The 72,089-nt window shown below is 45.7% G+C and overlaps 1 long non-coding RNA gene across 1 annotated transcript; it reads left to right on the forward strand.

Annotated features, from left to right (window-relative positions):
* The first annotated feature begins 1,206 nt into the window (after nucleotides 1-1,206).
* LOC141054136 (uncharacterized) lies at nucleotides 1,207-44,376 on the forward strand. The gene is made up of 4 exons (XR_012221365.1): nucleotides 1,207-1,774; nucleotides 43,464-43,669; nucleotides 43,750-43,818; nucleotides 44,271-44,376. It is a non-coding gene; the product is annotated as an uncharacterized lncRNA (long non-coding RNA).
* Nucleotides 44,377-72,089: the final 27,713 nt, after the last annotated feature.

Genomic DNA, 72,089 nt, shown 5'->3' on the forward strand with positions numbered 1-72,089 from the left:
ATGTCCTGGCCCATAATTTACTCGGTTATAGCACCCCCAGAAACCGAGAACTGGATTTCTCCTAAACGGTGTGACATAACCACTGCATGTTTGGCCTTTAATTAATGTCCTCGACAGGCAAAAAAGAATGATACCAAGTGCGTGTTTACAGGCGGTACCCTCTGCGAGATATAGTCATTATAAGTTTTGTAGACAGAATTGTAACTCCTAGAGCAGGGGGAGGAACATCACCTGACTGCCCTTTCGTGATGTCACAAACCCAAAGCTATAAGGTACTCCCCCCTTGAAATTAGTCAGTCGAGCTGGAGGTTTTCATGCCTAAAGGCCCCTTTACATTTAGCGATGCACCAGAGATCCCGACCACGATACGACCCGGTCATGATCGCTGGTGCATTGCTAAATGGTCGCTAGTGAGCTGCCAAACAGGCAGATCTCACTAGCGACACAGCGATGCTCAGCGGTCGCTCTTACCTTTAAGACACGGCGAGGGTGTCCGTCTTCCGCCTGGGTCCATGGCTCACTCGTTGGCGCCAGCAGGAAGCCGACGATGAGAAATGGACCAGGCCGATCTCGCGCGATCAGCGATAACCAGTGGGGGAGCCGGTCGGAGGTAAGTATCACATGTAGCGATATCGCTAGCAATATCGCTGCTGCTTCACAAAATTGGTGATGCTTTAGCGATATTGCTAGCGATATTGCTATGTGTAAAGCCCGCTTAAAGGACCCCAGATGCAGAGAGACGTGTGGCTCCGCCTCCTCCCCAAATGGCTAGCCTAAAGACCATTAAGCAACTGTAAGTGTTGATTTTCTATGTTAATCCCATTTATTTTATATTTGCATTGTACATATCTAATGTCTCAACTTTGTAACATCTTTTATCTGTGTAATCACTGCCCCCTTTTGGGGAATAAATTATGAAATTTATTAGTCTGCCTTCATGATCTAAGAACGAACGTACACGTGCCTTTAAGATAATTACGCTACTGAATTGGGTTGGCTTCGAAACCCCTCTATTAAGCTTATAACTTAAGCAGAGAAATCTGGAGATGGTGGCAGAAACGTGTGGTCTGGGCCCTGGACACTGCTGAGAGTAACAGAAGGGGTTTTATAAGCTAATTGGGTTGCTGCGGCCACAGCGTTTTATAATTCCCTCACTGCAGCGTGCCGGGTGGCCAGACCTCATTGAAGCAGCTGGCTGGCGACCCATTATCCCAGGTGTAGTTCCCTGACTGACCTGAGGGTAAGTGGGGTCGCCGGAGAGCTGCGAGTTCCAAAGTGGAACTGGAAAAAGTGGGATATACATAAATCCCCACAGTTCGTGGAAGATTGTTAGCAGTAGTGGGTCATCCAAAATAACCCCCCTGCGATAAATTGTTAGGGCAAGACTAGCTTGCTGTTTTTATCACATGGTGCCAGCGGTGGGATAACAAAGATAAGCCCCCCCGTGCCTGTGATAGCTGTGTGTTGGCAGTGCGTTGCATCCCCCCGTCCGTGACATACCGGTGTCAGCGGTGGGTCTGTTACACTGTCCCTTATTATATAGCTTCCTCTGCTGTTATGTATAGTGCTTTCTCTTACATAGTGTATTCTTGTTAATTTTGTTATTCACAGCACCCTCTTTTATCACATAGTCCCCTCTCTTTTTAGATAAAAAATGACTGCTGATCAAGGAGCCGGTGACCAGACTACCAGTCCATGAGCTCCTCCATCTGAAAAGAAGCTTTCCCATGCTCCATCAGCCATCATTGCATTATACAGCTAACAAGACAGGACGGTATGTAATAAAAAACAGGGCTCTATATAATCCAATATGTAAGGGACGGTATTGTACAAAACAAGAGAGGCCACTGTATAAGGGACAGCAATATACACTATAAAGGAGACTATGTAATATATATACACATGTATGTGTGTGGATATACATATATATGTAGCTTTGTCGCTATAAAAGGAAGGGGGCCCAGACACATTTCTTGCACAGGGGCCCCAAGCTGTCAGTGTCCGCCCCTGGTTAAATTTGAATAGCATTACTGCTCCAGATAATAAGAAAAAATGGAGAAGCTTAGCACATAACTTGGCCAATTCATGCATGCCCAGCAGCAAATGACAAGTTGATCTCCAGTTGCTGGGAACCTATCTAATGTGAATCCTTTTCTAGGCTAAAGCCTGCATTTTTGGATAGACAGGTCCCTGTCAGGCTGGTGGGTGGAGTGCTCAGTCACAGAGCCAATATACAAATAACAAAAGAGTGACTGTGAGGCTATGTGCACACGTTGCAGAATTCCTGCGGAAATTTTAATTTCTGCCTATTTTCTGTGGAAAAACTAGCGATTTGCAAGCGTAATTAGCTTTCAGAATGCTAGCGTTTTCCAAGCGATCTGTAGCATCGCTTGGAAAACTGATTGACAGGTTGGTCACACTCATCAAACATAGTGTTTGACAAGTGAGACCAACTTTTTACTATTAAGGCTGCCTATGCAGCATTGGTAGTAAAAAGATCTAATGTTAAAAATAATAAAAAATAAAAAATCGTGTTTTTCTCACCTTCCGACGTCCTGCGCAGCGTTCCCGATCATCACGATGCTCCAATTCCCAGAGATGCCTTGCGAGACCTTTGATGACGTAGCGGTCTCCCGATACTGTAGTGGTCTCGCGAGACCGCTACGTCATCACAGGTCCTTGCCGCAAGGTATTACTGGGAACGGGAGTTGGCGGGAGCATCGGTAAGGCTGCGTGGGACGCCGGAAGGTGAATATAACCCGATTTTTTATTTTTTATTCTATTTTTTACAGGGATATGGTACCCAAAGCCTGGAGGACAGTCTCCTCTCTTCCGGACTGTGGGTACCATCCGCAAATGTTCTGCTTACTTTCCGCATGGTGGGCTCAGCCACATGCGGAAAGTAAGCAGAACAATGCATTCCTATGTGGGTGGAATCGCCGCGATTCCGCAAAATTAATGAGCATGCTGCGTATTTTTTTGCGGAATCCCATAGGATTGCATGGGATGCTTTTTTTTGCGTTTTCACGGCAAAATCGCGCTTTTAAAAACGCCGCGAAAACGCAAAAAAACGCTACGTGTGAACACAGCCTCACTTCCAAACAGAAAAACTGGTGTGTACAGGTGAAAACTAAGAGTAGCCATCTCTATACATAAACAAATAAAGTTGAACTCTGTAGCGTTATAGCATATAAACATGAAACGTGACATTTGAATTGCATTACTGCTCTAGATAATAAGAAAAAATGGAGACGCTTAGCACATAATTTGGCCAATTAATGCGTGCCCAGCAGCCAACGACAAGGTTATCTCCAGTTGCTGGAAACCTATGTAAGGGCAGTTTCACACGTCCAGATAATTCCGGTACCGGAAAAACCGGTACCGGAGCTATCCGTGTTCGTGTGTCCGTGTGCATATGGAGGTCATCCGTGTGACATCCGTGTGCTGTCCGTGTGCAGTCCGTGTTTTTAAAATTTTTTTAATGTTAACCCTTTGACTTTTAAAAACGCACATGGATCGCACACGGACAGCACACGGACAGCATCCATGTGCGGTGCATGTTTACATGGACCCATTGACTTGTATGGGTCCGTGTGATCCGTGCTGTTGCACAAAAACGGACATGTCAGCGTGTTTTGCACACAGACACACGGTCCGTGAAAACACGCTGACATCTGCATAGACACGTTCCTGAGAATGTGTCTACGTGTGTCAGTGTCTCCGGTACGTGAGAAAACTGTCACTACACGTACCGGAGACACTAACATGTGAAACTGCCCTAATGTGAATACTCTCCTAGGCTGAAGTCTGCATTTATGAGTAGGAAAGATCCTGCTGCAATTAAAACTGCCACAGGCTGGAGGGTGGAGTGCTCAGTCAGAGAGCCAATATACAAATAACAAAAGACTGATTGTCACTTCCAAAAAGATAAACTGGTGTGTACAGCTGCAAACTGTCATGATCCAGGACGGGGTTTCGCTTTGGCCCGTCCTGGTCTGACTGGGGGTTAATTGTTCCGCCTCTCCCTGGCAGAGGGTGGCTATTTAATGCTCACTGGACCTAGGTCCGGTGTCAGTTATACTCCTGCCCTCGGCTGAGCTAGTTGACCTTGTGTGTATGTGTGCCTTGTGCCTGATATCTTGCTTGCTTGTTTGGTTTTGATCCGGTTCCGTCCCTGTTACGAGTTCTGCCTGTCCCTCTTTTACTGCGCTACCTCTCGTGTATGACTCTCGGCTTGTGACCCGACTTCTCTCTGCTCGTCCCCTTGGTACCACGTCGCCCTCTTGTGTATGACCTTTGGCTTTGTCTGACCTCCAGTCTGTTTATCCCTCCTGTACCTCGCTGTCCGTACTGTGTATGAACTCCGTTTTGCCTGACTCTGAGTTTTCTGTCTTCTCTGAAAGCAGGACGCTAAGCCCCACCCCCTTGCAGTCACGTGACCGTAGGTCCCGTGCCGACTTGCTAAACTTCATCACTCAGGTCCTGTGCACCTATACTTTCTGGCTGTCCTGATCCCCAGGGGTCCCTACAGTGCGGGTGAGTCCCTGCTCAGCGGAGGCTGTAGGCCGGCGCTGTCAGGATCCTGATGCAAACTAAGGGTACCGTTACACTTAGCGATGCACCAGCGATCCTGACAATGATATGGATCGCTGGTGCATTGCTAAGTGGTCGCTATTGAGCTGCCAAACAGACATATCTCACCAGCGACATAGCAGCGGTCGGGGGTCGCTACTTACCTGTCAGATGCAGCGATCCTGACATCCTCCCGACCGTGTCCACACGTCGCTCGTCGGCACCACAGGAAGCCCAGCAGGAAGCGCCAGATGAGAAATGGTCCAGGACGTTCTTGCGCGATAATCAGCGGGGGAGCCGGTCGGAGGTAAGTATCACATGTAGCGATATCGCTAGCAATATCGCTGCTGCGTCACAAAATCAGTGACATTACAGCAACATTGCTAGCGATATCGCTATGTGTAACGGGCCCTTAAGAGTAGCCATCTCTATACATAGCAAAGAAATAAAGATGCACTCTGTAGTGCTACAACATGTAAACATGAAATATAGGAAATTTGAATTGCATTACTGTTCTAGATAATAAGAAAAAATGGAGATACACACGTGGTCAAAATTGTTGGTTCCCCTTGTTTAATGACAGAAAACCCCACAATGGTCACAGAAGTAATTTGAATCTGACAAAAGTAATAATACATAAAACATCTATGAAAATGAACAAATGAAAGTCAGACATTGCTTTTCAACCGTGCTTCCACAGAATTAAAAAAAGTAAAATAAAACTCATGAAATAGGCCTGGACAGAAATGATTGTACCCCTCAAAATAATGTGACAAAGGGGAAATCAAGGTGTGTCCACTAATTAGCATCACAGGTGTCTACAATCTTGGAATCAGTGAGTGGGCCTGTATAGAGGGCTACAGATACTCACTGTGCTGTTTGGTGACATTGTGTGTATCACACTCAACATGGACCAGATGAAGCGAAAGAAAGAGTTGTCTCAGGAGATTAGAAAGAAAATTATAGACAAACATGTTAAAGGTAAAAGTAAGATCATCTCCAAGCAGCTTGATGTTCCTGTGACTACAGCTGCACATATTATTCATAAATTTAAGCTCCATGGGACTGTAGACAACCTCCCTGGATGGGACCGCAGGAGGAAACTTGAGGTCAAATCAAGGAGACGGATAATACGAATGGTAACAAAAGAGCCCAGAAAAACAGATTACAGGTGAACTTCAAGCTCAAGGAACATCAGTGTCAGATTGCACCATTCGTCATTGTATGAGCCAAAGTGGACTTCATGGGAGATGACCAAGGAGGACACCATTGCTGAAAAAAAAATCATAAAAAAGCCAGACTGGAATTTTCCAAACTACATGTTGACAAGCCACAAAGCTTCTGGGAGAATGTCCTATAGACAAATGAGACAAAAATGGAACTTTTTGGCAAGGCACATCAGCTCTAAGTTCACAGAAGGAAAATTAAGCATATCAAGAAAAGAACATTGTCCCTACTGTGAAGCATGGAGGAGGTTCTGTTATGTTCTGGGGTTGCTTTGCTGCATCTGGCACAGGGTGTCAAGAATCTGTGCAGGGTACAATGAAATCGCAAGACTATCAAGGGATTGTAGAGAGAAGTGTGTGCTTCTCAGTGTCAGAAAGCTTGGTTTCTGTCGCAGGTCCTGGGTCTTGCAACAGGATAATGACCCAAAACACACACAGCTACAAACACCCAAGAATGGCTAAGAGGAATACATTGGACTATTCAGAACTGGCCTTCTATGAGCCCTGACCTAAACCCTATTGAGCATCTTTGGAAAGAACTGAAACATGCCGTCTGGAAAAGGTAGCCTTCAAACGCAAGACAACCGGAGCAGTTTGCTCTTGAGAAGTTGGCCAAAATACCTGTTGAGAGGTACAGAAGTCTCATTGACAGTTACAGGAATCGTTTGATTGCAGTGATTGCCTCAAAAGGTTGTGCAACAAAATATTAAGTTAAGGATACCATCATTTCTGTCCAGGCCTATTTCATGAGTTTCGTTTTAAAAAAAATTCCGTGGAAGCATGGTCGAAAAGTTGAAAAGCAACATCTGACGTTCATTGTTCATTTTCATAGATTTTTTATTTATTATTTCTTTTGTCAGATTCAAGTTATTACTGTGGCCATTGTGGGTTTTTCTGTCATTAAAAGAGGGGTACCCTACCAACAATTTTGACCATGTGTGTACTTAGCACATAATTTGGTCAATTCATGCGTGCCCAGCAACCAATGACAAGGCGATCTCTGGCTGCAGGGAATCTATCTAATATGAATCCTCTCCTTGGTTGAAGCTTGCATTTTTGGGTAGGTAGGTCCTTACTGCACACCACTCACTAACCTGTAGCGGTTTTATTTGCAGTAGGGACCTACCTGTCCATAAATGCAGGCTTCAGCCTAGAAGAGGATTCACATTAGATAGGTTCACAGCAACTGGAGATCGCCTTGTCATTGGCTGCTGGGCACGCATGAATTGACCATGTGCTTAGCATCTCCATTTTTTCTTACTATCTAGAGCGGTAATGCAATTCAATTTTCATATACAGTATTTCCTGTTTACATGCTATAGCACTACAGAGTACAACTTTGTTATGTAAAGAGATGGCTACTCTTAGTTAGACAGTATATTCCTTTCATATGAGTCACTCCACTGCCTTACACCAGTACTAGATATACACAGTGCCTTGCGAAAGTATTGGGCCCCCTGGAACTTTTCAACCTTTTCCCACATATCATGCTTCAAACATAAATATACCAAATGTAAATTTCTGGTGAACAATCAACAAGTGGGACACAATTGTGAAGTTGAACAAAATTTATTGGTTATTTTAAATTTTTGTGGAAATTCAATAACTGAAAAGTGGGGTGTGCAATATTATTCGACCCCTTTACTTTCAGTGCAGCAAACTCATTCCAGAAGTTTATTGTGGATCTCTAAATGATCCAATGTTGTCCTAAATGACTAATGATGATAAATATAATCCACCTGTGTGTAATCAAGTCTCCGTATAAATGCACCTGCTCTGTGATTGTCTCAGGGTTCTGTTTGATGCACAGAGAGCAACATGAAGACCAAGGAACACAACAGGCAGGTCCGTGATACTGTTGTGGAGAAGTTTAAAGCCAGATTTGGATACAAAATTATTTCCAAAACTTTAAACATTCCAAGTAGCACTGTGCAAGAGATCATATTGAAATGGAAGGAGTATCATACCACTGCAAATCTACCAAGATCCGGCCATCCCTCTAGACTTTCATCTCAAACAAGGAGAAGACTGATCAGAGATGCAGCCAAGAGGCATATGATCACTCCGGATGAACTGCAGAGATCTACAGATGAGGTGGGACACTCTGTCCATAGGGCAACAATCAGTCGCACACTGCACAAATCTGGCCTTTATGGAAGAGTGGCAAGAAGAAAGCCTTTTCTCAAAGATATCCATAAAAAGTGTTGTTTAAAGTTTGCAACAAGCCACCTAGGAGACACACCAAACATGTGGAAGAAGGTGCTCTGGTCAGATGAAACCAAAATCAAACTTTGTGGCAACAATGCCAAACAATATGTTTGGCGTAAAGGCAACACAGCTCATCACCCTGAACACACCATCCCCACTGTCAAACATGGTGGTGGCAGCATCATGGTTTGGGCCTGCTTTTCTTCAGTAGGGACAGGGAAGATGGTTAAAATTGATGGGAAAATGGATGGAGCCAAATACAGGACTATTCTTGAAGAAAACCTGTTGGAGTCTGCAAAAGACCTGAGAATGGGACGGAGATTTGTCTTCCAACAAGACAATGATACCAAACATAAAGCAAAATCTACAATGGAATGGTTCACAAATAACGTATCCAGGTGTTAGAATGGCCAAGTCAAAGTCCAGACCTGAATCCGATTGGATTGTGGAAAGAGCTGAAAACTGCTGCTCACAAACAATCTCCATCAAACCTTGCTCAGCTTGAGCTGTTTGACAAGGAAGAATGGGCAAGAATTTCAGTCTCTCAATGTACAAAACTGATATAGACATACCCCAAGCGACTTGCAGCTGTAATCGCAGCAAAAGGTGGCGCAACAAAGTATTAAGTTAAAGGGGCCGAATGATATTGCCCACCCCACTTTTCAGTTTTTGATTTTCCACAAAAATTTACAATAACCAATAAATTTCATTCAGCTTCACAATTGTGTCCCACTTGTTGTTGATTGTTCACCAAGATTTACATTTGGTATTTTTATGTTTGAAGCATGATATGTGGGAAAAGGTTGAGAAGTTCCAGAGTGCTGAATACATTCGCAAGGCACTGTAAATTTGGCGGAATTCCTATAGGATGTCCAAGGTTTCCAGACAAGCAGAAAAGAAGGATGGTTATGCGTAAAGAGTGCTGCCAATTCCTCAATATGGTATAATTGATCAATTTTATGAATTAGCTTGTTTTTGCTGGGGATACTAGATGAGCGCCATAACGGAGGTATGAGAAGCTTACCAGCTGTTAGCATAAAGGAGACAAGTCTAGATAGGTGTTTTTTGTCTGGCTCTATTGGGAGGTTTAACAAGATGTGCTCAGGTGCTAGGATTAAATGGGTGTGTAACACGATATCCCAAAATTTTTGTATAATTTGATAGCACCACCAAACGTGAAGATAAGAACCCCTATCTCTTTTGCATCTCCAACATAGATCAGGCATGGTAGGAAACCATTTATGTAGCTGGAGAGGTGTTGTGTACCAGTGGGTAATTATCCTGTAGTTGCTTCCTTGTACCCTAACACATTGTGAAGGGCTGTGTGAGAATTTATAAATGATTTAATTTGAGGATTAGTGAAGGAGTGGCCCAAGTCTTTTTCCCGTTTCAGCTAGAATGCTCTTTTCGGAGAGGTATCTCTTATAAGCAGAATATTATAAAGGGTAGAGAGCACTTTTCTCGAAGGTATTATCTGTGAGCATATGGCTTCATAAATAGAAAACGGTCTTGTGGGATCCCCATTGGACATGATTTGGCGTATTGTCTTCTTAAAAGACTCATAGTGAATGAAGATGCAATTAGACATTGTGGGAAGCAATAACAAAAACTTTATTCCAGCTCACCCAGTTGCTCTATGCTCATCCACCTGGGGTTCAGACACCGGCCTTGCCCTGGCCTCCCATCAAGGATAATAGAAAAATTGGAGTCTGGCTCAACAGGACTGGGTTTTTCTTTTCTTTTTCAAAAGAAAATATAGTGTGTACAAAAGAAAATGGTCATGGTCCACATGACCCAGTCTACACATTTCGACTGCACTAAGCAGTCTTACTCATGACTCAATGGAGAGCCAGGGTTTCTCCTTTGGTTTCCTGACCCACTCAACAGTTCTCGATAATATGGTAGCAAGGTAATAGCTATGAATATTAGGGGCTCCCATACCACCATGTGTCTTAGGGAGTGAAAGTGAATGTGAATTAAGACTTGGATGGTGCTTATTCCAAATGCACAGCTCTGGCAAAAATTAAGAGACCACCACATCAAAACCCTGTCATGGGCAGCCCATTCTCCAGAGCTGAACCCGATTGAAGACCTTTGGAATGTAATCAAGAGGATGATGGATAGCCACAAGCCATCAAACAAAGGAAAACTGCTTAAATTTTTGTGCCAGAAGCAGTGTGAAAGACTGGTGGAAAGCATGCCAAGACACATGAAAGCTGTTTTTAAAAAATCATGGTTATTCCTCAAAATATTGATTTCTGAACTCTTCCTGAGTTAAAACCTTAGTATTGTTTTTTTAAATGATTATGAACTTGTTTTCTTTGCATTAATTGAAGTCTGAAAGCACTGTTTTTTCTAAATTTTGACCATTTCTCCTTTTCAGAAAAAAAAAACATTTATTGCTTGGAAATTCGGAGACATGTTGTCAGACGTTTGTAGACTAAAAGAACAATTTACATTTTACTGAAAAATATATGGAGCGCCTTCACTCACCAGGGCTGTGGGGTACTCGATACCGGGCCGGTTGATCTTCTCAACGGGGTTGTCACGGCAGCAGTGACCCGGTCCGTGGCCCTGGGGCTCCATTACAAAAGGGGTTGTTTCAGTGTGCTTATGGTGGTGAAAGTTTATAAGTGATTTGTGACGCCATCTGTGGAGTTCAGCAAGGAAGATGTTAAGCCGACGCTGCAGACAAATCCTCTGGGACAGATGGTGTAGTGCAGCAATGATGTTATAACCCTCCACAGGCATGGCTGTAGTCCCAGGGCAGTGTAGGTGAAGTGACACTTAGATGGTGTAGTGTCGAGCGCAGGAGGGATGTAGCAGTGTCGGACAGGCTGGTGCAGGAATAAGTGGAGGACACCAGGGAATGTAGTTCCAAAGCTTTACTCAAAGTCTGTTGTGGTACAGGTGCCCGCATCTGTGCCGTGCCCTCTGGGTCAGGAGCTCAGCCAACTTCTAAGCAAGATGAAGTACTCCTTTCCAACACTCCGCCAACATATGTGCCTTTTCTGAACGTCTCCCTCTTAGCGCCTTTGAGTGAAGTACTCACATCACTGAGTTACACTGGAGTTCCTCTTGTCAGATGTTCCTGTGAACTCTACTTGTACGGCAGACAGCTGTAGCCTACTTCAGGAACTCCTTCTACCTAGTCCCGGCTCACTATCGTTGCTGTTGTGCCCCCAAGTCTGGTGTGGGAATAAAGTGGCCACTACTTCTATTCCTCCGGTGTCTGCTGCAGGACCATTAGTATCCATACAACCTCGGGGACCGGACCCCGGCCTTGCGCTTAGAACTTGGGAAGGGTTCTTCTCTAACCCTGATCCTTGTTCTCTTATTCTCCTCACGTTCCGTACTAATCCTTTCCTTCTTATGGAGAGTCAGGCTTTCCTTCAATGTTCCTTTCTTGTGCCAGCGGACCCAGATCACTTAGGTCGGCTGCAGCACTTCCTTCATCCATCCCAATCAGGGGATCTCCTTTCACAGACTGACCTCGTCAGACTCCTGTGACTAACTAACTGACTGACTGACTAAAAACCTATCCTCTTCCCGCTCTTTTTATGTAAACTCAGCTCCACCCACCACCCAGCACGTTTCGTGTTCCAAGCAGGGAGCCACCAAGGGGTGCTATGCTACATTTCAAGCAGGGAGCCGCTGAAGGTGCTTTGGTACACTACTTTGTGGTGTGGGGTGCAGGTGTTGGAGTGTGGTCAGGTGTCTCCACCTTACCTGGATGGTGGGGTACCACACCTCAGGAGGAGGTGCAGTACCTCTGTGGCGACTGAACCCTCAGGGGCGCCACATATACCTATAAAGAGAAAAATTAGACAAACTGAACATTTTGAAATGGTCTCTTAATTTTTGCCAGAGTTGTATTTAAAGAATGAAGAATTGATTTGGGTCAAGAATGTTTTGGATAACGCTATGGGTAACATTTGGAATAAATATATTAGTTTAGGTAGAAATAAACTATAACTACTATTAGTAAATGGCAGAAAAAGAGGCAAAAAGCATGATAATAAAATTTCTTCAAAATTTATTATTTGCTCAATACATAAAATAAACAAGGGAATATGCACAAAGTGCCATGATAATACACAGACCAGAAACCATATCAGAAAACATGACAGGAAAACACCATAAAAGTCATGTAATCAAAAACTTATTGTTTGATAGCAAAAATTATAATAAAATGCTGGATGTAATAGACAGATTATGTGCAAAATTCACAATGAAAAAAGTGCTACATGCAAGGAGATGCCAATAATTGTCTGCTGCATATAAAATGCTAGCCACCCTATTGAAAAAAAGCACAGCCTTTTATTAAATGCACAAAAATCCACTGTTGAGAAAATGGTGTATAGTGTCACTCAGAATGAGCATTCACTTATTTCATATAAATCCCAGTCACCTATATCTCAGAAAAATAAAGTGCTTATGCAATAAAATTGATTTTGTGTGCAAAATATGCAGGAAAAGTGCATAAAAAAGGTGCCAATAGTTGCCTGCTGCAAATAAATGCTAGCCACCGTATTGAAAAAGCACAGTCCTATATTCAGTGCACCTACCAAGTCACAACTGAGAGAAAAAAGGTGATTCAGTTTCATTAGGAATGTTCATTCACTTGCTGCATGAAAAACTGCTAGCCACTTACCGTTGTGGCCAAAAGTAATGACACCCCTGCAATTCTGTCAGATAATACTCAGTTTTTTCCTGAAAATGATTGCAAACACAAATTCTTTGGTATTATTATCTTCATTTAATTTGTCTTAAATGAAAAAACACAAAAGAGAATGAAGCAAAAAGCAAAACATTGATCATTTCACAGAAAACTCCAAAAATGGGCCAGACAAAAAGTATTGGCACCCTCAGCCTAATACTTGGTTGCACAACCTTTAGCCAAAATAACTGCGACCAACCGCTTCCGGTAACCATAAATGAGTTTCTTACAATGCTCTGCTGGAATTTTAGACCATTCTTCTTTGGCAAACTGCTCCAGGTCCCTGATATTAGAAGGGTGCCTTCTCCAAACTGCCATTTTTAGATCTCTCCACAGGTGTTCTATGGGATTCAGGTCTGGACTCATTGCTGGCCACCTTAGAAGTCTCCAGTGCTTTCTCTCAAACCATTTTCTAGTGCTTTTTGAAGTGTGTTTTGGGTCATTGTCCTGTTGGAAGACCCATGATCTCTGAGGGAGACCCAGCTTTCTCACACTGGGCCCTACATTATGCTGCAAAATTTGTTGGTAGTCTTCAGACTTCATAATGCCAGCCAATGGAGAGAATAATTAAAATATACCTTTTATTAGTTTATATAAAATAAAGTGCAAGGTGCTCAAGTTACGTTAAACACAACAAAGAAGAACGCATAAATGAAAAAAACTAGTATTGCCCATCGTTACTAGGTATCCCAATTATCAAGCATATTCATTGGGTACTCAAAGTCAAAAAACAGCCAACCTCTTCTAAAGACATAAAGTACATATTTCTCAAAATAGTCTCTAGGCTTATCATATCATAGCATTGGCCGTCTTTTATTGGAAACCGGTGTCATGCCATCAGTATGTTCCCAAATATGGCATACCCGTTTCCCTCTCCTCATCAAGAGTACTATATACTACAGGGTACAATACTGCTATACAGCATAAAACAGAACCACATAGCCTTAGTTATCGCATTTGCTGCGGGTTCTATGGCACATATATAGTATATCAGATAGAAATGTATCATGTGTCCTAATAAAGATATAATCCCGCATACCCTTCATATATATCAGCACCAAATCTGAATCCACCAGGTATGCATATATATCTTAGATAGACCGTCTCTTATATAGTGAGACCAATATCTAGACACCAGAGTATTAAATAAAGCACGGAACAATCTCACCCAATTAACAGGGGCATTCTCTGATTGATTGCCATCTCCGTGACTAGTGAGCGCGATACCCCTTTCTCCCGACGCGTTTCGTCCAATCTCATCAGGGGAGTCAAGTGGGGTTCATCTGAATGGTGTATCACGCATGGCCGTTCTATACTTCATCCGACATTATGTGTACATACACTCATGCATGCCTCCTTTTAAATGTTGGCGCCGTGGCGTCTCTGAAAGCCGACACTTCCGGTCCCTGATCCACCTCACATCCTGTGTTCAGGTCGCGCGCATCATCAGTGTGCTCGCTCAACAGAGCGCGTCACACACTGAGAGCGCGTCTACCACCAACTGGGCATGCGCACATAGCGCTGCCCGCTCCAAAGGGAGAATGATATATATACATTATATTATAATGGCGCTATTTAATTGCGGCATCAGACAGCCCCTGTTGCACTACATATGCGCCTATCATTACCATCCATACAACAGCAAAATATCATCTCATGCTAATTTTCTAGAACTGATATATCTCTGAAGGGGTCTGTTGATTCTGCAGTTGTACTAACTAAAACCCCTGATTAAATATGGAACTAATCCCTTATATATGAATTCCTGCACATGATTGAAGTAGGGGATATTCCAAAATATGGTAATATGGTAATATCTCCAAGAATCAAAACTCTAAAGGGGCTCCCATAATTAGCATGAGATGATATTTTGCTGTTGTATGGATGGTAATGATAGGCGCATATGTAGTGCAACAGGGGCTGTCTGATGCCGCAATTAAATAGCGCCATTATAATATAATGTATATATATCATTCTCCCTTTGGAGCGGGCAGCGCTATGTGCGCATGCCCAGTTGGTGGTAGACGCGCTCTCAGTGTGTGACGCGCTCTGTTGAGCGAGCACACTGATGATGCGCGCGACCTGAACACAGGATGTGAGGTGGATCAGGGACCGGAAGTGTCGGCTTCCAGAGACGCCACGGCGCCAACATTTAAAAGGAGGCATGCATGAGTGTATGTACACATAATGTCGGATGAAGTATAGAACGGCCATGCGTGATACACCATTCAGATGAACCCCACTTGACTCCCCTGATGAGATTGGACGAAACGGGTATCGCGCTCACTAGTCACGGAGATGGCAATCAATCAGAGAATGCCCCTGTTAATTGGGTGAGATTGTTCCGTGCTTTATTTAATACTCTGGTGTCTAGATATTGGTCTCACTATATAAGAGACGGTCTATCTAAGATATATATGCATACCTGGTGGATTCAGATTTGGTGCTGATATATATGAAGGGTATGCGGGATTATATCTTTATTAGGACACATGATACATTTCTATCTGATATACTATATATGTGCCATAGAACCCGCAGCAAATGCGATAACTAAGGCTATGTGGTTCTGTTTTATGCTGTATAGCAGTATTGTACCCTGTAGTATATAGTACTCTTGATGAGGAGAGGGAAACGGGTATGCCATATTTGGGAACATACTGATGGCATGACACCGGTTTCCAATAAAAGACGGCCAATGCTATGATATGATAAGCCTAGAGACTATTTTGAGAAATATGTACTTTATGTCTTTAGAAGAGGTTGGCTGTTTTTTGACTTTGAGTACCCAATGAATATGCTTGATAAATGGGATACCTAGTAACGATGGGCAATACTAGTTTTTTTCATTTATGCGTTCTTCTTTGTTGTGTTTAACGTAACTTGAGCACCTTGCACTTTATTTTATATAAACTAATAAAAGGTATATTTTAATTATTCTATCCATTGGCTGGTTATACAATTTGGGAAGTGGATATCCTAGTGCTGTATATACAGACTTCATAATGCCATGCACACGGTCAAGCAGTCCAGTGCCAGAGGCAGCAAAGCAACCCCAAAACATCAGGGAACCTCCACCATGTTTGACTGTAGGGACCGTGTTCTTTTCTTTGAATGCTTTTTTTTCTCCTGTAAACTCTATGTTGATGCCTTTGCCCAAAAAGTGCTACTTTTGTCTCATCTGACCAGAGAACATTCTTCCAAAACGTTTTAGGCTTTTTCAGGTAAGTTTTGGCACACTCCAGCCTGGATTTTTTATGTCTTGGGGTAAGAAGTGGGGTCTTCCTGGGTCTCCTACCATACAGTCCCTTTTCATTCAGACGCCGACGGATAGTATGGGTTGACACTGTTGTACCCTCGGACTGCAGGGCAGCTTGAACTTGTTTGGATGTTAGTCGAGGTTCTTTATCCAACATCCGCACAATCTTGCATTGAAATCTCTTGTCAATTTTTCTTTTCCGTCCACATCTAGGGAGGTTAGCCACAGTGCCATGGGCTTTAAACTTCTTGATGACACTGCGCATGGTAGACACAGGAACATTCAGGTCTTTGGAGATGGACTTGTAGCCTTGAGATTGCTCATGCTTCCTCACAATTTCCTCAGACAGTTCTTTGGTCTTCTTTCTTTTCTCCATGCTCAATGTGGTGCACACAAGGACACAGGACAGAGGTTGAGTCAACTTTAATCCATTTCAACTGGCTGCAAGTGTGATTTAGTTATTGCCAACACCTGTTAGGTGCCACAGGTAAGTTACAGGTGCTGTTAATTACACAAATTAGAGAAGCATCACATGATTTTTCGAACAGTGCCAATACTTTTGTCCACCCTCTTTTTTATGTTTGGTGTGGAATTATATCCAATTTGGCTTTAGGACAATTCTTTTTGTGTTTTTCCATTTAAGACAAATTAAATGAAGATAATAATACCAAAGAATTTGTGTTTGCAATCATTTTCAGGAAGAAGCTGAGTATTATCTGACAGAATTGCAGGGGTGTCAATACTTTTGGCCACAACTGTAAATCTCATTATGTTGCTGCATATAAAACGATAGTCACTTAAGGAAATAATGATCTCCTGAACTTACATAGTAAGTAGAGATGAGTGACTTTGCCTTTTTTAGGGTCGAGTCGGGTTTCATGAAACCCGACTTTCTCAAAAGTCGAGTCGAACGAAATCGGCCGACTATCATGAAAAGTCAAAGGTCTAACTGAAACACGAAACCCAATGCAAATCAATGGGGAAGCAAAGTCGGTAGGAAGTGGAGGACAGTAAACACACCTACATGCCGGATCGCTTTTTTAAAGTGCGCAAAATCTCTCTCTCTCTCTCCCTCTCTCTCTCCCTCTCCCCGGACACAGCACATGTCATCTTATTGCCCACAGCGTACGCCCTTGCTCAGTGGCTGAAAAAAGTCACGTGCAAGCATTCTAGGAAATACAACTTTGGCGCTCGTTTTGCCGACCGCATGGCCGACTTCACGCTGTGGTCGGGTTTTGGTCGGCGAAACCGGACTTTACATAAGTCGGCGAAACCCGACTTTCCATAAGTCGGCGACTTATGAATCTTGCTGACCTGTTTCGCTCAACTCTAGTGGCTAGCATTTTATATGCAGCAGACAATTATTGGCACCTCCTTGCATGTAGCACTTTTTTCATTGTGAATTTTGCACATAATCTGTCTATTACACCAAGCATTTTATTATAATTTTTGCTATCTATCAAACAATAAGTTTTTGATTACATGAGTAGAGTTGAGCGAAACAGGTCGGCCAGATTCATAAGTCGCCGACATATCGTAAAGTCGGGTTTCGCCGACCGAAACCCGACCAAAGGGTGAAGTCGGCCATGCGGTCATCAAAATGAGAGCCAAAGTCGGATTTCCCAGAATGCTTGCACGTGACTTTTTTCAGCCACTAGGCAAGGACGTACACTGTGGGCAACGAGATGACATGTGCAGCATCCGGGGAGAGAGAAAGAGATTTTGCGCTCTTTAAAAAAGCCATCCGGCATGTAGGTGTGTTTCCTGTCCTCCACTCCCTGCCGACTTTGCTTCCCCATTGACTTGCATTGGGTTTCGTGTTTCAGTCGAACCTTCGACTTTTCACGATAGTCGGCCGATTTCGTTCGACTCGACTTTTGAGAAAGTCGGGTTTCATGAAACCTGATTCGAACCTAAAAAAGGCAAAGTCGCTCATCTCTATACATGAGTTTTATGGTGTTTTCCTGTCATATTTTCTGATATGGTTTCTGGTCTGTGTATTATCATGGCACTTTGTGCATATTCCCTTGTTTATTTTATGTATTGAGTAAATAATAAATTTTGAAGACATTTTATGATCATGCTTTTTGCCTCTTTTTCTGCCATTTACTAATGGTAGTTATGGTTTATGAATAACTTTTGAGGTGGTATTTATACATCTTGGACTTTTTTTGATATGTATAGTTTGGGTAGAGGAATACTTTTAATTAGGTTTTTTTCTACTCATCTAAGAGAGATATGGGACCTTCCACTTTTTAGTATGGTCTGCAATTAATGTAAGGAATGGCTTGTAGTTTACGTTGAATAGTTCTTTATGTGATGTGCTAATCTTAATACCTAGATACGTTATGTATTTACCCGGTCAGCGGAAAGGAAATTGAGATTTAAAGCATTCTAAAGTTTCCGCAGGTATGTTTAATCCCAAGGTTTCAGATTTCGATAAATTTATTTTGAAGTTAGCCACAGAGCCATATCTCTCCAAGATTTGCCTCAGGGCCGGTATATCCCTATGTGGGTGAGTCATTGTAACTAGGAGATAGTCAGCGAAGGCCATAGTTTTATGGGATAATCCTTGTATTTACACCTGTTATGTCTTTTCATACCTTGATAAATTTGATCAAAGGTTCCTTCACCATTAACCCCTTCACCCCAAGGGTGGTTTGCACTTTCATGACCGGGCCAATTTTTACAATTCTGACCACTGTACCTTTATGAGGTCATAACTCTGGAACGCTTCCATGGATCCCGGTGATTTTGACATTGTTTTCTCGTGACATATTGTACTTCATGTTAGTGGTAAAATTTCATTCAAATAACTTGCGTTTATTTGTGAGAAAAACGGAAATTTGGCGAAAATTTTGAAAATTTCGCAATTTTCCAACTTTGAATTTTTTTGCCCTTAAATCACAGAGATACGGCACACAAAAAACTTGATAACTAACATTTCCCACATGTTTACTTTACATCAGCACAATTTTGGAACCAAAATTTTTTTTTGTTAGGAAGTTATAAGGGTTAAAAGTTGACCAGCGATTTCTCATTTTTACAACACCATTTTATTTTTAGGACCACATCACATTTGAAGCCACTTTGAGAGGTCTATATGATAGAAAATACCCAAAAGTGACACCATTCTAAAAACTGCACCCCTTAAGGTGCTCAAAACCACATTCAAGAAGTTTATTAACCCTTTAGGTGCATCACAGGAATTTTTTTGAATATTTAAAAAAAAATGAACATCTAACTTTTTTTCATAAAAAAATACTTCAGGTTCAATTTTTTTTATTTTACCAAGGGTAACAGGAGAAATTGGACTGCAAAAGTTATTGTGCAATTTGTCCTGAGTACGCAGATACCTGATATGTGGGGGGGAACGACTGTTTCGGCGCATGACAGAGCTCAGAATGGAAGGAGCGCCGTTTGACTTTTTCAATGCAAAATTGGCTGGAATTCAGATTGGACGCCATGTCACGTTTGGAGAGTCCCTGATGTACCTAAACAGTGGAAACCCCCTACAAGTGACCCCATTTTGGAAACTAGACCCCCCAAGGAACTTATGTAGATATGTGGTGAGAACTTTGAACCCACAAGGGCTTTACAGAAGTTTATAACGTACAGCGGTACAATTAAAAAATCATATTTTTTCCACAAAAATGATCTTTTCACCCCAATTTTTATTTTCCCAAGGGTAACAGGACCCTAAAAGTTATTGTGCAATTTGTCCTGAGTACGCTGATACCCCACATGTGGGGGTAAACCACTATTTGGGCGCATGGCAGAGCTCGGAAGAGAAGCAGCGCCATTTGACGTTTTTGGCTGGAATTGAGATCGGACACCATGTCGCGTTTGGAAAACCCCTGATGTACCAAAACAGTGGAAACCCCCCACAAATGACACCATTTTGGAAACTAGACCCCCTAAGGAACTTATCTAGATGTGTGGTGAGAACTTTGAACCCCCATGGGCTTCACAGAAGTTTATAACATAAAGCCATACAATTAAAAAATCGTATTTTTTCCACAAAAATGATCTTTTCACCCTCAATTCTTATTTTTCCAAGGGTATCAGGACCCTAAAAGTTATTGTGCAATTTGTCCTGAGTACGCTGATACCCCACATGTGGGGTAAACCACTATTTGGGCGCATGGCAGAGCTCGGAAGGGAAGCAGCGCCATTTGATGTTTTTGGCTGGAATTGAGATCGGACACCATGTCGCGTTTGGAAAACTCCTGATGTACCAAAACAGTGGAAACCCCCCACAAATGACACTATTTTGGAAACTAGACCCCCTAAGGAACTTATCTAGATGTGTGGTGAGCACTTTGAACCCCCCATATGTGGGAGAAAACTACTGTATGGGCACACGTCGGGGCTCGGAAGGGAAGTAGTGACGTTTTGGAATGCAGACTTTGATGGAATGGTCTGCGGGTGTCATGTTGCCTTTGGAGAGCCTCTAATGTACCTAAACAGTGGAAACCCCCACAAATGACACCATTTTGTAAACTAGACCCCCCAAGGAACTTATCTAGATGTGTGGTGAGCACTTTGAACCCCCCAGTGCTTCACAGAAGTTTACAACGCCCGGGCGTGAAAATAAAAAATTCGTATTTTTTCCACAAACATGATCTTTTAGTCACCATTTTTTTATTTTCCCAAGGGTACCAGGAGAAATTGGACCCCAAAAGTTGTTGTCCAATTTGTCCTGAGTATGCTGATATCCCATACCTGGGAGAAAACTACTGTATGGGCACACGTCGGGGCTCGGAAGGGAAGTAGTGACGTTTTGGAATGCAGACTTTGATGGAATGGTCTGCGGGTGTCATGTTGCCTTTGGAGAGCCCCTAATGTACCTAAACAGTGGAAACCCCCCACAAATGACACCATTTTGTAAACTAGACCTCCCAAGGAACTTATCTAGATGTGTGGTGAGCACTTTGAACCCCCCAGTGCTTCACAGAAGTTTACAACGCCCGGGCGTGAAAATAAAAAATTCGTATTTTTTCCACAAACATGATCTTTTAGTCACCATTTTTTTATTTTCCCAAGGGTACCAGGAGAAATTGGACCCAAAAAGTTGTTGTCCAATTTGTCCTGAGTATGCTGATACCCCATACGTGGGAGAAAACTACTGTATGGGCACACGTCGGGGCTCGGAAGGGAAGTAGTGACGTTTTGGAATGCAGACTTTGATGGAATGGTCTGCGGGTGTCATGTTGCCTTTGGAGAGCCCCTAATGTACCTAAACAGTGGAAACCCCCCACAAATGACACCATTTTGTAAACTAGACCCCCCACGGAACTTATCTAGATGTGTGGTGAGCACTTTGAACCCCCCAGTGCTTCACAGAAGTTTACAACGCCCGGGCGTGAAAATAAAAAATTCGTATTTTTTCCACAAACATGATCTTTTAGTCACCATTTTTATATTTTCCCAAGGGTACCAGGAGAAATTGGACCCCAAAAGTTGTTGTCCAATTAGTCCTGAGTGTGCTGATACCCCATATGTGGGAGAAAACTACTGTATGGGCACACGTCGGGGCTCGGAAGGGAAGTAGTGACGTTTTGGAATGCAGACTTTGATGGAATGGTCTGCGGGTGTCATGTTGCCTTTGGAGAGCCCCTAATGTACCTAAACAGTGGAAACCCCCCACAAATGACACCATTTTGTAAACTAGACCCCCCAAGGAACTTATCTAGATGTGTGGTGAGCACTTTGATCAGCACTGTGATCCCCTTCTGCAGTGCCCTTGATCAGAAGAACAGCGATCTGTCACAGGACAGTGATGTCCCACCTGGGACTATTTAATAAAGTAAAAAAAAAAAAAAAAAAGTGTAAAAATAATTTAAAAAAAAAATCGCCAAATATATTAGAAAAAAAAAAAATATTCCCCCAATAAATCCATTTTTTGGAAATAATAAAAAAAAAAACAATAAAAGTACACATATTAGGTATCGCCGCGTCCGTAACGACCCGCCCTATAAAACTGTCCCATTAGTTAACCCCTTTAGCGAACCCCTTAAAAAATAAAAATAAAAAACGAAGCAAAAAATAATGATTTATTATCATACCGCCAAACAAAAAGTGTAATAACGCGCGATCAAAAAGACGCATATAAATATCCATGGTACCACTGAAAACGTCATCTTGTCCCGCAAAAAACGAGCTGCCACGCAGCATCATCAGCGAAAAAATAAAAAAGTTATAGCTCGCTGAATAAAGCGATGCAAAAATAATTATTTTTTATATAAAATAGTTTTCATTGCATAAAACCGACAAAAACATAAAAAAAACCTAAATGAGGTATCGCTGTAACCGTACTGACGTGAAGAATAAAACCTCTTTATCAATTTTACCGCACGCGGAACGGTGTAAACGCACCCCCCCCAAAAGAAATTCATGAAACGCTGGTTTTTGTTCATTCTGCGTCCCAAAAATCGGAATAAAAAGCGATCAAAAAATTCCACGTGCCCGAAAATGGTACCAATAAAAACATCAACTCGTCCCGCAAAAAATAAGACCTCACATGACTCGGTGGGTCAAAATACGGAAAAATTATAGCTCTCAATATGTGGTGATGCAAAAACTATTTTTACAATAAAAAGCGTCTTTTAGCGTGCGACAGCTGCCAAACATAAAAACCGCCATAAATAGTAAATCAAACCCCCCGTTATCACCCCCTTAGTTAGGGAAAAATAATAAAATAAAAAAATGTATTTATTTCCATTTTTCCATTAGGGTTAGGGTTAGGGTTAGGGCTAGGGGTGTGTTGGGCTAGGGTTAGGGCTAGGGTTAGGGTTAGGGTAGGGTTAGGGTTAGGGCTAGAGCTAGGGTTAGGGCTAGGGTTAGGACTAGGGTTAGGGTTAGGGGCGTGTTGGGGTTCGGGTTGGAGTTAGAATTGGGGGTTTCCACTGTTTGGGCACATCAGGGGCTCTCCAAATGCAACATGGCGTCTGATCTCAATTCCAGCCAATTCTGAGTTGAAAAAGTCAAATGGTGCTCCTTCCCTTCCAAGCTCTGCTATGCGCCCAAACAGTGTTTTACCCCCACGTGTAGGGTATCAGCCTACTCAGGACAAATTGCAAAACAATTTTTGGGGTCCAATTTCTCCTGTTACCCTTAGGAAAATAAAAAATTGGGGGCAAAAATATCATTTTTGTGGAAAAAAATGATTTTTTTATTTTCACGTCCGAGTGTTATAAACTTCTGTGAAGCACTTGGGGGTTCAAAGTGCTCACCACACATCTAGATAAGTTCCGTGGGGGGTCTAGTGTCCAAAATGGGGTCACTTGTGGGGAGTTTCAATAGTTTAGGTACATCAGGGGCTCTCCAAACGCACATGACACCCGCAGACCATTCCATCAAAGTCTGCATTCCAAAACGTCACTGCTTCCCTTCCGAGCCCCGACGTGTGTCCATACAGTAGTTTTCTCCCACATATGGGGTGTCAGTGTACTCAGGACAAATTGGACAACAACTTTTGGGGGTCCAATTTCTCCTGTTACCCTTGGGAAAATGAAAAAATTGGGGACTAATTGATCATGTTTGTGGAAAAAAATACGATTTTTTTATTTTCATGCCCGGGCATTATAAACTTCTGTGAAGCCCTTGGGGGTTCAAAGCGCTCACCACACATCTAGATAAGTTCCTTAGGGGGTCTCGTTTCCAAAATGGGGTCACTTGTGGGGGTTTCCACTGTTTAAGTACATTAGGGGCTCTCCAAAGGCAACATGACACCCGCAGACCATTCCATCAAAGTCTGCATTCCAAAACGTCACTACTTCCCTTCCGAGCCCTGACGTGTGTCCATACAATAGTTTTATCCCACATATGGGGTGTCAGCGTACTCAGGACAAATTGGACAACAACTTTTGGGGTTCAATTTCTCCTGTTACCCTTGGGAAAATAATAAAATTGGGGACTAATTGATCATGTTTGTGGAAAAAATACGATTTTTTTATTTTCATGCCCTGGCATTATAAACTTCTGTGAAGCCCTTGTGATCACAGGCACTGCAGAAGGCTTCCTCATGCCTGCGCTTTGCAGGCACTGAGGAAGCCAGCTTCCTCAGGCCCCCGAAGGCCCCCGTCGCCATCTAGGATTCGGGGGCCTGGAGGAAAGGAGCCCCCCGCAGCAGCGCTGCACATTGCGCTGCCGTGGGGGGCTCAGGGAAGCACGGAGGGAGCCCCCTCCCTGCCGATGCTTCCCTTTAACCCCCGGTACACCGCGATCGTGTTTGATCGTGGTGTGCAAGGGGTTAAAGTGTCGGGGGTGGTCCGTGACCGCCCCTGACACATTGTGCCGGGTGTCAGCTGTGATAATCAGCTGACACCCGGCCGTGATCAGCGGCGCTCACCACGTGGGCGCCGCTGATCGCGGTAGACGTACTATCCCGTCCACGGTCATACGGGCCCGGGTACCGTGGATGGGATAGTACGTCGGATGTCAGGAAGGGGTTAAAGCTAGCTGAAGAGCTGCCTAGGCATAGTAACTAACTACGGTTGGTTATAACAAATTATAATGATTATATCTATATATATATATAAAGCTGAGTGTATAGCCCCGCCCACTCTGCATAGCCACATTCACTATAATATCCCACATCATCCCGTCAGCCAGAGCTACTGGACTACTATGCCTAATATCCCACATCGTCCCATCACCCATAGCCACAGGACTACTACCCTTAATATCCCACATCATCCCATCAGCCAGAGCCACCAGACAACTACCACTAATATCCCACATCATCCCGTCAGCCAGAGCCACCGGACTACTACCCTTAATATCCCACATCATCCCATCAGCCAGAGCCACCAGACAACTACCACTAATATCCCACATCATCCCGTCAGCCAGAGCCACCGGACAACTACCACTAATATCCCACATCATCCCGTCTCAAGCGCTGGACTACTACCCCTAATATCCCACATCATACCGTCAGAGCCACCAGACTACAACCCCTAATATCCCACATCATCCAATCAGCCAGAACCACCGGACTACTACCCCTAATATTGCACATCATCCCATCATCCAGAGCCACCGGACTACTACCCCTAATATCCCGCATCATCCCGTCAGCCTCGGGTCAGAACCATAGCGCTGAGTGGAACGGTCCTAACTTCCATACCGGGGATCCCATTAAGAGAGGCCTGGCATCAGAACCAGAGCGCTGAGTGAATTTGCCCTGACTTCCATTCCAATGATCCCTTTTATAGAATCCTGGGGTGAGAATCAGAACGCTGAGGGATTTACGCTAACTTCCATACCGTAGATCCCTTTTTTACAAAGCCTGGGATCAGAACCAGAGCGCTAAGTGGATTTGCATTGACTTGCATACCAATGATCCCTTTAATAGAACCCTGGTGTCAGAATCAGAGCACTGATGGATTTACCCTAACTTCTGTACAGGAGATCCCTTTAAGAGAGCCTGGGGTCAGTACCAAAGTGCAGAGTGGATTTGCCCTCACTCCCATACCGGGGATCCCTTTAAGAGGGGCCTTGGGTCAGAACCATAGTGTTGAGTGGATTTACCCTAACTTCCATACCGGGGATCCCTTTAAGAAAGCCTGAGATCAGAACCAGAGCGCTGGATGGATTTTTTCCTGACTTGCATACCAATGATCCCTTTAATAGAACCCTGGGGTCAGAATCAGAGCGCTGAGGGATTTGCCCTAACTTCTGTACAGGAGATCCCTTTAAGAGAGCCTGGGGTCAGTACCAGAGCATTTGAAGACAATTGCCCTGACTTCCATACCGGGGATCCCTTTAAGAGAGGCATGGGGTCAGTATTGAAGTGCAGAGTGGATTTGCCCTCACTTCCATAATGAGGATCCCTTTAAGAGGGGCCTTGGCTCAGAACCAGAGCACTGAGTGGATTTGCCCTAACTTCCATACCGGGGATCCCTTTAAGAAAGCCTGAGATCAGAACCAGAGCGCTGGATGGATTTTGTCCTGACTTGCATACCAATGATCCCTTTAATAGAACCCTGGGGTCAGAATCAGAGCGCTGAGGGATTTGCCCTAACTTCTGTACAGGAGATCCCTTTAAGAGACCCTGGGGTCAGTACCAGAGCATTTGAAGGCAATTGCCCTGACTTCCATACCGGGGATCCCTTTAAGAGAGGCATGGGGTCAGAACCAAAGCACTGGATGGATTTGCCCTGCCTTCCATAGAGGAGATCCCTTTAAGAAAGGCTTGGGATCAGTACCAAAATGCTGAGTGGATTTGCCCTAACTTACATACCAATGATCCCTTTAAGAGACCCTGGGGTCAGAACCACAGAGCTGAGTGGAACAGTCCTAACTTCCATACCGGGGATCCCTTTAAGAGAGGCCTGGGGTCAAAACCAAAGCGCTGGATGGCTTTGCCCTGACTTCCACACCGGAGATCCCTTTAAGAGGAAAGATGTGCCTGTGTATATGGGCACGGGAGGGGGGATTCATTTCTGTCATGTGCTCTGTGCTCCTTTCTGGGGGGCAGACAATGGCTGGGAGCTTATGTTCCCGGGGATGCTAGATTTCTACCACCATGTCAGTGTCTGCTGAGGTGGTGACAAGTGGGAAAACTTGCTCATAGCAACCAATCACAGCTCAGCTTCTTTTGAACAGTTCTGGTGAAATGAAAGATGCTTCGTGATTGGTTGGTGATACACACACATACATACATACATACATACATACATTCAGTTTTATATATAGAGATAATGGTGAAAGGGGGCAGCCCTGCCTTGTTCCATTGTGTATAGCAAATGGTTTGGTGAGGGAGTTATTCAGTTTAATTTTGGGCGATGCTTGAGAGTACATCTGAAGAATGGCTGCTGTCAGTAGAGGGGGAAAATTATAACAGTTAAGAGTTTCTTGTACAGAGATCCAATTCACTCTGTCAAATGCTTTGTCTGCATCGGTGCCCAGGAGCACCAATGGGAGTTTGTGAAAGTTAGAGTATTGCATCAGAAGAAGGACTCACCAGGCATTTTCCTTACCCTCTCTACTCATAATGAAACCGGTCTGGTGAAATCAAGCTTGGCAAATATTCCGCAATGCGTTTTGCAAGTGTAGGGGTTGGACTGACCTATGGACCTGTCTTAGATGGAGAGAACATGTAAAGGATGATGTGCACTATGCTTTATTGTATGTATATGGTTAACAGCTGGGATTTAGTGCAGGACGACGTAGTACTGGGTTTTGGCCACAAGATGGAGACAGAGAGCAGTGAGAAAAGGGCTTAACAGCAGCTTAAAGCTAGGAAACCGCATAGTCATGGTGAGTAGAGTTACGGGACTGAGAAGGGGATTTCCAGAAAGAGGAGATATAAGAAAGGAGAGTCCCAGGTGCAGGGCAGAGAGACACACCACGAAGGAAGAGAGAAGCTGGAAGAGCTCAGGAGAGGACAGAGGAAGCTCAGGAAAGACAGAAGAGAGACGGTGACTAGGAGAAGGGGTGGCCTTGAGAGGAGAGCTGTAGGACGGGACGGCAGCGACTAACAGAAGTCTTGGGTACAGAATGGCTGGACACCGCAGAGTGAGTAGGTGTTGCAGCAGGCAGACTCGGACGGGGGAAGCGCTTTGGCCGTGGGCCTAACGCCAGCCGCAGTGAAGGAACACAGGGGTCTTTTCGGACAGAAGCTGAAGGAAGGTGACAGGTACCCAGGTCAGGGAGCAGAAGATATTGTGTCTGCTGTGGATGTCAAGAGGACACCCAATAAAGTTTGGACCTGATTGAACGGATTTCTGCATCTGCCTCCCGTCTGTTCCGCAGTCGAAAGGGGCCACCCCCCGGTCGGCACACGTACCTACACATGCATGCCTGTGGGTCGCCCTCCCAGGGCTGTGGGGTACTTGGTACCGGGACGGTGTCAGCAGCAGTGGTGACCCGGTCCTTGGCCCTGGGTGCCCAATTAATAGGGGAAGTTTGAATGGTGGAATGTAGTTAATGGAATAGTTCGTGACGCCACCTGTGGTGTTCAGCAAGTGAGATGCTAAGCCGACGCTGCATGCAGATCCACTGGGACTGATGGTGTGGTGCAGCAAAGATGTAAAAGCTCCCCACAGGTGAAGCTGTAGTCCCAGGGCAGTGTAGATGTGGTTGGCACGGGAATGTAGTAGTGCCGGAAGGGTAGGAAGCAGACAAAGACACAGCAGGGTGCAATTTCTGTACCTTTACTTGATAAATGCAGTCCAGGGTCCTGATTACAGATGGTACTGGAGCAGGCTAGCCTGGAAGCACCTCAGGGATTCTCTCTCAGCAGAGGGGCTGTGCAGTCTCCTTCTTAGCGCCTATTTGAGTGAAGTACTCCTAGTACTGAGTTACACTGAAGTTCCTCCTAATTCTCTTCTACTAGCACTCCTCGTATGGCAGACAGCTGTAGCCGCTATTCCTCTCTTGGCTCACTCCGTGCTGTTGTGCCTCCGAGTCTTAGATGGGGTACGGCATTTACAGCCTCCTTGTTATGATTGAGTCACCGTAGGAGGCAAAAACAGAAATGCTAGCTAAGTCCAGAAAACCAGAGAGGTTGGCAGCTATCGGATTGCATACCCCTGATCCTATCCATAACAACTAACAGTAGCCGTGGGGGGTTCCTACGATGCCCTAGACCCCTCGGTCACAGCCGGAGAATTAAATAGGCCTAAAGAAAGAAAGGGGTAATCTAAACTGCCCCAGAGCAGACCCCAAAGCAATAGGCAGCCCCCAACATATAATGACGGTGAAGCAAGATGAAAACACTAACACAGAAAGAAAGATAGACTGAGCAAAGACGGGGCCCAAGCTAACTAGATAGGAAAGGACAGGAAGGCTGCTGTCTGCAATCTGTGAAAAACCCTATGAAATTAAGAGCCAACAAACTGACAGTGAAAAAGGCCCTGAAGACGCTAGGCTTCAAAAAAGCTATGTCAGTACTCAGGAATATTCTGAAGACAGAGCAACCGGCAAAAGGAGATTCAGCTCACCCCAGCAGGGAATGGCAGAATCCAGAAAAGCAAGGAAAACGAAAACAAAACACAAATGCTAACAGGCAAAGCAGAAAACTTAGCTTTAGAGGAGCAGGAATCAGACTGGTGTCCTAGAAGTCCACAGAGAAATCACCCGCAGGGCAGAAGGGCGTCGGCAGCCTTATATCCAGTCCGTGACTCCACTCAGCCAGTCATCCTCATTAGGCTCAGGTGCCTGATAATCAGGCTCATTACCTTCCTTTACCAGAATAGGGAGTTCACCAGACCTCAGTGACGAAGGGGAAAATGAACTCACAACAGTACCTCCCCCTTGAGGAGGGGTCACCGAACCCTCAACCACGCCACCAGGGCGATCAGGGTGAGCCCGATGAAAGGCACGCACCAATCTTTTGGCATGAATATCAGAGGCAGAGACCCAGGAATTATCCTTCTGACCATAACCCTTCCACTTAACCAAATACTGGAGTCTCCGTCTAGCCAGACGAGAATCCAGTATTTTCTCTACCTCATATTCCATGTTACCTTCAACCAATACAGGGTCTGGAAGTGCCACCCCAGGAACAACTGGTTCAACAAACCTCTTCAACAAGGACTTATGGAACACATTATGGATTTTAAATGTGACAGGAAGAGCCAAGCGAAAAGAGACCGCATTAATAATCTCCAAAATCTTGTAAGGTCCAATAAATCTAGGCTTAAACTTAGGAGAAGCCACCTTCATAACAATATTTTTTGATGATAACCACACCATATCACCAATCTTAAACTGGGGACCAATGGTCCTATGTCGATTGGAAAACCGCTGGGCCTTTTCCTGGGAGAGAGATAACTTATCCACCACTTGGTCCCAGATCTGGTGCATTCTCTCCACCACAGTGTCAACACCTGGGCTGGCAGAAGGCTCCACCTGCCCTGAAGAAAATCGAGGATGAAACCCAAAGTTACAAAAAAAAGGTGACATCAAAGTGGCAGAACTAGCTCTATTATTTAAAGCAAATTCGGCCAAGGGCAAAAATAAAACCCAATCATCCTGATCAGCGGAAATAAAGCATCTCAAATACGACTCCAAGGTCTGGTTTGTTCTCTCTGTCTGCCCATTGGTCTGAGGGTGAAAAGCAGAGGAGAAGGACAACTGAATTCCCAGCTTGGAACAGAAGGTCCTCCAAAATCTAGACACAAACTGAACTCCTCTGTCAGATACAATGTTCTCAGGAATCCTGTGTAAGCGAACCACCTGTTGCAAAAACAGGGGCACCAACTCAGAGGAAGATGGCAACTTAGGGAGTGGTACACGATGAACCATCTTAGAGAACCTATCACAAATCACCCAAATAACAGTCATTCTTTGAGAGACCGGCATATCAGAGATGAAATCCATTGAAATATGGGTCCATGGCCTCCTGGGGACCGGCAAAGGCATCAACAACCCACTAGAGCGAGAACAAGATTTAGACCGGGAGCAAGTCCCACAGGACTGCACAAAATTCCTGACATCATGAGACAAGGTGGGCCACCAAAAAGAGCGACTCACCAGATCTCTAGTACTAAAAATACCTGGATGACCAGCCAATGCAGAGCAATGAACTTCAGACATCACTCTCTTCTTCCACTGGTCAGGAACATACAACTTTCCACTGGGACAACGCTCAGGTTTGTCCTCCTGGAACTCTTGCAGAGCAAGTCTCAAATCGGGCGAGATGGCAGAAAGAACTACCCCTTCGCCTGAGATGGTAGCAGGCTTGGTCACCACAGGAGAATCAGCAAAGAAACTCCTAGAGAGGGCGTCTGCCTTGACATTCTTAGTTCCAGGAAGAAAAGAGACCACTAAATCAAAACGTGTAAAAAACAAGGCCCACCTAGCCTGTCTAGGGTTCAAGCGTTTAGCCGACTCTAGGTAAATCAAATTCTTGTGGTCAGTGAGGACCACAACTTGATGTTTAGCTCCCTCCAACCAATGTCTTCCCTCCTCAAATGCCCATTTCATGGCCAACAGTTCCCGATTCCCCACATCATAGTTACATTCAGATGGAGAGAACTTTCGGGAAAAGAAAGCACAGGAATTCATTTTAGATGTTACAGGATCCTTTTGGGACAAAACAGCTCCTGCACCAATCTCAGAAGCATCCACCTCTACCTGGAACGGGAGTGAGACATCAGGTTGCCGCAAAACCGGGGCGGAGGTAAATCTTCGCTTCAGCTCCTGAAAGGAAGCAACAGCCTCCGAAGACCAATTCAACACATCAGCACCCTTCTTAGTCAGATCAGTCAATGGCTTGGCAATACTAGAAAATTTTGCTATAAATTTCCGATAAAAATTAGCAAAACCCAAAAACTTCTGGAGGGCCTTCAAAGAAGTGGGCTGAACCCAATCATAAATGGCCTGTACCTTGGCCGGGTCCATTTCAATAGTTGACGGAGACAAAATAAATCCCAAAAATGAAATCCTCTGTACTCCAAAAAGGCATTTCGATCCTTTGACATACAGGGAATTCTCCCTCAAGATCCGGAACACAGTCCGAATTTGTTCCACATGAGAATCCCAATCCTTGGAGAAGATCAAAATATCATCCAGATAGATAATCAAAAATTTATCGACAAAGTCTCGGAAAATATCGTTCATGAAGCACTGGAAGACAGAAGGGGCATTAGTGAGCCCAAAAGGCATCACCAGGTACTCAAAATGTCCCTCCGGAGTATTAAACGCCGTCTTCCATTCATCCCCCTGCTTAATGCGGATAAGATTATACGCCCCCCTGAGGTCAAGCTTGGTAAACCAGCAAGCACCTCTAACTCTAGAGAATAGATCCGAATTCAGGGGTAACCGATACTGATATTTAATAGTAATTTTATTGAGGGCACGATAATCAATACAAGGCCTTAAAGAACCATCCTTTTTGGCCACAAAAAAAAACCCGGCACCTAAGGGTGAAGAGGATGGTCTAATATGACCCTTCTCCAAAGCCTCCTTAATATAGGACCGCATAGCCTCGTGCTCGGGTACAGATAAATTGAAGAGCCGACCCATGGGAAATTTCCACCCCGGGCTTAGTTCAATTGCACAGTCATAACTCCTAAGAGGAGGCAAGGACGCAGACTCATTCTCACTAAATACATCATAAAAGTCCGCCAAATAGTCAGGAACATCATGCGACTGAGGAGAGGTGGAAAAAACCGGAGCCTCACTAAAGGCACACCGACAACCCCAACTCACCACAGACACAGATTTCCAATCCAAAACTGGATTATGAATTTGAAACCAGGGAAACCCCAGAACAACGGCATCATGCAGACCATGCAACACCAAAAATCTGCAATTTTCTTGATGGTCTGGGGCGACCCGCATGACCACCTGGGTCCAAAACTGAGGTTTATTTTTAGCCAAAGGAGTAGCATCAATCCCCCTCAAAGGGATAGGCGTCTACAGAGGTGTCATCGGAAATCCACAACGTTTAGCAAAATCCAAGTCCATTAGGTTTAGCGCTGCTCCCGAATCCACAAAAGCCTTGGCGGAAAATGTGGACAGGGAGCAGATCAGAGTAATTGCCAGAAGAAACTTAGGTTGAACACCACCAACAGAAAACATGTGTGCAAAGCGTTTCTCTCGTTTAGGACAAACAGAAATAATATGCGAGGCATCTCCACAGAAAAAACACAGCTTATTACGCCTTCTGAACTCCTGACGTTGCGCCTTAGACAAAACTCTATCACATTGCATAGGTTCAGACGTCTGTTCAACCGGTGGCAACACCTCTCGTGCAATCCTGCGTTCATGTAAACGCCGATCAACCTGAATGGCTAATGACATAGAATCGTCCAAACCAGAGGGAACAGGAAATCCCACCATAGTATCTTTTACGGCTTCTGACAAACCCTTCCGAAAGAGAGCAGCCAAGGCATTATCATTCCAGGTAGTAAGGACCGCCCACTTTCGGAACTTTTGACAGTACAACTCTGCAGAATCTCGACCCTGGTTCAATGCCAACAGGGCCTTTTCAGCCTGATCAATAGCATTAGGTTCGTCATACAACAACCCCAAAGCTTGAAAGAATGCGTTCACATTAGTCAGAATAGGATCATCTGGTTTCAAAGAAAACGCCCAATCCTGGGGATCGCCACGCAGCAAAGAGATGACAATTTTAACCTGCTGCGCGGAGCTCCCTGACGAGTTAGGCTTCAAGGCAAAAAATAATTTACAATTATTTTTGAAACTCAAAAATTTAGATCGATCCCCAAAAAATACATCAGGTGTAGGGATCTTTGGTTCAACAGCATGCGAATGAGCAAGGTAGGCGGAAAGTTTCCGCAATGGCAGAATCCAGAAAAGCAAGGAAAACAAAAACAAAACACAAATGCTAACAGGCAAAGCAGAAAACTTAGCTTTAGAGGAGCAGGAATCAGACTGGCGTCCTAGAAGTCCACAGAGAAATCACCCGCAGGGCACAAGAGAGCACTCCTGCCCTCAATTCCTGTTCAGAGTCCCCCTTGCTGGCCTGGAGTGGAACTGTGTTGCATGTATAGGTTAACTGTGAGAGAGACCCTTCACTGCTTCCAAGCCTGGCATTGCCCTCCCTGGAGGAAGGCAAAGCCACTGTGGCGGCCATACTCCTGGGGGTTCCACATTCCCCCCTAGTGCAAGTCAGCACTCCTGGGCTGATGAAAAACATATAACAAATATAATTGTACAAGATTTTGAAAAATGAAAAATGTACAAAAACCAAAAGCTCCAAAAAAAACCCAGTCCTACGATGACAAATCCAAGCATCAATGTCCATGGTCCATTCCCGGGCAAATGGTGAACTATATACAAATTGGTGACCACACAAGTCCTGTGTTACAATGTCCATCAAAACATGAAACAAGAACTTCAAAAAGGCTTCTTACAGTTATCTGTAGGCACAAAACTTGAGAATAGTTACATATATACACAATTTCAACATTCACATAAACTTAGCTATACACGATATCTGATGGGTGGTATACCTTCTGTAATACGCGTAGACCTGCGTAATACTGGTGTAGTGTGTAATGTACTGGATACACTACTGGTGGTTCTGCATGGCACAGGGATACTAGACTATCTGTGAACTCTTAGACTCACCAGGGGCATAGCAGGTTCACCACTGGCAGGGCGAGGGTTCTCTGGCTCCACTGCTGGTGTGGCATCTGCTGCCTGATTTTCCTGATCTTTGGGATTTTCTTGAGTCACTTCTTCCTGTGCTATCAGCTCGGGAAAGGGCAACACTGGCACCACTATTGCATCATTTACTTTAGTCCAATTTGCAGGGAATTCTCCAAGTATGGTGCTGACCTTTTCTTCTTCTGTGGGTTGGATGTTATCTTGTTCTTCCATTCTTTCTTTTAGCTGATCAGGGCATAATTTCAAATGATCTCTTGATATTGCTGTTGATGTTTCTCCTCCATCTTTACTAATAAGGCACACACCTTGGTATTGTCAAAGTTTGAGGGTAGAATGGTATAGGGTTCAGCTTCCCATTGGTCATCCAATTTATGCAGTCTTCTTTTCCTCTTGAGGACTTGTTCTCCTGGTGACAAGGGAACTGCAGGTGCACGCTGATTGTAGTTCCTTTCTTGCTTTTGCCTTGCCTGAGCTAAACTCTTTTCCACACATTCTTGTACTCTTCTGTACTGTTGCTGCCTCTCTGTATCCCAGTCAGCATCTGGTGATGTTACTTCAGGTGTCAGGACTCCCATGTCCAAATCAATAGGCAGTTTCCCAGGCCTTGCTCTCATTAGGTAGGCTGGAGTACAGTTGGTGGAATTCACAGGAATGTGGTTGTAGAGGTCTACCAGATCTGGCAACTTTTCTGGCCACAGATTCCTCTCCTCCCAAGGCAAGGTCTTCAGTAGGTCAATCACTACCTGGTTCATCTTCTCACACATGCCATTGGTATGTGGGTGATACGTTGTTGTCTGGATCTTCTTACAACCATACAAGTTACAGAATTCCTGGAACACTTCTGCCTCGAAGGCGGGACCTTGATCTGTAAGCACTTGCTCAGGATATCCATGTGATCTACAAAAGTGCTGTTTGAAAGCTCTGGCTGCTGTCCTGGCTGTTTGATCTTTGACAGGCACAACTACCAGGAATCTTGAATAGTGGTCCACAATGGTAAGAGCATAGATGTAGCCTGACCGGCTTGGAACCAGCTTCACATGGTCCAGGGCTACCAACTCAAGTGGCTGTTTGGTGATGATTGACTGTAGAGGAGCTCTCTGGCTGTTTCGATCCTTTCTGCGCAGGTTACATTGTTCACACTCCCGGCACCACCTCTCAATGACTTTCCTCATGCCAGTCCAGTAGAATCTCTCCCGGAGCAATACTTCCAACTTCTTCCATCCGAAGTGTCCAGCTCCATTGTGGTATGCTTCCAAGACCATTGATGCCTCTCTTTGAGATTATCACCTGCCAAACCAGCTCATGAGTGCGGGCATTGATACTTCTCTGACACAGCTTTCCTTCATAAATGAACAGCCGGCCTCTCTCCTTCCACAACTGCTTGGTTTCCTCAGGAGCATTCGACTCTGGGCATAAGTCAGCTTGTGACAGTAGCTCATTCACCAGGCGGACTGTGGGGTCATTATCCTGAGTTTCTGCCCAGTCATGATGGGGCAATGGATTTAGGGTGACCTCTTTCAAGCCAGACCGTCTGTTTCTCACTCCTTGAGCATGCTGGGCCGCAAGTGGCCGGTGGAAGGGAGGCAACTCTATTTCTTCAAGAGCCTCAGGGGCTTCTCCTGCATCTGGCAGATTAGGCATTCTGGAGAGCGAATCAGCATTGACATTCTTGTGCCCAGCTTGGTACTTGATGGTAAACTCATAGTTAGACAGTCGAGCCATCCATCGCTGCTCCAGTGCACCTAGTTTTCCAGTGTCCAAGTGAGACAACGGGTTGTTGTCCGTGAAAATGGTAAACTTGGCTGAAGCTAGGTAATGCTTGAATCTTTCAGTCACAGCCCAGACTATGGCGAGGAACTCCAGCTTGAAGGAACTATAGTTGTCTGGGTTCCTTTCAGTAGGACGAAGCTTCCTGCTGGTGTAGGAGATCACTCTTTCTTTGCCATTCTGTACCTGCGACAGTATTGCTCCCAGTCCCACGTTGCTGGCATCCGTATACAACACAAATGGTTTGTCATAATCTGGGTAGGCCAGAACTTCATCTCCTGTGAGAGCCATCTTCAGACGGAGTGAAGGACCTCTCCAACTCCTCAGTCCAATCAAACGTGGAATTCTTCTGTTTGGCTTTCTTGGACTGCCCCACCAGAAGATTTTACATAGGAGTGGCTATTTCAGTGAAGCCTTTGATGAACTTTCAGTAGTAGCCTACCAACCCGAGAAATTGGCATACTTCATGGAGGTTGCTGGGCTTCGGCCAGTCCCGGATGACTGTGACTTTGTCAGGATCTGGAGCCACACCTTCTGCACTCACTACATGACCGAGGTACTGTACCTTGGGCTTCAGGAGGTGGCATTTGGAAGGCTTCACCTTTAGGCCAAAATTGGACAAGGCTTCAAACACCTCAGCCAGGTGCTCCAGATGGTCTTCATAAGTCTTGGAGAAAACAATGACATCATCAAGGTACAACAGGACTGTCTCTCAAAATTCATGTGTCCCAGGCAGCACTCCATCAGCCGTTGAAATGTTCCTGGGGCAGTGCAGAGCCCAAATTGCATATAGTTGAACTCACAGAGACTCATTGGGGTGGTAAATGCGGTTTTCTCCTTGTCTGCCTCTGCCACGGGAACCTGCCAATACCCACTAGTGAGATCTAAGGTGGAAAAGTATTTAGCAGTTTTAAGTGCAGCTAATGACTCTTCAATTCTGGGTAATGGGTAGGCATCTTTATGTGTAATGCTGTTAATTTTCCTGTAATCAACACACATTCTCATGGTACCATCCTTTTTCTTTACAAAAACTATTGGAGCTGCCCAGGAGCTACAACTATCTCTGATGACCCCTGCTTCCTTCATCTCTCTCAACATACCTTTTGAACATTGGTATTGTGTTGGGGGTATAGGCCCAGGCCCGGATTGATAATCTGGCGAACAGGGCAGAATCCCGGTGGGCCGGCGGCTCTGAACAACAAAATGGGCCGCTAGCCCTTTAAAACCTCTGACTGGGCTTTGTATGCGCTGGCGCTCTGTTGGTGCACGCGCTGATAAGGGCCGCAGCGGCCCACCTCAGTGTGTGAGCGCGGCCACGGTCCTCTTCAGTTTGGGCAAGCAGGAGAGTGCGCTCACACAGGGCCCAGGTCAGAAGTTTGAAAGGGCCGCCTGGGCGCGCACAGGACGCCTCTCTGCTCTCCTCCAGGGGTGTCACTATGAAAGCTCCGGGGCTGTTGTCCTCCTGTGCAGCTCGCTCTGATGGAGGGAGAGCCAGTGCAGCAATCAAGATGAAATCAGCATAAGGTCAGCATAGGTGGCTACTCCCATGGAGAGATAAGCTCCTGTCAGCAAGTGACAGCTCCCCCTGCTCCCATCTGCTAGTATCCCGGTAGAGAGGAGAGACCGGGGGATGTGCAGGGATAGAGCTTCTGTGAGCAGGAGAAGCTGAAGAGCTCACATGGACACCAGCCTCCCCTGCACCACAGAGGAGAGTGTGTGTGAGCTGTGTGTATGTGTGTGTGAAGCTGTGTGTGTGTGGCTGTGTGTGTGGCTGTGTGTATGTGTGTGTGTGGCTGTGTGTATGTGTGTGGCTGTGTGTGTGTGGCTGTGTGTATGTGTGAGGCTGTGTGTATGTGTGAAGCTATGTGTATGTGTGTGGCTGTGTGTATGCGTGAGGTTGAGTGTATGCGTATGTGTGAGCTGTGTGTGTATGTGTGTGGCTGTGTGTATGTGTGTGGCTATGTGTATGTGTGTGTGAGGCTGTGTGTGAGGCTGTGTGTGTCTGTGTGTATGTGTGTGGTTGTGTGTGTGGCAGTGTGTGGCTGTGTGTGTATGTGTGTGGCTATGTGTGGCTGTGACTGTGTATGTGCGTGGCTGTGTGGGTCTGTGTGTGTATGTGTGTGGCTGTGCGTATGTGTGAGGCTGTGTGCATGTGTGAGGCTGTGTGTATGCATGTGTGTGTGGCTGTGTGTATGTGTGTGGCTGTGTGTATGCATGTGTGTGAGGCTGTGTGTGTATGTGTGTGGCTGTGTGTATGTGTGGGGCTGTGTGTATGTGCGGCTGTGTGTGTATGTGTGTGGCTATGTGTGGCTGTGACTGTGTGTATGTGCGTTGCTGTGTGTGTGTGTGTGTGTATGTGTGTGGCTGTGCGTATGTGTGAGGCTGTGTGTATGTGTGAGTCTGTGAATGCGTGTGTGTGAGGCTGTGTGTGTATGTGTGTGGCTGTGTGTGTCTGTGTGTGTGTGTATGTGTGTGGCTGTGCGTATGTGTGAGGCTGTGTGTATGTGTGAGGCTGTGTGTATGCGTGTGTGTGAGCTGCGTGTGAGTGTGAGCTGTGTATATGAGCTGTGTGATATGTGTATGTGTGATATACGTGTATGAGCTGTGTGTGAGTGTGAGCTACTTTTGTGTGTGAGCTGTGTAATACGTGTGTGTGTGTGAGATACTTCTGTGTGTGAGCTGTGGGTGATACATGCCTGTGTGCGTGAGCTGTGTGTGAGCTACTTGTGTGTGTGAACTGTGTGATACATGCGTGTGTGATATGTGTGAGCTGTGTGTGTGAGCGTGAGCTGTGTGATGCATGCATGTGTGAGCGTGCGCTGTGTATGTGAGCTACTTGTGTGTGATACATGCGTGCGTGTGTGTGCTGTGTGATACGTGTGTGATACGTGTGAGCTGTGTGAGATACGTTTGTGAGCTTCTTGTGTGTGTGTGTGTGAGAGCTGTGATACATGCATGTGTGAGCGTGAGCTGTGTGAGCTACTTGAGTGTATGAGTTGTGTGATACATGTGTGTGTGATCGTGAGCTGTGTGTGAACTGTGTGATATATGCGTGTGTGATACATGTGAGCTGTGTGTGTGAGCATGAGCTGTGTGTGAACTGTGTGTGTGAGCTGTGTGATACGTGTGTGTGAGTTATGTGTGTGTGTGAGCTGTGTGATACGTGTGTGTGAGCGTGAGCTGTGTGAGCTACTTGTGTGTGTGAGCTGTGATACAGTGTGTGTGATACGTGTGAGCTGTGTGTGTGAGCTAGTTGCGTGAGCTGTGTGATACTTGTGTGTAAGCTAAAGCAAAAGTTGGCACAACCTGCCAGTGTTCTACGATTTGGGTGAGGACATTCATTGTATGTGGGCTGGTGAATTTTTTTTGTGCCAGGGCTGCTTTTTGGTCTCAAGTCCGGCCCTGTATAGACCGGTACCTTTCTTTAATGGGGAGATGATCTCCAGTGGGGATATGATGCTGAACCCCTTTTGCCTGTCCAAAATCTAGTGGGTGTTTACTGAATACCCGCTCATATTCTTGTGTCACTCTGTAAACCACATTTTTCTGGTATGAAGGTATAGAGTCAGTCCCCACCTGCAGTTGCTGACACCACTCCTCCATCTGCTTCACAGAGCCATTGTCCTCCACCTGATCGGATGAGATCAAGGGCTCTGCTGCCTGCAAAGAGTTCTTATTAACAGTGAGCAGCTTAGCAACTGTGGCGTACTGAGGTATTGTGGCCTCCTCCTCCCCACAATTCAAAAGGCGTACAGGTACTCTCCCTTTACGTACATCAACCAGCCCTCTGGCTGTCAGGACAGTGGGCCTGCTATCAGAATATACTGGTTCTACCAATGCCTGGTAATCCTTCCCTCTGAGGCCTATGGCTGCCGACACCAAATCAACATTTCACATCTGGGGGGTATTGCAATGGGGAAAGCATCACTCACACTGACACTACCAATTTCTCCGCCAGAGAGTTCTACCAGTTGTCTTTGCATCAGGGCCTTGATCTCCTGCAGGACTCGTTCACTGGAACCAGCAGTCTCAGCCACCTGTTGCAACAAGACAATAACCTCGGAAAGACAATTTTCAATTACATTTGTACCAAGAGTCATCATCTGATTACATTCTCGTCGATCAATATCCACCAGTATCAGACCTTGAGATTTTAACTCCACCCTCCCCACTTTAACAGTAATTTCTTTACATCCCACTTGTGGTAAAGACTGACCATTACTGGCAACTACTGTTAGTTCATCAGTTGGGCCACGGGTGAGTTCAGAGTCAGCCCAATACCGCTTGTAGAGACTATAGGGCATAGTGGTCACCTGGGAGCCAGTGTCCAGCAAAGCATTCATGGGGATGCTGTCAATCACCACAGGAAGGACCGGTCTCCCTCCCACATACTTGGCTCGCCAGTTCCTTGGGCCTTGCAGATCTACTCCTGGGGGTTGGCCCTCTGCCCCAGGGGTTGCTCGTTTAAAGGACAAAATCTTGCAAGATGACCTGCCTTGTAGCAGCGACGACAGATGGGACGTCCGTCCTGGTCATATTCCTCGGAGTGGCGGGGTTTTCCTCCTCCGGAGCCACGGGACATCCTCTGGACTGGAAGCAAGCTGGATCTTTTCTTTGGAGGACACTTGCAGGGACTGCATGGTTTTAGTAAGTGCAGCCATACCCCTGGTCAACTCCTGGACCTGAAGACGCAGCTCCTCAGTTGGATCTTTGTCCAGAGCAGAGTCTGTGCATCAGCCTCCACAGGGATGGAAGGAAAAGATGTGGCTTCCTTATGGTAGGTGATCGCTGGGCGCCTAGGGGGCGCCGGACGGCTGTCAGTTGATTCCTGCAGGACCCGAATAGCCCTGTCCTTAAAATCAGCAAAGTCCAGATCAAGATTTTGCAGGGTTATGATGCACAACTGTCCTCTGTGGGTGCTGGATAGGAGTCCTTCAATGAACTGCTCCTTTAACAGTTTATCTTCCTCCTTCACACTGTCAGGGTCAACTTGCTTAACTGCTCACAGCGCCTCCTGCAGGTTAAGAGCATAGTCCCTGATACTGTCCTGCGTTCTCTGCTTACATCCAAAGAACCACATCTTGATTTCAGCTGCAGGGCGCGTGTTAAAGGTGCTTCTCAGCTTGGATAGAATCTTTTTAACAGTCTCTTTGTCAGTGTCCTGCCAGGCTTTCACCTCTCTCTGTGCTGCACCCGTTAGCTGTCCAATAAGGATGCTCACTTTCTGGCTTTCAAACAGAGGGCATACTTTAAACAAACTGCACAGTCTCTCTTTAAATTCACTCAGGGTATGTGACTCACCCGAGTACTGCGGTAGCCAGGCCACTCCCGGAAGGTAGGGCATAGACAGCAGCATTATGGGGACCGCTGCTGCGGGCGCTACTCCTTGCGGCGCTGAGGGGTTGGCGACGGCGTCCGCCGCTGCATTGCTGCTTGGCACAGACATTCTCTTCCCCCCTAGTTAACATTAGCTAGGGCCGGGGGTTGAGTGAGCTTACCGGCGGCCGCTTTGCAGGCCCGATGCTCCGGACTGTAGGCTTCAGCTCCTCCCCTTCTCACTCGCTGTCCTCTCTTCCCACGCGGCACTCCACTTCTTCGCGCTCTGCGGCAGGCTCCGCCCACAAAGGCCCGCCTCTTTTGGTTCCTGCGCGCGACAAGCAGCGCGGCAATTGGCGCCAACACAGTCTTTTACACAAACACAGTCTATGGCACACAGGACCCGGGGTTACCGGGCTCCGTAATCCTGTTCGTGATGCCAAGTTTGGGTCGCCCTCCCAGGGCTGTGGGGTACTCGGTACCGGGCCGGTGTCAGCGGGATGTGTCACAGCAGCGGTGACCCGGTTCGTGGCCCTGGGCGCCCAATTAATAGGGGAAGTTTGAATGGTGGAATGTAGTTAATGGAATAGTTCGTGACGCCACCTGTGGTGTTCGGCAAGTGAGATGTTAAGCCGACGCTGCAGATCCGCTGGGACTGATGGTGTGGTGCAGCAAAGATGTAAAAGCTCCCCACAGGTGAAGCTGTAGTCCCAGGGCAGTGTAGATGTGGTTGGCATGGGGATATAGCAGTGTTGAAAGGGTAGGAAGCAGACAAAGACACAGCGGGGTGCAATTTCTGTACCTTTACTTGATAAATGCAGTTCAGGGTCCTGATTACAGATGGTACTGGAGCAGGCTAGCCTGGAAGCAGCTCAGGGATTCTCTCTCAGCAGATGGGCTGTGCAGTCTCCTTCTTAGCTCCTCCTAATTCCCTTCTACTAGCACTCCTTGTATGGCAGACAGCTGTAGCCGCTATTACTCTCTTGGCTCACTCCGTGCTGTTGTGCCTCCGAGTCTTAGATGGGGTTAGGGCATTTACAGCCTCCTACTCCTCTGGTGTCTGTTGCAGGACCATTAGTATCCATACAACCGTGGAGACCAGGCTCCAGTTCATGCGCTCTCGCTGTGAGGGAGCTCTCTTTCCTCAGCTCAACCTCCAGCTTCTCTACACACGTGGCCCTCCTCACACTAACTGACCACTCCTTCCTCTTGGCCCTCAGAGAGCACTCCTGCCCTCAATTCTGGTTCAGAGTCCCCCCTGCTGGCCTGGAGTGGAACTGTGTTGCATGTATAGGTTAACTGCGAGAGAGACCCTTCACTGCTTCCAAGCCTGGCATTACCCCCCCTGGAGGAAGGCAAAGCCACTGTGGCGGCCATACTCCTGGGGGCGCCACATTTGCATAAGTTTTGAGATCCACATTTAGTAGGGAAATCGGTCTATAATTGCTGCAATGTTCTGGATCTTTGCCTTCCTTGTGTATAAGGGAAATGTGAGCTTCTAAGGTTTGAGGGAGGGGAAAGGGTTGCCTTGTACTTCATTATACATCTTGGGAAAATGGGGCTCAAGGTTCTCAGAAAAAGTCTTATAGTATATAATGGGGAGACCATCAGGGCCAGGGGCTTTTCCTGTGGGACTGTTAGCCAAGGTGGATTGGACCTCGCCCAAGGTGAATGGTTTAGGCTGGATTCACATTTGCGGTTGTGTCTGCAGCGTTTATGCAAGGCGTCGTGGTGAGTGTTGTTGAGCGGATCTGGAGAGGTTCTGTTTTGTTGGTTATCTACCTGTGCCAAACAAGAGCTGTCAATTTTATTGTAATTCAGACATTCATGTCATTTTGGGTTCTTATTTTTAGAATCATTTTTATGTCACTGTCATATTTTTATTTTTTTTTTCCTCTTATCAGGCCATACTGGTGGAAAGAAAAAGACCTTTTTTTTCCTCATTTACTGTTAAAATATATTTAAAAATCAGCTAACCATTGTGTACCAAGTATTTTTATATATATCGTGCACATTTTTTTTTCCCAACGGGGGAGAGGATTGTAAAAGCCAAAAAGCGATTTGGGTTGACATTGACATTTTTATTTTTTACCCTTTTTTACATTTAATTTTTCTTTTCTTTTTTTTTTTTTTTTTTTACACATTGTGCCCCCACTAATTCATAAAAGCATTTTGCCATGCTCCACAGCATAGCATATAACATTAGCGAACGCTTTATTCAAAGTAGCCAAAGGCCCGCCCCAAAAGCCCAAATCAAGTTGAAGGAGTATTCCGCTCAATCCTCTTTTTTTCCTATCCCTAGGACCACCATCTCCAGCAGCGCCACAGTCACCTCCACACCTCCAGCACAGCCATCTGCAGCTGCACCACAGTTACCCCAAGCACACCCATCTGCAGTTGGTACCCCGTCTCCTGCTGCCACCCCGCCTTCACATCTGGGGTCATCTCCACCAGCTGATGAGTTCTCCCCAGCTTCAATCCATGACACTGGTGCAGGTTCCGCTTCCGGTAATTGAAGCACATAATATAAGCTCCCTACAAGTTGGAAAGGGTGTTGGTGTAATATAAAGTTTTGTGTGTTTCCCTAGCGGGTGGTGCCACTGGATCAGGTTGGGCTGTCAGCGCCTCATCAGAGGAACTAGAGGAGGCCCAAAACTGTAAGTGTTAAACCACTAATATGGACCTTAAGGGTATGTGCACACGTAGTTTTTAGGTGCCGCGGATTTCTCCCCGCAGATTTTGTAAAATCCGCAGGTAAATTTCAGGTCAAAAGACCTGCGGTTTATCTGCGGATTAGGCTGTGGTTTATCACCTCTACAATGGAGGAGATGGTAAACCGCAGCGCAATCCGCAGAAAAGAAGTGACATGCCATTTCTTTCTGCGGATTTGAAACCGCAGCAAAACCGCACGGAAAATTCCGCAGCATGTGCACTGCGGTTTACATTTTACATAGAGTAAAATGTACTATACAATGCAGCAGATTCTGCTGCGGACCCGCAGAGCAAGAAACGCTGCGGATCCGCAGCAAAATCCGCAGTGTGTGCACACACCCTAACTTAGATGTTGCAACAGAATTAGCCTGGTAAACTTTTACCATTCCCTCAACAGAAATCCCAACCTTAGAGGACCTGGTGGCATCAAACCGGCGGATGTTGGAAGTTGTGCGCCAACATGGAGAGATGCTGGGGAGGTATGTGGCGGCCCAACAACCGGGTGGCAGCCGTTAATTTTTTTTTTTTTTTAGTAGTTTACTGTTAAGTTGAAAAAAAAAAGATATATGACATATATAAATATACATATATTTCAAGTTCATATCCGCTGTAGTGTCAGCTTTTTTCTAAAACTTAAAAAATAAAAAAAAACCCACAAAAAATTCAAATATAAATTTTAAAAAAATTTAATTTTTTTAAAAAATTAAACTAATAAAAACATAACCATTATATCTGGGGATCTTTAGCGGGAGTACTGCCCTGATGGCGGCCCAGACCTGATCTCCACCCAGCCCATTACCCCGCCTTATTAGGACAGCTAATAACTGTATGCAGAATTTAGGAAAGCAGACCACAATTTTGAAGAAAAATAACATTTTTATTAAAGTCAAAAATATGTCAACAATAAAATAAATACGAAATGTCAAAAGTCAACAGTAAACAAATGAAAACATGACTCAAACTACAATTGTTGGTAATACGGGTCAGAATCATTAAATCGTTGCCTGGGGGAGTAAAAAATTGAGAAGTCTGAGGTAACATGGGATACTGTGGGGGCCCAAGGTTCCAGTTTTGTGGATGCTCAATCCCCCTCCTCGGTGTGCTCTCAAGAGGCTCTTGTATATGTGTCAGGAATCACACCCAGTACCTCCTGTCCACGACCCAGCAGCTCTACCTCTTGAGCTATTCAAGTCAGCTGGACAGCTCCTTGCTAAAACCCAGATACCAGTGACTGTTGTTCCTGATTGGCTCCTCCCTGTGTTCTCTAATTGGCCCTCTGATTGCTAATTACACGCCCTATATAAACCTGGCCTTGTGATTGCTGCAGTGCGAGATTATTGTGCTTCCAGCCTCTAGTCAAGCGCTTCCTTCTGCTGTTCCTCTGCTACTGAACTGACTCTCCAGTGTACTGACCCCCAGCTGTCATCTGACTACGTTATCTGCTTGATCCTCTGCTACCGAACTGCCTCTCCAGTGTACTGACCCCCAACGGTCATCTGACTACGTTATCTGCTTGACCCTCTGCTACCGAACTGCCTCTCCAGTGTACCGACCCCCAGCTGTCATCTGACTACGTTATCTGCCTCTGCGCCCCCTAGTGGTTGCAATAATATAGACTCCAATTCAGTACAGACTGTGACAGAATAATCTCGTACCAAAATGGAGTCTGTTGTAACAACCTTGAGGTAGCAAGTTGCTGAACTTCAAAACTTTGGTACCACCTACCAAGAAAAATTTTCTAAGTTACAATCCACGGTATCGGGCCAACAGCAGGAAATAATTGAGTTACAAAGGCTACTCCTGGATGTGCGCAATTCCAGCTCAGACACAAACACACGGATGCCGTTGCCTGCCAAGTTCAGTGGGAATCGTCAGCATTATCGAGGATTCCTCAACCAATGCCGGATTTACTTCCAGATGCAACCTGCTCCTTTTACCAGTGACAGGAAAAAAGTGCTGTTCATGATAAACCTCCTTACTGATGAAGCACTTGCATGGGCCTCACCATATGTGGAAAAGAACTGTGACCTCCTCAATAACTTAGATTCCTTCATCACAGCTATGGATCAAGTTTTTGATGACCCAAATCGCTGTGCCACAGCGGAATCCAGATTGCATAATTTACGTCAAGGACAACGTTCGGTTGCTAAATACACATCAGAATTCCGCCGCTGGGTGGCCAACACCACATGGAATCCAGCAGCCCAGAGGAGTCAATTTTGTCGAGGATTATCAGAGCTAGTGAAGGACGAGCTTGCCAGGGTCAAAACCCCAGATCATTAGGAGGACTTTATTCAATTATGCATCCGAATTGATCAGAGACTTACTAAACGCAGAAAGGAAAGACTGCGAGTCCTTGAGAATAATCCGGCCTTCTCCTTTTCAGCAGCAAACCATCAACAAGGAACGGAAAATGCGTCTGAATCCATGCAAATTGATGTCATCTGAAAACCTCTCCCAGCCCAAGAGAAGGAGAGGCGACGTGCAGAGAATCTATGCCTTCACAAACACCAGGTCTGCAAGCAATTTGGACCTTTTTCAACAGCCAGATCCAGTTATGCAGACCAAAAAATACAATGCTCTGCCTTGTTAGATTCTGGAGCAGGAGGATATTTTATGGACTTAAAATTCACATTCGACAACAATATTTCAAGTAGGACCAAATCCATGCCTATTGAAATGGAAACAGCGGATGGTTCACCCTTATCTTCTGGACCTGTTACGCATGAGACAATTGAACTTGAGATTCTATTGAACCTAACCATCGTGAAGCTGTCAGTTTTCACCTTATTTCGTCTCCGAAATTTCCAGTGATTCTAGGAATCCCCTCGTTTTCTGTTCATAATTCTTCTATTAATTGGGCATCAAGGACCATTAGTTTTCCATCTGAGTACTGTAAGAACTATTGCCATAGTAATCCACTTGTTTCAAACAAACCACAGTCTCAGAAATTTCTCATAGGAATGAATATAAACTGCCACCTCAGTATAAACAGTTCTCTGATGTTTGCAGTAAGAGAGAAGCTGATCTGTTGCCTCCTCATCGTCCTTATGACTGCCCCATTGAATTGCTTCCTGGAACAAACATTCCATTTGGGAGGATTTATAACCTTTCTGAACCAGAATTAAAAGTACTAAGGGAATATTTTTGTGAAAATTTGGAGAAGGGCTTCATTCGTCCTTCCACATCTCCAGCCGGGGCACCTTTGTTCTTTGTAGAAAAGAAAGACTCCACTCTGTGGCCATGCATCAATTACAGAGAATTAAATAAAATTACAGTCAAAAACTGCTACCCACTTCCCTTAATTCCTGAGTTATTTGAAAGACTCCGTTCTGCGAAGATCTTTACCAAGCTGGAACTAAGAGGGGCTTACAATCTCATACTTATTCGCCCAGGGGATGAGTGGAACACCGCTTTCAGAACAAGATATGGACATTTTGAGTATCTGGTCATGCCCTTTGACCTTACCAACGCCCCGGCCACCTTTCAGCATTTCATCAACGATGTTTTTCGAGATTTCTTGGACCAATTTGTTGTTACTTATCTGGATGACATTCTTATATTTTTAGATACCTTGGAGGAACATCGCAGGCAAGTCCAATTAGTCTTGGAACGTCTACAGGAGAACCATCTCTACATCAAACTCGAAAAAGTGTGAGTTTGAGCAATCCAAGATTCAATTTTTAGGATATATCATCTCCCCAGAAGGTCTGAGCATGGATTCTAGCAAAATCAATGCAATAGTTGACTGGCCTACTCCAAAAAATGTAAAGAGCGTTCAGCGCTTTATAGGTTTTGCCAATTTCTACAGGAGATTTTTAAAAAACTTCTCAAGGATCATCTTACCAATCACCTTACTTACAAAAAAAACCAAGGCATTTTTTTGGCCTTCTGAGGCACAGGAGGCTTTTGACAAATTAAAAACTCCTGTGAGTTTCTCGCATCACACACGGTTGTGTGCTCACGGCATACAATGCATTGTTTAACCCTTTTTTAATCCCATATCACAGTGACCAAAGTTAGAACCTGGTGGTGTTCAATCCTCAGATATGAGAACCAGGCTCACAGTGGTAGTGGTGCAACAAGGCTCAAGAAGTACAAGTATCTCCGTATGCTGGCTTTCCTGAGGTCCGTCCTTGCTCAGAGAACGTATTTTTGTGTTGTATTCAATGGTGCTGGGTTACCTAATATGATTTTTTCTATTCCACAGGAGATGGCGCTTGTAAAATTTATTGTTTTGTGGTACTAATGTTTGGCTTTTCTTTTCACAGCACCTGGAGCACCACCCTGGAGCCTGGTTCGTCCTCTGGAGCAGTCCTTCAACGAACAGCCTCGGAGCAGTCCCAGCCATCCACCAGCGATGCAGCAAGTAGGCCTGCGTCACAAGCCGAAGAACAGGCAGCTGGCCCATCAGGTCTTCCCCTGTCCCAGGCCTCCTCTGCCTCTTTTTTTAATGTTGGGTCTTCCCAACAGTGGCAGAAGGTCTCGGACAGAACAGTCAAGCCTGAGTTTCTACACTTGATCTCGGTTTTCCAGGATGGCATGAAGTCGATGGTAGATAGACTGGAAAGTGTTAGGAGCCATGTTGACACACACTTCCAGTCTGTCCATCAGCGACTTGACCATCTGGAAACCGACATACAGAGGCCAGCACATCATTTTTTTAAGGCCATTGAACGGGGCATGGCGGAAAACCTTACGCCAGAACTTCAGCTGAATGTGATGCAGGCCTGCAATGCAGCATACATTCAGGCTATGCAGTAGACTCGTATGTACCAGCTGGCACCGGTTTTTCTCACTGTGCCACCAGTTCACAGCTCTACTGAGTTCTGCTGTATACCCCTGTATGGCCACCACCATGCCCAGTCCTGCCGCCATACACTACAGCGCCTCCACCATGCCGAGTGCAGCAGAGAGCCACTCCACCACCATGCCTACTCCTGCTCCTGAGCGGATTCACACCGCCACCATCACCTGGAGTTCTGATCCAGCAACACTGTCCACCGCCACAAGCACTCAGGTTCCAGCACCAGCTATCCTGTCCACCAGCTCCCAAATACCGGGTCCTGCTTCCTCCACCACCACGCCTTCTCGGCACATGACTCAAAGGAGAAGGACAAGCAGTCACCCAACACATGGGAGACAGAAAAAAAGAAAAGGGAACCGAGGCGGGAAAGGACAGTGGTGCTCCCTCCACTAATCTCACCTCCCAATGTGTCTGTTATGTCCAATTTGTTCCTCCCTTCTAATGTGTCTCTTCCATCCCATGTTTCCACTCCTAATGTGTCCACCTCCATCCTTGATCTCCCAGACCCCACACATCTTGTAGCCCCTTCCCCTGGCACCCTGTTGTGAATTCTCTTATTTCTGAGTCAGGGTTCCCTCTGGTGGTTACTGTGAGTAGTAGAGCTGGCCGGATTGACAGAGGTCTGCCACCTGATGATGATGATTGGAGATCTGGGGTTACTGATTGGGAGTTTTTAAATGAGCAGGCTTCCCTCAATTGTTGCTGGTGATTAGTTCTTCTGTGCAACTTGAGGTTTGCTGTCTACTGCCTGATCCTGCATTTTTCAGCTAAGTTGTTCATTTGCTAATCCTTTGCTACTGATCTGGTTTTGCCTCTTTCTGCTTTGTTTTGCGGCTTCAGCGCGCTCCCTGTTGGGGATGTGCTGGACCCTGCTCCTTATGTTACAGCTTGTGTCAGTTTGTTCAGTCCCTTGTTATATTAGTCTCTTTTGCTTTGCTGCCAGTTTACACCAGAATGCTGATATAGTGGGGGAGAGGTCGTGAGACCTCAATGTTTTTGTACATCAGACGTGTTGGATTTTTTAGGGTTTTTGCATGATTGCAGACAGTGTCTTTCCCTTCCTATCCTATCTAGACAGTTTGGGCCCCATCATTTGCTCAGTCTATTTTCTGCCTGTGTTTGTCCCTCATCTGGTCTCACCGACAATATATGTTTGGGGGCTATGTATTTCTTTGGGGTTCTACTCCGGGGCAGTTTAGATTTCACCTTTCTTGCTTTAGGCCTAGTTAGTTCTCCGGCTGTGTTGAGGTGTCTAGGGCATCGTAGGTACACTCCACGGCTACTGTTAGTTGTGTTGTTAGGGTTAGGGGTCTGCAATCCGCTAAGTTACCAACCTTTCTGGCTTCCTTGTGGCCTGCCATCCTCCTCGGTGACCAGTTCATAACAGCACCCCTTCAGCGTCCACCCCCAGCCAATCCTCCCGTCTGCACACCCCCGTGGTCCGTAACATTTCCCCCTCAGTGTGTTTAAAAAAAAAAAGAAAAATTAAAATTATTTTTGTAAATAAACCTTTTTTCTTTGCCCCATACCACTGTTTGGTCTTTGTCTCTTTCGTCGCCAGCAACATACACCATGCGCCGTTAACACACAAATCGCCGTATACACAAATAGTGTTTAGTTTAGATAGAAAGGACTGAATTTCTACCCGTTTTTTTCCTTTATCTGGTCCAGATTAATCTGGGTGTAGATTATAAAGGTTTGAATAGTACGTTAAGAATTCTGATGAGATCTGATTAAGGTCCAATGTGCTCTGGCAACTAGCTGTTTTTAGGGAGTGAATGTGAGGGTGTGTGCACACGCTGCGGAATCTGCTGCGGATTCATCCGCGCAGATTTTGCAAAATCCGCAGATAAATCCGCAGGTCAAAAGACCTGCGGTTTATCTGCGGATTATCCTGCGGTTTGGCCCTGCGGTTTCATCATCTCCACAATGGAGGAGATAGTAAACCGCTGCGGAATCCGCAGAAAGAATTAACATGTCAATTCTTTCTGCGGTTTAGAAACCGCAGCTAATCCGCGCGGAAAATTCCGCAGCGTCTGCACAGCAGTTTCCATTTCCCATAGGGAATAATGGTACTGCGGATCCGCAGCAGAATCTGCAGCATGTGCACACACCCTAAGATTTAGCTTGTCTTACCTTAATTAATGACATCATAAGCCTGGAGGCCTTATCACCATGAACAAACATGCGATTTTTTTTCCAATTAAGGTACTGTTGTGCAGATTGCTTGTTAAGCAGATCTTTTAATTGTAAGCGCTTGGCTGTCAAGGCCTCCAAGTTTTGATGTAACAGGGTTCTTTTATGCTGCGTTTCTAGCTTGGCTATTTCTCCGTAGAGATCTTACGTAATCTTTTTGCGTTGTTTATTGAGATGAAAAGCTATGGAGATAATTTCACCTCTAACCACTGCTTTATGGGTTTCCCATACCACTGAGTAGCTCATTTCTAACATGTTATTAAACTTAAAGAAGTTGGTCAGGGTCTTTCGGATTCGCTGTTTATTAAAATCTGAAGTTAAAATTGATTCAATTAGGGTGTGTGCACACGCTGTGGATTCTGTTGCGGTTCCGCAGCAGATTTGGCCCTGCGGATCCGCAGCAGTTTCTGCTGAGGTGTACAGTACCATTATTCCCTATGGGAAATGGAAACCACAATGCAGATGCTGCAGAATTTTCCACGCGGATTTTCTGCGGTTTCTAAACCGCAGAAAGAATTGACATGTCAATTCTTTCTGCAGATTCCGCAGCGGTTTACCATCTCCTCCATTGTGGAGATGGTAAAACCGCAGGATAATCCGCAGATAAACCGCAGGTCTTTTGACCTGCGGATTTATCTGTGGATTTTGAAAATCTGCGTGGATCAATCCGCAGCAGATTCCGCAGTGTGTGCACACAGCCTTAGTCTCCATGTACGGTATACAGAGTCTCAGTTTGCTTTTCACTCTCTAAACCCCACTATCGAGTGATCGGAGAGGATCGAGGGACATATTTCTGCTTTCAACGTTTTTGACAATAGAGTCCTTGGTAAGAAAACGTAATCAATAGAGTTGAGCGATACCGTCCGATACTTCAAAGTATCGTATCGGATGGTATCGGCCGATCTTTAAAAAAAGTATCGGTATCGCCGATTCCGATACCGGAAGTCCCATTCAAGTCTATGGGACTTCCGGTATCGGAATAAGAAAAACCCTTTCCTGCCCTTGTACAGCCTCTCTGGGGTCTGTACGGGCCTTTTGGGGGGCTGTGCCGGCCTGCCAGGGGGTCTGTGCAGGCTCCGGTGGTCTGTGCCGGCCTGCCGGTGGTCTGTGCAGGCTCCGGGGGGCTGTGCCGGCCTGCCGGGGGGCTGTGCCGGCCTGCCGGGGGGCTGTGCAGGCTCCGGGGGGCTGTGCCGGCCTGCCGGGGGGCTGTGCCGGCCTGCCGGGGGTCTGTGCAGGCTCCGGGGGTCTGTGCAGGCATCGTCCGATGGGACTACAAGTCCCATCGGGCGATGCCTGCTACCATGACAGTGATTGACACATTAGCCAATGATGGGACAGTAGTAGTCCCATCATCCGGCTAATGTGTTAAATGTAAAAAAAAAAAAAAAAAATTACATGCTACATACATACAACATGCATACTACATACATGCTACATTCATACTACATACTACATACATGCTACATTCATACTACATAAATACTACATGCAACATACATACTACATATATACTACATGCATGCTACATACATACTGCATGCTACATACATACCACATATATACTACATGCATGCTACATACTACATGCTACATACATACTACATATATACTACATGCATGCTACATACTACATGCTACATACATACTACATATATACTACATGCATGCTACATACATACTACATGCATGCTACATACATACTACATGCTACATACATACCACATATATACTACATACATACAATACATTCATACAATACATACATAGACATACAGTACATATAACATAGAGTAACATACTTACCAATACTTGTCACATTGTTCCCCGAAGCCATTGTCTTTTCCGGGATAAATATTAACATAACAAACCACAAAAATACTCACCCACGATCCGAAGCAGTCCACGAGTGTGTCCCACGACGATCTTGGGTAGAGAACTGCAGCATCAGATGATGCTGCCGTTCTCTACGGGCTGCAGGAATCCAATGACGGAAGGTAGGCATCCTTCCGCACTGTATTCCTCCGCCACTTAAAAAAAAAAAAAGTCCCTAGTCTCACTTTATGCCATTGCTGTGTGGGAAATTCCCACACAGCAATGGCATAAAGTGAGACTAGGGACTTTTTTTTTTTAAGTGGCGGAGGAATACAGTGCGGAAGGATACCTACCTTCCGTCATTGGATTCCTGCAGCCCGTAGAGAACGGCAGCATCATCTGATGCTGCAGTTCTCTACCCAAGATCGTCGTGGGACACACTCGTGGACTGCTTCGGATCGTGGGTGAGTATTTTTGTGGTTTGTTATGTTAATATTTATCCCGGAAAAGACAATGGCTTCGGGGAACAATGTGACAAGTATTGGTAAGTATGTTACTCTATGTTATATGTACTGTATGTCTATGTATGTATTGTATGAATGTATTGTATGTATGTAGTATATATGTGGTATGTATGTAGCATGTAGTATGTATGTAGCATGCATGTAGCATGCATGTAGTATGTATGTAGCATGCATGTAGTATGTATGTAGCATGCATGTAGTATGTATGTAGTATGTATGTAGTATGTATGTAGCATGCAGTATGTATGTAGTATGTATGTAGCATGCAGTATGTATGTAGCATGTATGTAGTATGTATGTAGTATATATGTAGTATGTATGTAGCATGCATGTAGTATGTATGTAGTATGTATGTAGCATGCAGTATGTATGTAGCATGTATGTAGTATGTATGTAGTATATATGTAGTATGTATGTAGTATGTATGTAGCATGCATGTAGTATGTATGTAGTATGTATGTAGCATGCAGTATGTATGTAGCATGTATGTAGCATGTATGTAGTATATATGTAGTATGTATGTAGCATGTAGTATGTATGTAGCATGCATGTAGTATGTATGTAGTATTTTTTTTTTTTTTTTTTTTTTTAACATTTAACACATTAGCCGGATGATGGGACTACTACTGTCCCATCATTGGCTAATGTGTCAATCACTGTCATGGTAGCAGGCATCGCCCGATGGGACTTGTAGTCCCATCGGACGATGCTTGCACAGACCCCCGGACATCAGCACAGCCCCCCGGCAGGCCGGCACAGCCCCCCGGCAGGCCGGTACAGACCCCCACAGGGTGCACAGACCACCGGCAGGCCGGCACAGCCCCCCGGCAGGCCGGTACAGACCCCGGGCAGTCCACACAGCCCCCCGGCAGGCCGGCAGAGACCCCCGGAAGGCCCGAAATGACGGCGCATCATGATGCGCACACACCGCGCATCATGATGACGTCAGGCCGTCAATCAACTGAACTTCCGATTCCGATGCCGAATTCCGATATTGAAAAAATATCGGAAGTCGGTATCGGAATTCCGATACAGCAAGTATCGGCCGATACCCGATACTTGCGGTATCGGAATGCTCAACACTAGTAATCAATCCTATGATAGGAGTTGTGGGGGTGAGAGAAATAAGTAAAGTAAAGATCAGAGGGGTGTAGGTGCCGCTAGATGTCAATAATGAGAGAGTATGAAGTGATTTTTTTTTTTTTATCCTAACCATATTTTGAAAGATCTGACTTTTTTGAGGTGGAATCTAAGATAGGATCTAGGGGGGAATTAAGGTCACCTCCAAGGATTTGCGTGCCTTCCATAAAGGAACGGAAGAGATTTAATTTGGAAATGGTCCATTTAATTTGCTTTTTTGGGAGCATAGAGGTTACCAATATTTACCAGGGTTCCCGCCAGAAGGCCTTTCACAAAGATATACCGCCCCTCTGTATCTATCAACGAGTCAATCAGGAGGAAGGGAGTATTTTTATCAAATGCAATTGACACAACTCTAGAGCTCTTCTGGGGAGAAGTAGCATGGTACCACTGATTGTAGTGAGTTTTTCCAAAAGAGGTGAACTTCTCAGCTTGAAAATGGGTTTCCCGCAAAAGAAGAATATTAAAGTTTTCTTTTCTGAACCTGTTTAATGTCTGAGATCTTGGAATAGGGGAATTTAAGCCGTGCATGTTGAAGCTTACTAATTTAAGAATTCTGTGTTTATTTTCTGTGTGAGAAAATGTAAGTACGTAGACCTTTAATCTTTATAGCAACCAGGGTGGACCTAGGGAATAGGAGTGAAAAGGGTATTAAAGGACAGATGGGGCATAAGATCATTAGAACAATAGAAACAAAAGTAGTACACAAGTATGTGTAAATGCACTTAACAGTAACATTAACCATGTTAAAAGTAGAACCATGGGCATTAAGGAGAAAGTGGTGGCACCATCTCTATAGTCTCCGTATTTGGTCAGTTATCTCTGACCCCGCAGGGCAAAATCCATCTGTATGACCATAGCAAAAGAAAATAAGGGCAAAACTAGACAGACCCCATGAGAAGAGAGATGCCCACCAGTGATCAATGAGCAGAGCACAATGTACGAGTAGAGCATTTTCAGACTAGCAATTTCAAATGATAAAGGTCATAACTGTGTGTACACTACCGTTCCAAATTTTGGGGTCACCCAGACAATTTTGTGTTTTCCATGAAAACGCATACTTTTATTAATCAAATGAGTTGCCAAATGAATATAAAATCTAGTCCAGACATTGACAAGGTTCAAAAAAAAGATTTTTATTTGAAATAATAATTTTCTCCTTCAAACTTTGCTTTATTCAAAGAATGCTCCCTTTGCAGCAATTACAGGATTGCAGACCTTTGGCATTCTAGCAGTTAATTTTCTGAAGTAATCTGGAGAAATTTCACCCCATACTTCCAGAAGCCCCTCCCACAAGTTGTTTTGGCTTGATGTGCACTATTTGCGCAAACTACGGTCAAGCTGCTCCCACAACAGCTCAATGAGGTTGAGATCTGGTGACTGCGCTGGCCACTCCATTACAGATAGAATACCATCTGCCTGCTTCTTACCTAAATAGTTCTTGCATAATTTGGAGGTGTGCTTAAGGTCATTGTCCTGTTGTAGGATGAAATTGGCTTCAATCAAGCGCTATCCACAGGGTATGGCATGGAGTTGCAAAATGGAGTGATAGCCTTTCTTATTCAAAATCCCTTTTACCTTGTACAAATCTCCCACTTTACCAGTACCAAAGCAACTCCAGACCATCACATTACCTCCACCATGCTTGACAGATGGCGGCAGGCACTCTTCCAGCATCTTTTCAGTTGTTCTGCGTCTCACAAATGTTCTTCTGTGTGATCCAAATACCTCAAACTTGGATTCGTCTGTCCATAACACTTTTTTCTAATCTTCCTCTGTCTAATGTCTGTGATCTTTTGCCCACATTAATCTTTTCCTTTTATTAGACAGTCTCAGATATGGCTTTTTCTTTACCACTCTGCCATGAAGGCCAGCATCCCGGAGTCACCTCTTCACCATAGATGTTAACACTGGCATTTTGCGTGTGCTATTTAATGAAGCAGCCAGTTGAAGATCTGTGAGGTGTCGATTTTTCAAACTACAGACTCTAATGTACTTGACTTGTTGCTCATTTGTGCAGCGGGGCCTTCCACTTCTCTTTCTACTCTGGTTAGAGCCTGTTTGTGCTCTCCTCTGAAGGGAGTAGTACACACCGTTGTAGGAAATCTTCAGTTTCTTGGCAAATTCTCTCATGGAATAGCCTTCATTTCTAAGAACAAGAATAGACTTTCGAGCTTCACATGAAAGTTCTTTTTTTCTTGCCATTTTGAGTTTAATAGAACCAACAAATGTAATGCTCCAGATTCTCAACTAGCTCAAAGGGAGGTCCGGTTTATAGCTTCTCTAATCAGCCAAACTGTTTTCAGCTGTGCTAACATACTTGCACAAGGGTTTTCAAGGGTATTCTAACCATCCATTACCCTTCTTTCACAGTTAGCAAACACAAAGTACTATAAGAACACTGGAGTGATGGTTGTTGGAAATGGGCCTCTATACACCTATGAACATATTGCATTACAAACCAGACATTTGCAGCTAGAATAGTCATTTACCACATTAACAATGTATAGAGTGTATTTCTGAATCATTTAATGTTAGCTTCATTGGAAAAAACTGCTTTTCTTTAAAAAATAAGGAAATTTCTAAGTGACCCTAAACTTTTACATGGTAGTGTATCTCTACTTAAGCAAGAAAATACAATTAACAGAGAAGCAGTGATGACGGAACTTGAGCAGTCAAAATATTACAGGACAACTAAGTCAAAAAACGAAATGATTATGGTCGGGTTACACCCGACTCACAGTTCTTTAGATCATCCATTATCTCCGTTGGGAGGAGCAGAAGGATGTTTCGTTGACTTGCATCTGGACCACTGGGTTTTGGAAGGCTGAACTGCACACCAAGGCAATGAATGGGACATGAGATTTAGGGAAGATGTTAAATGAGATGTTTCCAGGTCTGGATACTTTTCCAGAGTGATCCCCAATTCTTTACATGCTTCTTGTATCTCCTCTGAGGTCCTGGCCTGGATGTGCTTGTCTTTGGCTGTTATTGCAATACCAAAGGGATGTAGCCAGTGATATTAACACTGACTGTGGCGTAAAGCTTCCATAAAGGGTTTCAGTAAGCGTCTCTTATTGAGTGTTGAGGTTGCTAGGTCCTGAAAAATCAAGAGTCCTCGAATGTGATATCCTCTGTTTCCCTTGAACGCCTTAATATTAAGTCTTTGGTGCTGTAGTCCAAGACACGACAAATGACATCCAGGGGTGGGGAGGGTCGCCCTGGCCTAGGCCTGGGTCTAAGGCTACTTTCACACATCAGGTTTTCGGCGTCAGGCGCGATCCGGCGTCGTGCCGGAGCGCCGGATCCGGCAAATATTTCGTAAAACCGGATGTGATGGATCCGTTTTTCTGCCGGATCCGTCTTGTTCTTGACAGACAAAACCGGATCCGTCTCATCCGGTTCATCCGGTTTTTGTTCCGTTTTTCGACGGATTACGCCGGATCCGGTTTTTAAAATCGCCCCTTGTGGCCTTCCGAACGGGATTGGCTACTGAAAAACTATATATAGCGTGTTCCTACAGCCCTTCTTTGACAGGTTGTAGAGGAGAAAGTGCAGTTTGGAGAGAAGAGCAAGTTACTGGCGAAGATGGATGTTGTGATAGGAAATATTTTGAAGAATTTGGCGGATTTTACAGCGGAGGCGAATCGTTTGAGGGTGATTGTTCTGGAGAAGGAGAGAGCGAGACAGCAGTGCATCAGGCACCGTAGACGACGTTTGTGGATCCACCCCATCACAGCCAAGAGAATGACGCGTGGGGTCTATTCTACACTCTGCATGGGCCTTAGACGAAACCCGGATAAATTTTTTGGATATGTTCGGATGAAAATGGAGAATTTTGATTACTTGGTGGAGCGCATTGCACAACTCATAAGAAAAGCGGACACCTATTGCCGCTTCTCTGTTTCACCCGCAGAGCGTCTGATGGTGACTTTAAGGTAAGCCACATTTATTGGATATGCTCGCATCAGAGCACACTTTCACTGCAATCTTGTTGGTGGTAGTTTGCAGCTCCAAGTGTTATAGCTGACTTTTGGTATGTAATGCTGTGATTTAAAACTAATTGATTGTTTTTTAATTCCCCACAGATTTCTTGCAACTGGAGAATCCCTTTCGTCACTGCATTTCCAGTACAGACTCGGGATTTCCACCATATCTGGAATAGTGAAGTACACATGCCGTGCACTGAGGGACTCCTTAGCTGAAGAGTTTTTACCAGAGCCCACAACAGAGAGGTGGATTGAAATTTCAGAAAAGTTTCAACAGATATGTCAGTTTCCGAACTGCTTGGGCGCTGTGGACGGGAAACATATCTGCATTGTAAAGCCAGCCGGATCGGGATCGGAATATTTCAATTACAAGAAATATTTTTCAATTGTCCTCATGGCCATCGCTGACGCGGAATACAAATTTATTGCTGTTGATATTGGGGCCTATGGCCGCTCCAATGACTCTCAAGTTTTCAAACTGTCTGCCATGGGGCGTAAACTGTATGGAAACACCTTCCAGTTCCCACCCCCTAGACCGCTGCCGCAAACATCTGGTCCACCTATGCCATTTGTCTGTGTAGGGGATGAAGCCTTCCAGCTGTCAGAACACCTTTTGAAACCGTACTCTAGCAGAGGATTGTCAAGAACAAAACGCATTTTTAATTACCGCCTCACAAGAGCAAGAAGAATGGTTGAATGTACCTTTGGTATTCTGACAGCCAAATGGCGGGTCCTATTGACTGCGATCAACCTCAAGACAGAAACTGTGGACGAGGTGATCAAAGCTTGCGTGGTACTCCACAATTTTGTTATCTGCAAGGAACCCATTTCCATTGAGGACACCTCTGAAGAAACCACCTTGCAAGATTACCATGACATTACCACTAGAAGTTCTGTGACGGTTTCAGTAATGAGGGACAATTTTGCACTGTACTTTATGTCACCTCAGGGCAGAGTACACTGGCAGGATGACAGAGTGTGAAAGATTTGTGCCCTTAACCAAACTTGTGTACCTTCTGTACCAACAGTATATACCTTTGCCAACCAAAGTTGGCTATCTTGTCATGGTCTTACTATTTTTACCTTTAGGCCACAGGTGTGTACCTGGTTGTGTTTTATGCAAAGTATTTCACCTTGTAACAAAAGTTGTGTACATTGTTAGGAAATCACCAACAATAAACACAACTTTTTAGGTGAAATACTTTGCTTCAAACACAACCAGGAACACAACTGTGGCAAAAAGCTAAAATTTACCCACAGTTATATACCTGGCTTTGAATACCTTTTTACCTTTGAAATACCCTGTATTTAACCTTTTTTTTAAACATAGTTCGCCGCAGAAAGAAATGACAGACAACCATTGTGAAACGATAATTTAACTTTTATTTAAAATATTTTTTTTTTGTAAAATGTTTTTAATGTGCAAAAAACTTTTTTAATAAAGGTTTTAAAACCAATAGGCATTTTTATTAAAAAACACATTATAAATCTATGTAGTGTGGGGTGGAAATACTGCTGGAGGGGCTGCGGGACACTTCAACACTGGGAGTATGGAGCGAGGACTGGGATCGTGGTGGGGAAGGAACAGTTAGAGGTGAAGGTGTGGAAAAAGCTACAGAATGGGTGGACATTTGGGAGGCAGAAGAGGTGGTGGGCGGTGGAGTGGAGGGTTGGGCAGGGACTGTAGGAGCAGATGATGTTGATGGCAAGTTGTATGGGGAAGGAGTTTGGTACGGGGAAGGAGTTTGGTACGGGGCAGGTTGCTGGAAGTGGGGAGATGTCTGGTACTGCGGAGGTTGCTGGTACTGGGGAGGTTGCTGGTACTGGGGAGGTGGCTGGTGCTGGGGAGTTGGATGGTAAGTAATAGGAGGGGGAGGATGGAAAGTGGCTGAAGGGGGTGCAGGTGGAGGAACTACTGGGGTGGGAGGAGGAGGTTGGGAGGTAACGTGCTGGAGAGCACCGTGGCATGAATGCATTACATGCATCTGCTGGGTAGGAGAGAGCGTTTCCATGCGCTCCACAACAGACCTGAAAAAGGTGTGGTTTGGCGAAGATCTTGCTTCTGAATGCATGGTTTGCAGAAGTGTCTTCACCTCCAGAATGCTGGAGTTGATCTGCTGAAAGCCTGCGGAGATTTGCTCTGACAAGACTTTTAGACAGTTCTGGAAAGATGCATTCAGATGCAAGAACTCTGGCGCATAAGTCTTTTCCTGACCCCTCTGCCGCTGCCGCCCAGTACCCGCAGGTGTACTAGAGGTGGCAGGGGCAGAAGGGTGGGATAAAGGGAAAGCGATCTCCTCACCAGCAGCTTCATGTAATGTAGGCGGCCACGATGCTCCTGTGCTGGTGGATGGGACAGATGGGTCGAATGTGTGGGAAGGTGCAGATGTACCGGGGCGGTCGAAGTGTCCCTCGGTGCCGGTCTTCTCAGGGATCGCCTCAGAAGGGTCCAATCGTGCAGGCTCCCGAGTGCTGCTCACCGTGCTGTGGAATAAAGAGAAAAAAACCAATTAAAATAGTGACATGGTATGGCCCTGGCTGAAAAAAAATTGTTACATCTAAACATTTTTTTTCACATGTGGTGTGTAATATTTACCTTCTGGTGACCATTGTTTCCCGGAGGAACGACAGGGCTTGTGCGTACTTATACTTGCTCCTGCGTCCTCCAGATCCACTCGGGGCCTGCATCTCTTTATTGAACTCCTTCTTGAAACGATCCCTCACAGACCGCCACCGCTCCACAATTCTGTCCCCTGAAATGAGAAAGGAGTGGTTAGTATACAACATCAGTGTTTCCCAAACTCAAGTCCTCATGGTCCCCAGGGGTCATGTTTTCAGGATTTCCATAGTAAATGGAAATCCTGAACACATGATCTGTGGGGACCACGAGGACTGGAGTTCGGGAAACACTGGTTTACATCAAGCAACCGGTACTGTATATACTTACGCTCTTTAATCTGGGCCCGAGCATCGAAGTCCTCCCAGCGGTCCACAAGGAGCGAACAGATTTCCTCCCAGAGTCGTCGGTTAACGATCAGGTCAGCATGGCGGCGGTCAGCCATAATCCATAGCGGCTCCCTTTCTCTGACGAGATCGATGAGGTGGTCCACATCAATCCCTCCATCCTCACCGTCAGAGTCGGGAGCACGCTGTGAAGGCTGTGAAAGAAAAAGACAAAAATAACATAATTAGCCTCCACAAAAGAAATGAAATAAAAAGTGCAAAAAAACAAAGCAAAAATATTATACTTACACGCTGGTGACCGCGCATCACTGTCGCCGACGACCCTGGGAGGCACTGCGAGGACCTCTTGGCCGAGCACCAGATTGGGAAGACTAGAGAAGAAAAGAAAAAAATTTATGTCTTTGGATGTAGGCATTTGTTTGCTGTGTGTGGTCTGCAGAACATTGTTTTCTATGTGTTGTGTGTAGTGTGATGTTGTATTTCTGCGTTTGATGCAAAAAACTTACCAATTGTGAGCCCACTCCAGGTGTCTGTCCACCCCTTCCTTCTTCTTCTGGGAGCTCCTCTTCAGCTTGTGATTCCTGTTTTGAAATAAAAGGCAATGAATAGACATATATTACAGAGATGATGGATTTTGGAAATAAAAACTTACCGTCAAACGCTGACGATGCGAGAGAGGGCTCCCAGAAGAAGATGTGCTGTCTTCCTGCTGGCCAGACTCCATGCCTGTGGGTGGTGTTACTGCTGCTGCCAGTGCTGCCACTGTTGCTGCTGCTGCATCTCTTGGGCGGCTGTTGAATAAAGAGAAACAAAGGCCAATGAATATCTTGATATTCCATGGCCCTAGTTTGGAGGAATGGGGGATTTGATAATTACCATCTCTCATCTGCTGCTGGACTCCCCTCCCGTTGTTCAGCATGCTGCTCCATTTGGGGTGGTGGTGGTGCTGATGGTGCTGCTGCAGTGGTCTCCTGCCTTCTCCTGCGCCTGGTTCCTGTCTTGGGTGGCATGTTGGGTGTGGCTGAGGGTCCCACTGTCATGCTTTTATATATGTGTCTTGTGGGCAGAGCTACTGAGCATGCTCAGACCAAAAAAACCGGATCCGGCTGTCGCCGGATCCGGCGCATTGTGGCGCTCATAGGCTTTCATTGTGTGAAAAAGCCGGACACGCCGGATCCGGCGTGTCCGGCTTTTTCGCCGGAGACAAAAAACGTTACAGTAGCCGTTTTTTCCAGACGCCGGATCGCGACACATTGCCGGATCCGGTGAAAACCGGATGAAACACATGGCCATCCGGCTCGATCCGGCTCTAATGCAAGTCAATGGGGGGGAAACTGGATCCGGCATTGCATTTCGCCGGATCCGGTTTTTGTCAAAAGTGCCGGATCGCGCCTGATGGCGAAAACCTGATGTGTGAAAGAGGCCTTAGTGATCTGTGGACTCTCACTATTTTTATGTGAGAGGGATCTTCTTGGGACAAGATTTTAGAGAATACCTCTATCAGAGTTGAAGATAGTGCTTCAGCTGCTATCGATTCGGGGATGCCTTTTATACGCAGATTATTTTGTCTCTCCCTATTTTCATGATCTTCAAGAATGGAGTATATTTGGTTGATTTGGCCTTCTTGACTTTGAGAGCATGTTGTGATGGCATTAGTTTGTTGACTTTAGGTGGAGTTTGAAACCACTAGTGCCTCCAGTCTGTGGACTATCTGTGATATTTCTTGCTTGATGTCAGACAGATCTTTAACAACTGATTTTAGAGACTTGGCGAGTATCCTTTTTATAAATGACCGAGATACGGGCTGTTCATTGGAAGATCTGCAGTCATCCATCTCACTCTCCATTTCGGAGTCAAAGTCGTCTAAAGAATGCAAGACAGAAGACAAAGGGAGCATGGTTTTGGATGTAGAAGATTTTGTTTGCTTTTTATTGAGGAATTTGTTCATGTCTGTTTTAGTAAGGGATCTGGAGTTTGCCCCTGAAGCTTTGTTGCCAATTTTGACTATTATAAGATATATAAGTTCAGCCCTGAAAAATATTTGTCATGGCATGAAACACGCTCTCCAATGCATGGAATTAAAGAAGAAAAAAATACATTTTTAGAAGGTAAACAAAAATCAAATACAGTAGGTTTCTTTATTTTGTGAGGGGTTTTGGGTGCTGATGATCTTTGAAAGACCACTAGATGTCACTTTTGCCTCAGTAATAAATCAGATCAGCAGAATTGTGTGGAGAATCCCGTTTCTTTTCTGTTATCTTTAATTTCTATATAATATTCCTCAGCTCCAATCCCCTTTTGTCCTGTAGGATGTCTTTATGCAGTCTCCGCTATCCCCAGAGCAAGTCCCTCTCCTCGTTGGATCAAACCTGCACCTGACAAACAGGATGAATGATGGTTGAGAGCTCTACTTATTCCTGTCGGGGAAAAAATCCTTCCGCCGTAGCTCCAGTTCTCTTGAGCGCCACCAGGTCCGCCTCCAAGATGGCGCTGACAGAGAGATAGGACCCTGGGATGCCGCTGCAGCAGCCACTACCCAATCAGCTCAGTCTCACCCCTGGCAGAAAACAGCAGCAAGTTCCACGCTCCCCAGTGGCACCCAGGCCTGGCAACGCTCTCAGGTGAAGTGTGTGCCTACTACTCCTCAGAGGGGAAGAGGAGGGGGATTAGGATTAGTACGGAACGTGAGGAGAGGAGGACTAAGGATTAGGGTTAGAGCAGAACCCTTCCCAAGTTCACAGCGCAAGGTCGGGGTCCGGTCCCAGAGGTTGTATGGATACTAATGGTCCTGCAGCAGACACAGGAGGAATAGAAGTTGTCACCACTTTATTCCCACACAAGACTTGGGGGCACAACAGCAACGATAGTGAGCCGGGACTTGGTAGTAAGGAGTCCCCGAAGCATGCTACAGCTGTCTGCCGTACAAGTAGAGTTCATAGGAACATCTGTCAGGATGAACTCCAGTGTAACTTCTTACTGAGAGTACTTCACTATAGGCGCAAAAGGGAGATGTTCAGAAAAGGCACATATGTTGTCAGAGTGTTGGAAGGGAGTACTTCATCTTGCCGGGAGGTTGGCTGAGCCCCTGCCCTGAAGGACACGGCACCGAGGCAGGCACCTGTGTGCTCAACAGACTGTGAGTAAAGCTTTGGAACTACATGCCCTGGTGTCCTCCGCTTATTACTGCGCCAACCTACTCAGCACTGCTACATCTCTGTGCCGGACACTACACTCTCTCCCTTAACACCTATCTTCTTCATCTACTCTGCCCTGGGACTACAGCCCTACCTGTGGAGGGTTACACCATCACTGCTGCACCACACCATCTGTCTCAGAGGATCTGTCTGCAGCGTCGGCTTAACATCTTCACTGCCGAACACCACAGGTGGCGTCACAAATCATTCATTCATAAACTTTATTCCAACATCACTTAACCCCCTTTTACAATGGACGCCCAGGGCCACGGCCGCTACCGTGACATCTCCCATTGAAATCCACCGGGCCCGGCTCCGAGTACCCCACGGCCCTGGCGCGGGGCGATCCATTTACTTGGTGTCACGAACAGGATGACAAAGCCCAGTGCCACTGGGCTCTGTGTGCCTGAATTTTATTGGACTTAAACACTGCTGAAAATGTGCAGAATAACCAAATTAATGAACTCTCAAAATGGCCGCCGGCGCGGTGAAGAAGGGTGTGACAACATGGATGGTCCTATGAAAAGACCGCAAACTGTCCTGGGCCTCCCCTGCCTGAACTTCTATGCAACTGCAACATGGCCGGCCTGGTATGGAGGAGTAGGAAGAAGACGCCACCCCCAGAAGGAGGAGCGAGAGCCGGTGGCGGGAAAAGAGCCCAAGAAGGAGGGAGAATGCCAGGACACCATGATGGAGGAAGGACGGAGGTCAGGAGAACGCAAGGGAGAGAGACGACTTGCTCCCAAGCCGCCCCTGCGGGGCATACGGCTGCTGCGATACCATCTACATTGCCCGCCTCTACCTCCAACCCGATATTGCCACTGGATGTGGCCTGCCAGAAGGAGGTTTATGAGAGTCCCGGAGCAAGCGGTAGAGCCGGGGCTGAGGCTCTACTCTGACTTGTTGCAGCCGCGCAGGTCCATCCCGGAGGCTTTGGCAGGCGCCGATCCGATAACGGCTTTGGCTCAACTGCCGGCCGCTCATCAGGCCGCCCCGGAGGTTGTGGCAGCCATCACCCGCCCCCCTGTTCCCGCGCAGGAGCCCGAACATCATCGGGAATCACCGGGTAGAATCACTGCCCCTGCTATGATCCTGGCATTAGGGACTGCTCCCATGGACAGAAATGGGCCTGTGAATGCTTGGATATCAAGTGGCAGCACCCAAATTGCACCGTGCCAGCAGCAACCAGCAGCAACACTGCTAACTGTGGTACCACCTGAAACTGGGGAACAACATTCACTGTTACCAGCTGCAACTCCTGCAGAATCACTGGCAGCAGATATATCATCAGCCGCAGCTGAAATGTTACCCTCACAGGCAGCAGTTACTCCCGTTGCCATTCCATCTACACAGGCAGATACCAGCCTCACTTCCTGGGAGAGGGAATACATGCAATTTGTGGACAATCAGCAAGAAGAGGATGTCCTGCAGTTCTCCCCTGGAAGCAGCCCAAGCGACCCACTTCCACCACCCCAGGAGGGGACCAATATTAATAATAACTAACTGTTACCCAGGAGGGTATAGGCACTGTTATGCCTTTTTCATTTTTCATTTTTTTTTGGTTTTGGTTCATCATGTTATTCTAGTTGCCTAGTTTCCTAGGCAGCCTTTTGCACTTGAACTGTGAGATCATGGACAATGAATGATTCAGAACTGACCTGTACATAGATGCACCTCTTTAGGTGCCGTTTCTTGGTTTTATGTAAGTCTTTTATGGATAAGGACTACCTCAACCTGGAGTATTGCTCCAACCTAAGGACACTGCAAGAAATCCTGGCTGGGAGCAGTGTCCAGCACTTACAAGAATTATTGAAGTTTTGATGTGAAGTATTTTATAATGTGCCTTATGAAAGTATTAATAGTTATAGAACAGCTTTTATATAGAATTTAATTGATAGTAATAACAATTAGGAATGTTTTAATAAAGAGATGAAGGATTTGAATAATGATGAAAATTTGAATGAAGATTGAAAATGCAGGTGACGAACCAGGCATCAGCGGTTGTCACCTAGGGTTTAGAAGTCTAGAAGTAATAGAAAATGTGTTAATGATGATACTTGAACTGGTAAAGAGTTTACTGCCAATAGCACTTTGATTAGGTACTATATTTTGACATAGATAGCTAGTTAAATTGTTTGCAACATTTAAGAGTCAGTGCCTCCCACATTGGGAAGTTTAGATAAGGATTGTTTATCAGCATTCAAAAATTTTTGCATGTTCCTTTGTTTGTCTAACTTGGTTTCACTTGCAGCCCCTGGACGTGCTGTGTTTAACGGGGGGGTATGAGGCGCCCCTGAGGGTTCAGTCGCCACAGAGGTACTGCACCTCCTCCTGAGGTGTGGTACCCCACCATCCAGGTAAGGTGTAGACACCTGACCACGCTCCAACACCTGCATCCCACACAACATAGTAGTGTAGCAAAGCACCCTTTGGTGGCTCCCTGCTTGGAACACGAAGTGTGCTGGGAGGCTGGTGGAGTTAGTTGGCACCAAAAGAGCGGGAAGAGTTTAGGATTCAGTCAGTCTGACAGAATCAGAGGAAGAGTGAAGATCCCCTGAGTGGGATGGATGAAGGAAGTGCTGCAGCCGACCTCAGTGATCTGGGTCCACTGGCACAGGAAAGAGACATTGATGGAAAGCCTGACTCTCTCCATAAGAAGGAAGGATTAGTACGGAACGTGAGGAGAGGAGGACTAAGGATTAGGGTTAGAACAGAACCATTTCCAAGTTCACAGCGCAAGGCCGGGGTCTGGTCCCCGAGGTTGTATGGATACTAATGGTCCTGCAGCAGACACCGGAGGAATAGAAGTTGTCACCACTTTATTCCCACACAAGACTTGGGGGCACAACTGCAACGATAGTGAGCCGGGACTTGGTAGCAAGGAGTCCCCGAAGCAGGCTACAGCTGTCTGCCGTACAAGTAGAGTTCATAGGAACATCTGACAGGAGGAACTTCAGTGTAACTCAGTACTGAGAGTACTTCACTATAGGCGCAAAAGGGAGACGTTCAGAAAAGGCATATATGTTGGCAGAGTGTTGGAAGGGAGTACTTCATCTTGCCGGGAGGTTGGCTGAGCCCCTGGCCTGGAGGACCCGAGGTTGTATGGATACTAATGGTCCTGCAGCAGACACCAGAGGAATAGAAGTTGTCACCACTTTATTCCCACACAAGACTTGGGGGCACAACAGCAACGATAGTGAGCCGGGACGTGGTAGTAAGGAGTCCCCGAAGCAGGCTACAGCTGTCTGCCGTACAAGTAGAGTTCATAGGAACATCTGACAGGAGGAACTCCAGTGTAACTCAGTTCTGAGAGTACTTCACTATAGGCGCAAAAGGGAGACGTTCAGAAAAGGCACATATGTTGGCAGAGTGTTGGAAGGGAGTACTTCATCTTGCCGGGAGGTTGGCTGAGCCCCTGGCCTGAAGGACACGGCACCGAGGCGGACACCTGTGTGCTCAACAGACTGTGAGTAAAGCTTTGGAATTACATGCCCTGGTGTCCTCCTTTTATTACTGCGCCAACCTACTCAGCACTGCTACATCTCTGTGTCGGACACTACACTCTCTCCCTTAACACCTATATTCTTCATCTACACTGCCCTGGGACTACAGCCCTACTGTGGAGGGTTACACAATCACTGCTGCACCACACCATCTGTCCCAGAGGATCTGTCTGCAGCGTCGGCTTAACATCTTCATTGCCGAACACCACAGGTGGCGTCACGAATTATTCACTCATAAACTTTATTCCAACATCACTTAACCCCCTTTTACAATGGACGCCCAGGGCCACGGACCGGGTCACCGCTACCGCATTGAAATCCACCCGGCCCGGCTCCGAGTACCCCACGGCCCTGGCACGGGGCGATCCAGGGGCGAGGGTAGGAGACTCCACCAGGCAACTGTGTCCCCTATACCTCTGTGAAAGTCCGGCCGTATCAGTGTCAACTTCACTTGTAAGGTCCGGGGCAGGAAGATGGCATCTCTCTGCTGCAGGTCGGTCCTTTAGTGTTTTGTGAGGTTGGTAGTTGTAACCTCACAGCCAATGGGTTCTCCCAGATTGCTCCAGGGACATCAGGAGGTCCACCTGCCCAGTCCAGGAAGAAATTATATACAGGAAGGGGTTTTCTTCTCCAATTTTTTCTAAATTTAGTAGGAGCTCCAGGAGGACACGTCTTCCCTCCAAGCCAGTCAGGCTATGCCCCCCGCCAGCCAAGTGCCTTTCAATTGTTGTGTAAGTGGGTTGTGGGATGCAGTGACACAAGGGAGGCAGAGCAAGGGTTAGCAAACTAACAATTTAATTGGAACAATAGAGGAACTCCTCGAAGGGAGAAAACAGTTAAATTGAAAAGGAGAAATTGCAATGTAACAACAGTCCAGCAATGAAACTTATCGTGTCTTTAAGGTCCTCAGCCGGAGGTGATCCATTGGGGGTTGTATTACCGGCGACGGTCAATGGAGTGTCCTCAGATGTGATCTCACAGATAGCGGTCCAACTCTTGGCAGCAGCAGGCAGTAACTGGTTTAACCCGCTGAGACCCTAGTCCATAAGCCTGTGCAGCTAGCAAGAAGAGCTGCAGAAATCCCAGTGTCAAGCGTGGGCTGCTGTATGCTGTCCGGCAGAGGGGACCGCAACCTGGTGTCCCGTAGTCGGCCCCCGCTTCTTTGAACACGTGTGGTCTTACTTGTAGCTGGGTACACGGTGCGCTCTACCCTCACTGTCCTATTGTAGCCCCCTGGAGCTGTCGGTTGCAGCATGTCGCAGTGCGGGTGTTTGGGGTTTGGAGCGTGCTGCTCACCCTCTTGCACTTTCCCCGATGGCGGGAAACTGACCGCTGCTTGGCGCACTTTCAGCTCTGTTTCTGGTTTAACCACGCCCCCTCTTCTCGGGTCATGGTGCCTGTCCGGTCCCCTATTCCTTCCCCCAGGCAACATTGGAGGCAGCCTTGACAGTTCCGGATCCGGCTCAGTACAGCCCAGTCCTCCTCCTTACACTCCTCCTCTCCTTTACATGGGTGAGAGTTACTTCAGCAGACATTGACACTCTTCCATTTCTTGGACAATTCACTGCCAAATAAACTGGTCTTGTTAATAATGAGTGGGAGGTACTCCAGCTGTTGTCCGCTCAGTACGGCTTAGTTCAAGTTGAGTGGTGGAGTCAGGTTGAGGAGTAGAAGACGGGAGCATGTCTGGGTCCAAAGAGTCAGCTATCTCCGGAGTTTCAGGCCTTCGCACTTCCCTTGGACTGGCGGGCGGTAGACTATCCCAAGTCTGAGAACGAGGCGAGTGGCTCTTGCTCATCATAGTCAGGAACCGCGGGAGTGAGCATTTTGGTAGGGCTCGACCCTCTCTCTTCTTCCCCAGGATCCCATGACAGGCAAGGATACAACATGCAATGGTGAACTATTCAGGTAGGCACCCCCTCTTCTGCTTCGGGTTGAACTTTATACACTGGACCATCGGCTCTAATTCGGCGTTTCACCCGATACAGGGTTTTTTCCCATCGATGTTCTAACTTGCCCCAAGGCTGCTTGTCTCGGACCAGTACTTGATCACCTGCCTTAAGAGCTGTCCCTCAAAGGGGTAGTGCTTCATGGTGCTCGAGTTCCTGGAACTTGGTCTGCACCAGCCAATGAAGAGTCTGCAGCTGATGTCGATGTTCTCGGACCCAGAAAGACACCCCAGTCCATGGGTAGACTTCTCCTGGATCCAATTCCAGCTCTGTGCTCTCCGTTCCTTTCAGCCCAAACAGCAGGGTGTACAGATTGTATCCGGTTGTACTGTGCACTCGGTTGTTATACACCCAGACCAATTCAGCTATGTACACAGGCCATCGTACCTTCCGATCTTCCTTCAATGTTCCCAGCATCTGGATTAGTGTCCAATTGAAGCGTTCACCTGCTCCATTTCCCTGAGGATGATAAGGTGTCATCCTTGACTTTTCAGTCTGGTACAGACGGTGTAACTCCTCCATCACTCGGCGTTGAAATCACGTGCCTTGGTCAGAATTAATCCACTTTGGGCAACCGTACAGATGAAGTCTCGACAGATAGCCTGCCCAGTGGACTCGGCAGTCTGACCCCGTGTCGGAGTCACCACAGCAAACTTGGTAAAGTGTTTGGTCATCACCAGACAATGTTCATACCTGATATTCACAAGAGAAAGTGGAGTCAAAGTCCAAAATTCATAAAAAGGTATAGATTTATTACAAGAATTACACATTATTCACAAACAGTAAGAAATCATCAAAAGAAAGTACTATAGATATGAACATGTAATATCTATTGTACTTTCTATTGATGATTTCTTACTGTTTGTGAATAATATGTAATTCTTCTAATAAATCTATATCTTTTTATGTATTTTGGACTTTCAGGCTATGTGCCCACGTTAGCATTTTAAAACGCTCAAAAAAACGGACTCCTTCCCAGAAAACGCGAGTTTTATTTCCGAGCGTTTTTTTGCGCGATTTTTGCACAAAAACCACGCGTTTTTGATGCGTTTTTTTCCGCGCGTTTTCTGGGAAACATTGGACACAGCTAAAAACGTGGACCTATGCGGAAAATAATGAGCATGCTGCGGTTTTAGCCGCTAAGCGTTTTCTGAGCGGAAAAAAACACATGCATTGGCACAAAAAGGCCAAAATGCATTAAATTGAATGGGAAGCTTATTTTAAGCATTTCTGAAGCGTCTGATCCAGCACAAACGCTTCAAAAATGCTTAAAAAAATGCAACGTGGGCACACAGCCTTACTCCACTTTCTCTTGTGGATGTAAAGATTTAACTTGGGAGTGTCCGCATTTCTGTCTTTCTGCTTTCTGCTCCTCCCACTTGGTGTTGAGCATGTTTGACAGATTATTATATACTGTTGCCGTAGTAAGGTGTATTTATAATGTTCATACCCGAGATGAGCTGGACCCACGGTCAAGTAGTCAATCAATAATTGGTCAGAAGCCATGATAGTCTGTGTGGGGGCTCTCTTTTCCAGGGGTTTAGCCAGTTCACAGCTCTGATTTTGCTTACAGGCCTCCTCCACTGCAGTCTTCAATCGGGGGTGGTATACCAGCTTCTGTAACCACTGGATGGTCTTCTCTGGACCAAAGTGAGCCCCTCTCTAGTGGGCATCTGTAGCCACTATGCTGGTCAACTTCTCTTGGAGCACCACTTGCCAAGTAATCCCCAACTCCGGTACTAACTGCACTTTTCTATACAGCAAGCCATCTTCTAATTGTAGCCTCTCCCATTGTCTGAGAATCTGCTGAGTCCCCTGGGACATGGCATCTCTTTCACTCCGGTTGGGAAGTCATTTCACAGCCACCCACTGCATCAATTGGGCAATTTCCCTATCTTCTTGTTGGAGCTGCACCCAGTCATCTCTAGGTTGTCCCAGCACTTGATCTCCCGATGCTTCTCCGATCTGTCCCTGCGTCGCCACCAATGACCTGGCGAGGTCCCGGAAGCCAGGAATCTCTTCTGCCTCCTACTCTTCATCCCGGTCGCATCCCGGTCGCTCATAAGTTACTCAGGACAGAGCATCAGCATGCGTATTCTCGGCTCCTTTCCAATATGCAATCTTGTATTGATACTTCG

The sequence above is a fragment of the Dendrobates tinctorius genome, unplaced genomic scaffold, assembly GCF_039654945.1.
Source record: "Dendrobates tinctorius isolate UK_male_01 unplaced genomic scaffold, ASM3965494v1 ptg000175l, whole genome shotgun sequence".
In the NCBI taxonomy this organism is placed as follows: Eukaryota; Metazoa; Chordata; class Amphibia; order Anura; family Dendrobatidae; genus Dendrobates; species Dendrobates tinctorius.